Source organism: Arctopsyche grandis, chromosome 1 (genome assembly GCF_051622035.1).
Source record: "Arctopsyche grandis isolate Sample6627 chromosome 1, ASM5162203v2, whole genome shotgun sequence".
Lineage (NCBI taxonomy): Eukaryota > Metazoa > Arthropoda > Insecta > Trichoptera > Hydropsychidae > Arctopsyche > Arctopsyche grandis.
Genome location: NC_135355.1, coordinates 13,016,385 through 13,077,985, shown reverse-complemented (window position 1 = coordinate 13,077,985; position 61,601 = coordinate 13,016,385). Strand labels below are relative to the sequence as shown.

Here is a 61,601-nt window from a genome sequence, read left to right as displayed (position 1 = left end):
GTTTTACCAAACATACGGCGTCCCATACTTCTTTGAATGCATTGGACTCTGTGTAGGATCATGGCCTTCAATATCCAAGTCCTACATCCACACGTCATCACTGGCAAAACACATTGATCGGGCTTTTTTTCAGGCAAAGTGGCAATGTTAATATAAAAAAAATGGCATTCATTCGTCCAAATGCACTCTATCTTAATTTCGTACGTCTCTTTCTTCTTCTTTACTACCGGACATGTCTATTATTTGTGCCCGATAAGCATATATACATAAATGTGTATGTATAAACAAATGAATATACATACATATTATATGAAAAGTCTATATATAAAATATAAAATAAAATATATTATATAAAGAAAATATAATATATATAATATATTATATACTTTATATAATATATTTTATAAAGAAAATATAATATTAAAAATCGATAAGCGATAATTAACTGTCCAAAACCAGCGATAGGCAGCGTCACTTGATAAAACGAGATGAATTACATACTTCCTCCAATCGCTAACAATAACTAAGTAAAACTTGAAAATATACTTTTGTCTCAGAGTTGGTATTGTTTGTACCGTTTAGTTACGCGCGAAAAGTACACCGTTCCAAAATTCAATTTACATATAAATACATAGATCTATGACGAAAAACACGTCAACCCCAAATCACGAAAGCCACGAGTGTGTTTGATGGCTCGGCAACCTTTTTTATTATAACTGGGACATTAGTATATATGACACTGGGATGCAACACGTGGGCGTACATACTTCAGTAGGTACGTGGATATTGACCCAATTTTCTACCCATCGCATGTTTCCTACAATTCTGACCGGCTCTTAATTCAAACTTTTGTCCGACTAATGACGGTAATGTGTCCACTAAACTTCCCCGGCACGCATATTCCGACTTCAAATAAACGAAACATTATCGTTGAAAAATCTAATATATCCTGAATCTAACGAGACGTTATTAGATATTATGTACAAGATTTCGCATTTTTCATACGCGTACGCTGTTTTTTTTCTTTCGTCTAACATTCGTTTCAGCTTAAGAAATAAAATAAATTTACGCGACGTGTGTATTGTTAGTTCGGAACATTTTTTTTCTTTCAAATATATGTAGGCACTGCGTAAATAACGTATGAAAGCAAAACAAAAACGAAAATCAATACTACGCATGTACCTACATACATATGTAGCAGTGGGTTCCGCGATAAAACGTTCACGGACTTAACGCTCACCCGACATAACACTAAAGACATTAATACACAGATAAAACACTCACGGAATTATTCAAAAAATTTTATACGTACGAATAATTAATTCCTAACCGTTCAAAAATTCTTATAATAAAGTTTATACTTTGTAAATAAATTGAGATTTAACTGGTTTATCTAATATATATTTTATATATTAATCTGTGATAGGATAATTTGTTAGTTCGTCAAGAAACGTTTTATTGAATTTTGTAATTTTTTTTGTAAAAAATCACGTTTTCGTACGTACAAATAATTTCATTGCCGTTCTGGCGCGAGAGCATTTTGTTCCGTGAGCGTTTTATATGTAGGTAAATATAATGTCCGTGAGCGTTATATCGCGCGAGCGTCATACCGTGCGCGTTGTGTCGTTGAGCGTTCCGTGAGCGTGAAAGTCCGTGAGCGTTTTGTCGTGACACCCCTTACTAAGGGCCGGGCCGCACCGCTCGACTCGCGAACAACTTTGTTGGCGAGTTTTGTTGCTGGAAAATCTGTGGGTGCAGTCTTCCTTTCAACTCGGGGACGGCCTGAGACGGCCGCACGTGCTACTAGTTTTTTCACTATAGAGACTATAATACAATACAGACGTACAATACCGTAATACGTACAATACGCATTTAACGCATCTATTGTAATTTATTAGGATTTTCAACATCTCTATTATTTCAATTGTTAATTTTACACGACACAGCCACACACCCTGTCCATTTAAAATAATATGCATACTCATGCTTTATTGTCGTCGTAAGCAAGTCGAAAAAGTCTTACTTACCGTTCAGTATTATCTATTGTAATTTATTAGGGTGTTTAACATCTCTATTATTTCAAATATTAATTTTACACGACACAGGCACATCCTGTTCATTTAAAATAATATATATTAGAGATTTCAATATGATACAATGTGTAAAGACGATACAGTACAGGACCCGTTAAGAAATCATTGTTCAGAAGATTTATTACAGCAGCTCTATGCAAGTGTTGCACATGTCGAAAGAAACCGCTGTCTATTGTTAAATACACAAGGACACTGTTATTTACATTATCCACATAATTTGTAGACCACATTTTTTTTTAATTCTCTCTTTACTAATTGTATTTCGTCTCTTCTTCCTCGATCTCTGGCAAATTCCATTATTATGTTGTTGTTATTTCAAATTAATGTTTATTGTACTCGATAGATTTAACAAACTTATTACGTGCAATAAATGATATCTGAATCAAATTTTAGTTCAATTACCTCATATTGAGCAATTCATTGAGAAATTATCTCATAGATTGATCATTCATACAATAGAGGCATGTCGTAGATTGCTCGTGCGGTTGTTGGTGTTTTTTTTGTATGGAGTTTTTTTGATGGGTCCGGCATGTCGATCGTTGGTGTTTTTTTTTGTATGGAGTTTTTTTGATGGGTCCGGCATGTCGATCGTTCAGGTCATAAAATCCATGCGACCAGACCCAACGGCGTCAACTGATATCAACCGTCGTCGGGCTTTATTACCCGAGAGACCGACATGTTGCAGGGTGCGTTCCGATGAAATGTGACCCCATACAATGTGTATGGGATCGGTCATTTTGCAATTTCAGAACGACACGTCACGCCAACCAAGTTGTTCGCGAGTCGAGCGGTGCGACCCGGCCCTAATATGGTGAGGTACAATTCTCCACGTTTTTGCTGCACAGCCTTACTTACGTGTGTGCGGGGAACATACAAATGGACTCAGTATGACGTCACTTAGTCCCCTTGTATCCTGCTCACGCTCACGTTAGTAAGACTGCGCGATAAAAGCAGAGGGAATTTCACGGCACGCCACTGGTATGTATGCACATGGATCGGTGATTATTTCGCACAAAGCGATCACGCCACTAAAATCTCGGAATGGATAGAATCTTCGGGTGCCAGATATTCCGTATTCGCGATTTTCGTGACAAGGATTGTCGTGTGCGCGATAGCAATATGCGAAATAATCGGTTTACCGTATGTACATACATACATATTGTACATATAATCTTTATATAATCCCTATAAGCGAAAATTTACATTAAAAAATTACAATATATTTTTAGAATGCCGATTTATATTAGCATAATAAATTCTGTCATACTTTTTACAAAGAAATAATAACATCTTACTTCTACGAAAACTATTATATCAATATAACGTTACTTTGTTATCAACAACTTGTAAGTTGTTAAGTTAAGTTATACTAAGTAAATGAGTTTTCTAATGCGATGTTTATGTATCTTTAAAAAATATAATATAATGATAATTCAAGCAAACTAATCTATAAACCCAATAAAATATTGATTTTTCGTTTTATTTTTATAAAACTGTATGATGGCAGAAAGCTTTCAATTAAAAATTCATGAATCATTGTTTTCAGAAAATCAAGAAGTTTGAAGATCTCTATTTGTGACTTAAATTATTATTCATGTCTCACTTTGACAAATTCAAATTCAATAACAAATTCTAAACATCCCATTTTTCATCCAACATCCTTAACGTTTTCCGCCAGTATATCGACGACATGTATAATATTATCAACAAAGGGGAGTCGTTAAGAGGGTTGTACACCCGAAACCTTAATTTTGTTACCGTTCCTTTCTTCGATGTATATATTGAGTGTATGTATATATTGAGTGAATGCGACAATATATATCAATATATATATTGAGTGAATGCGACAGTTGTGCTTCGACCAGATAAAACGTGTTTTAAATTGACAAAATCGAGGTTTCGTATTCTACTATTTTCTCCTCCAAAACTGGATCAATTTTTAAAAAAAATTCATCATCGGTATGAGAAAGATATTTTCTGTGCATCTATCGGCGTATTTTTTTTTAAATCGACCGTTAAATAACCACGCTAGACTCTTTTCGTGGGTGTAAAAAAGAGGCGATTTTATAGATGTTTGGCGGCTCCTAGCTCCTATAAAAAATAATTAATCAAAAAAATAAAAGGATAGATGCACCCCAATGGTGGATATCCATAGCATATTAAAAAATAATTTCTCTAGTGCCATAATTGAGGTAGGGAGAAGTATAGTACGTTTGTATGGACAAGGCGCTGCTGTCCAGCCCTCTTAATGTCGCATACTTGTTCCTAATTATACACACACATATATAGAATTATTATTGTATGTACCGAAATATAAAAAATTTTGAGCATGCAAACTTTTTAGATTTTGAGCATGAAATCTCTTCATACAAACTAAGCATACATACATATGTACATACATACATGATCATTAAGACTCATCCCGGCAGATTCAAATTAGTCTAACCATGTAGGATCTTATCACGATAAAAATCCTTGAGTAATCCATCCATTTGATAATATACATACAACAATTGTATAATATGATAATAACCATATGATTCATCGATTTTCAGACATTCGGTGGACTCGGCAGTGTCGTTGCGCAGCCAACACCACGCCGACCGAATACGTTGGCCTGCGCGAGCTCGCTATTCGCAGAGGAGATCTGTATCCGACCTAGAACTAGCCAACAGACAACCGGCACCTCCCAGGTCCCACGACCTCGAGTATTTGGACAACCCCGCCGAGAACCTCGAATTTGCCCAGCGACGTTTGCAACCTCCGGCTTCCAGACCACAAAGACCCAGGGTCGACGACGACTACTATCGCCATTTGACTGCTAGCGCACAAGATCGCTGGTGGCACGGATCTCAAGGTATCCTCCAGGCTCCCGCAGCTTTGCAAGCTGTTCTCCCGCTTCCGGGATTACGACGATCCAGATCTTTAGCCGTCATTAGAGAAGAAGCTTGCGCGGCTCCTTTGATTCCTAGAGCTCGACTTGTCGACAAGCCGCTATACAAAGACAGGTTTTTAACTACAAAATTTAATTTCAAATACAATCCTATATTGCAATAAATCGGACTCTAGTCTTAGACTGATTGTATTTATATGATGCTTTTGTAATTACGTAGGGAGTTATGTTATCACCAGTGGCGAATCGTGCACAGGAGCTACAAGAAAATTTTCATTTATATATTTAACATACTCATTAATAATGAGTATGTGCAATATCTAATCATTTTCATTTTAATTATATTCACAAGTGGTAAATGCAATTTTTTCGTAATTTTTCTGGAGTGTGTAGCAACGCAGCTCATATGCACGAGTCGCCACTGGTCATGACTAAGGGACGGCGGTCGGTTTCTGTTAGGACAAAAAAATGGGTTCACCAATGTCAATTTCTATTGTCAATGTTTTTGCTCTCTAGCTTTCTAGGACAATAGTAATTGAGAATAGTTAGCCCTTTTTCTTGTAAAATGGAAACGCAACGCCGATATCCAGTCATGAACCATCCAAAATAGAACACTAGACGCGCCTTGTGTCTCCGTGCGCGCCTTATCTCAATTTTAGCGCGACTTTATTGTACATTACAATCAGCTGATAGTTTTAAAGTCAGAATTTTTATAGCGTGTAAATGTTTCCTCTATGAACAGGCCTGGTATTGCCACAGCCCAGAACACTAGATACAATAAAACCTCGCTTTATATTCATTATTAGTACAAAATAAAATAGTTTTTCTTCCTTAAACTCATTTTTACTAACCTCTTTTACGTTTCACTTATTGAATGTATTCTGAATCCACCAAGTTCCTAATTAATATGAAAATTAATTCATTTTAAAAATATCGTTTCAGATTTCTACCTCGCCCAAAGTTCCAAACCAAAGAAGAGGAATTAGAAAGAATATACAACAAATCTGCAACCAACGGTTACACAGACATATCCGATAATCCCAACCACCCACCGGAAAAAGCGGCTTTGGCAGATGAAGCTCTCTACCAAGAGGCAACCGACACTGGTGCTAATATTAATAACGGTTGGATAAACACCGATGGTATAATCTCAAGCACTTACGAGCCACAATTGGATGAAAACGCCTATCCAAGCGAGATCGACAGCTTGGACTCGAACTACATTCACAAGAATTACAATTTTGACGCCCACCATCATTACGGCACATACAAAGAATCATCCCCGGATACGACAGACCACGATATCGGATCCTCGGCAGTACGAGCACCGAAAGGGAAACCGCTGTTCATAACAACCAACGACGATAAAGACTCCCCTAACGATTACTATTCCGCAGAGTACGCGGAAACTGTGAAATCAGACACCGATAGGTCATCTAACAGCGTTACCAAATCTCAGACTAACTTCCACGTGCTCGAGCAGTCGAATAGTGAATATAACGAGAGGGAATCTTCCAACGAATCGTCCCTGAGACGGGTGTCGGCTCGAGAACAAAATGTAATAAAATCAGCCAGTCCATCTGATACGTCAGAGAGCGAATCAACCAAATCAGTGGAGCGTGTGACCACACCACCGGATAAAGACAACATCAGTGTTACGTCATACATATCTGTGGCACCGTCCTCTCCAGATACCCCACCCCGTCGTCTGGAAAACTTGGCTAACTCCCTGGCGGAAAAAATAGACGAATACTGCGAGAGTTTCGTCGAGATACCGCTGAATCTTCACAGTGTGTCCAGTAGTTTCAATAGTAAATCGTTCGACGACCTAAACAGTATATACACCCAAGTAAATAAAATAAAGCCGAACGTCGTCAAAGTCGAGCCCAAAGCCAAATACAAAGATACGCTCGAACGGCATCAGAAAAGCTATAGTCCGGCCGAGAATCAACTTTACAAACAATATTGTGAAAAAGAAGATAATGACACTTTAAAAACAAGATCCCTCTTAAGACAGGAAAGCTCGTCGAAAAATATAACGACAGAACCGTTTGTGACGACATTGATAGAAAATCAATATTACTCTTTGCCAGATATAAACGTTAGTAAAAGTTTGAGGCATTCCGAAAGAATCGATGATAAGCTGCGTCAATCGGAAGAGAGTGATACCGATTCATATTTAAAAAGACTAGAGATAAGTGAGGAAGCACCATCGAGTCTAAATGAGGCAGATCTCAAAGAGATAAGCGTAATCGAAGTGAAAGGAGAAGAGCAAAATAAAAATACGCTCACGCAAAAGGATAGGACTATAGAGGAGGCAGAGCTTCAAATTCACAAAGAAATCAATGGTGGAATTGAAGACGAACCAGAACCAACTCTTAAAAGTAACGACCACAGCGAGCAACTAGAGATATCAATACAACGGAATTCAATCGAAAAAATATTAAAAGTATCACGCGAATCTTCATCAGAAATCGGATCTTCGGATGACGATAGAAAAACATATTTTACAAACAAAGTTGCAAATATTAAGCACAAATTTTTCAAAGATAGTGAATTGAAAGACTTAAGCAATTTACCGCTAATACCCAATAATTATAGAAAAGAATTCGAAGCTCGAAGCAAAGAGGAAAACTCAAAGACGAATGAGACCGACACTGATGAAAAATATCCCTCAAATTCAAAGACGAAATTAATCACTGTTAATAAACCAAAAACTTCCATTGCAAAACATTATTCTTTGAGACAAAGAGATCCTAAAGCGGATAATTCTCCGAACATCTCACCCCCAGTTGAAGATACCGACAGCGAAGATTATAGCAAAACACAAACAAGTAAGATTTGCTTAACCACTAGTGCATTGGGTGCCCAAACACATTCGGCAGCTATATACGACGTCGTCTACAGAGAGAATAAACAAATCCAAAGAGTTCACAGCTTCAAAGCGAGAACAAACACATCATTTAGCGAAAATAGGGACGAAAATAATAAAACTATTTTGCCATTGAGCGGTCACCAAACAATAGTGTTTGATGGTCCTATCAAGCTCGGAAACAACCCTTTCAACCAAACAAAAGTTCCTAAGCATACAGAATCAAATGGCCTATCGGAAACATTACATTCACCACAACTGACTACTAAGAGTGACGACGAAACAAAGTACAGTGAAAATATAGTGGAATATAAAAGTTCATCTACATTCAGCGACTTTAATAGTGAAAACGACCACTATCATAGTGAAGGTGAGATCGACTACGTTCCAAAAAAACCGGTTATTCCCAGAGTCAAAAAAGAGAGAAGTTTCAGAATAGCAGCCGTACAAAATAAATTTGAGAGACCACCGAAAAGATTGCTAATAAAAGATAAGGCTTTACTTAAAAACATCGAAATGTCAAGACCTCAAATATTAAACGTTATGGACACTAGAAAGATGGAAACGCATAAAGTTAAAACAAACGGTATTGAAAATGGAATAAAAAGTTCAACGATGCACTTCAAACCACAGATTTATAACGTCACAGAAAAAGTAGACAAGGTTGTCAAAAACGATTTAGAATATCAAGAAAAACTGCATTCAGTAAAAAATTACTGGTCTAAATTGATAGATAAATCCGGAGACGAAATAGAGAACGAAAGCCAAACATCTGAAATAATGATTGCGGAAAATAGCACACGGGAATATTTACCGGAGGAAGAAGAAACTTGTGATATTAGTGAGTCGGTCGAAAATATAGTTAAGTCGATTGAAACCGTTAAAATTGTCGACAGTATCAAAAAAACAACGACCGAAACTGAAATTATCGACGATTGGAAGAAAATGAATGAACCAGAAAAGGAAAAAGCAGAGTTAGAAATCGAAGAAAGCACTCCGAAAAACATCGTTTATGATTCCGGAAAATTGGCGCGCAAAGCCATCAAAGAAACGTTCACCATAGCGTCGACGGAAAGTTGCGTCGATGATATAATAATCAAAGAAGACGAGGACTATAAGAGCTTCTCACCGGATATTGAAATCGTCGAACTGAAAGGCAACGACCGAAAGTACCACGGAGACAACGACGTAACCCACGCGACACTCATTAAATCGAAAAGTTACGATCAAGACTGCGGCCAATTCGACCACGTGCGATACAAAGTCATGAAGTCGGACTTGTTCCGAAAGAGCATGATAGCGGCGAACCACAAAAAGGAAGCCCAATTCGACGGTCTGCTCCAGTATCTGCAGGATTACAGTTTCCAAGAGCTGCTCGTAAACAACAACATCGTGATAATTGAACCAGTGAGGACAAAAGTGGAGGCGGGGGTCGGCGCTAAGAGACCCAACAGCTGCCGCATAACCAGTGCAACAACTAAACAGTTCACAGACTTTAAAGACGGAAACGGCGACGTGTCGAAGCCGAGAAAACTCAAACCAGGAATTAAGAGACATTTCTTCTACCACCCAATCAGAGTAAATAAAGAAATCATTGAAGAAGAGCTGCCAAATCCCGACACGGTCAAAACGGTCCGAAATATGTTCGAACGAACCCTCACTATGCGAAGACCGGGCGAAAGCTCCGATCCGAGCTTATCGCATGATTCCGACTCGTCGAAAATATCAAGTTCCCAAAAAAATCTCACAGACGATTTAAAGCTCGACAAATCCACCAGTCGAAAAAAAGCGATGAGGTACTTAACTATAGACACATCGTACGGCCATAGAAAATGGGACTCGGTCAGTTTATCCAGTGGAGTCTCCAGTGGTGATCTTAGTTCGAACAACGGACACGACTATGACACCGATGCTTTGAGTCCATTCCCACCAACGAAAGAAAACAACGAAAACATCTACTGTTCTTCAAGCGAGGAATACTTATGTGAGTCCCTGAATCCTAGTCTGTGTTATGAAAGTCAATACGTGAGCCAAGACATTTTACAGAAGATCAGAGAATGCGGAACGTCCATCACGTATTACGGAGGAAAAGTTTTGGACGAGCGCACCGGACCGGCCGTTAGTCCAATGACGAAACAGATAATGGAAGAGATCAGAGGACTTCAGAGGAATTGCTGTAGAGACTGCGAATCTTGCCAAACTAAATGTACCGGAGGGAAATGTGAATGTTTATTCACAGCAGACGCTGCCAGCGGTCGAAGCGAAACAGCATCCATAATAGAAGACGACAGAATCAGCAAATGTTGCGCTTGTAGCGAAATAGTGGAGAAAAACGACAGACATCAGACCGACGATAAGAGCTCCAAAACCAACCCGGATAATTATTTGGGATTTAAGTTTAAATTGGTCAAGTCTAACAGTTGCAGTAGTCGCTTAGAGCTAGCAGGAGCCGGAGACGACAGTTCTTCCAAGAAATTCAGGAATATCAGAAGAGAGGAAGACGATGGTTGTATATTATACGATAATGAAAACTCTGTGAAAACGAAGATATGCAGAATAGAAAGCTATCGCAAAGGTATTGTTGCATCCCCATTCAGTGAATCTAATCAAAACGAATCAAAATGCGAAATAACAATCAATAATCAAGTGCACAATCTAGAAACGGGAAAACTCAAGCAAGACAACACTATCGATAAATTAAACTCAAAAAACGTCACCGTGCATAATCACAGAACATTGGCCGAAGCTAACGAATCCAATATAGACAAATCTAAAGTCGGTAGAAATAAAAACGTGGACTTGGCGTTTGCGGTAAATACGCACGTAGCGCGATCACCCGCTAAGACAAACGAAATCAAAACCATATCCGAAAACGAAAAGATGAACGCCATGAAAATTGACGAAGAAGTAAACTTAGACGAGAACGGCGATGTAGAATCCACAATAATCAAGAATGATACTCATAAAAGCCACACTACAACCACGGAAAACAAAGATGTCATAACTGGAGAGCAAAAGACGGTGGCTGAAACAATAAAATGCTTTAGCGAGCCTTACACGTTTGAAAAGAAATTTTACTACATAAATAACGAGAGCATGCTAAATGGCGAAAAGAAGAATACCGGAAAATTCGGAGAGATGGTCTTTGAAGAATTTGAAGTGTTAGAATCGTCCTACGACAGTCTGAGAAACGCTAAACTAGAAAAGAAATAAACCCTATCTTTATCTTCCATTAGATTATACATCTTTCAAATACATACATAAACTGCAAAATTATATAACACGCGAAAACTGTTTATATGTTGCTCTTACTGCACTTGCATATACATAAATTGTTTCATAGTTAATTTGCATTTATTTGTATTAAATCTGTTACTGTTTTATTTAGTTTGTAGTAGCGGTGGGGTATATATATGTAGGTATACTAAATATAATAAATAAAAACTATAAGTAATAAAAAAAAAACACCATGTATGTATGTATGTTGAGAATATTTAATAAATATTTTCTCATATATTTTTTTATTTTAATGAAAATACCAGCATTTTTTTCTAATGTATGATAATAATAAATCCACACATAATATTTTATGCACATCAAACGCCACAAATGGAAAAAGGTTACAGAAAAGCTAGACAGTATTATATTACATTATTATGAATTTCCATGTGATAAGAAAACTTTTATATGATGTTACCCAGAATAAAGATGTATATAAGAAAAAAAATACTATTCGTGATCAAACCTAGTAAAATAACTTCGATAGGAATACGTTTGCGTGCTAAAACACACCAATATAACCTCTCCATTGTTGAAAATTACGAAAATGAAAATAACATCCTCGATAAACGAGAGTTGAATAAATTATTCAAAGTAACTAGCACCAACGACGAAGTAGCATGAATAATATAATTTATTCAACTCGAAATAGTCAAGAATAAATTTATTGAAAATATTTGTCAAACAAATTTAAAATATGTACTTCCAGCTATGTCGGAAATTTCATATTTTCATTCTTAAATAAACCGACGAATATATCGTCGATATACTGGCAGAAAGCTTTAAGTCAAAAATCCTTGTTTTCAGAAAATCGATTTTTTCGAAAATCAAGAGGTTTGAAGCTCGTTATTGTGTGACCTAAATCATTATTCATTATTTGACTTAACAAATTCTAAAATAAATAAATTCAATATCAAATTCTTAACAAATTTAATACATCCAATTGTTGACTTAACGTTATCTGACAGTATACCGATGATATGTACACACATATGTACATATGTACACACATACATATATACAAACATATGAAAAATATATCAACTAGAATAAATCAACCTACTTAACGGCCAAGCCGATGCGTTGTATTCAACACTGAAAAGTTATCCGAGCTGAGATTTAAAAAAATCATGAAACCCATCAATTTCTACAGTTAGTGAATGCATATAAAAAGTAAATACGCTATGCGAAAATCAATATTGTAGATATGTATTTGGTGTATATAAAATATCTGAAACTGATGAAGCAAGGCGAGTGCCAAAAATAAATACATTGCCATTATAAATTTGTATTGAGAAAAACTAAAGTGGTAAAAATGAAAATACAGCCATACAGGAATTATAACAATAAATCCAATTTTAAACCGAATAATCCGCTAAACATTCAAGCTTCGTTCGCAATTCACCTTCAACCCCGCTCAGGTCAATAATTTATCTTTAAAATAAACATAAAATCACCTCTATTTAGTCTTAATTCAAATAAATCCTACTAATCGCACAAGAATTACGCGAAAAATCGATATGAATGTGTACTGCGTATTTATAACTTGCAAACATTTATAAGAACAATAGATAAGTTTAAATCGAGGCCGAATTGTTAACAGATGATAAATTGCGGGAGCGATTATAATTCAGGTTAACATTTGTTTCGGTCGTTGTTTACCAAGATTTAAGGCTTCGAATTGCTTATGAAGTCGCGTATACAAACTTCACAAATCGGTTTTCGCGACGAAACTGGAAGACTTAACTGGATCATTCCGGGTTAGTTGAATTTTAATCACGATTATGAGTTAATCCATCTAACATAATCAGTGGTGTAGTGCTAAATAAAAAAAATAACCAGGTCGGTGTTTAATTTTTATGACCCCCCTCACTTTTTTCCTTACTAAAAAAAAAGTTGTATCCTAATATTGGTAGTTGAAATATTTATAAAAAAAAATCAAATAATAATTAACAAATATTCTTACTTGTTGAAATTATGATGTATTTTTTTTTAATTTCATAAAAACTTCCATAATGCACCCTCTTCAACATCTTTGATTTTACAAAACCCGTGTTTGCGTGTCAACAGCAACATTTGCTTTTAGCAATGCAATAACCATGTACATATGTACATATACATACATACATACATATGTCACAAAACTATCAAATTTTAACATATGAATATTCATTTAAGCTGAGTTCCCTCATTTTATCTATCCTCAAGTGCGTATGGTCAATAGTTCAAAGCATGTTTTCTTTCGAAGTTTTGGGTGGTTTTAGATATTTAGATAAAATCAAATAAAGTTCATTAAACGTATTTAAAGTTTTGAATGTGCAAAGATTACTATTCGATTGTGGTCATGGAGTGTTATATATTTGGAATACAAAATTTTATATGAAATTTTAGTCAAAAACAAACAAAACAAAAACTCTAAAAACAATATTTATATCAATCAATGTGCCAGAGCGGCGACCTGGCTCAAAAAGAAGTACCAAGTCGGCGACCTGGCCCGACTGCACCACTGAAGATAATCAAACAAGATAACAATTTTGAATTCCTGCGAACTTTCGCAAACTCCCTCGAGAATGTTCAATGACGAGTAAAAATCTAACAACATACATAAATACATACATATGTATGTACATCGTAAAAGTTTCACGTGATTTTCTCATCACTAGGCGAATGACATTTAATTAAAAACAAACATCACTATGGAGTGTTTGCTACAACCGTTAACGATTCAAATATACAGACTAAATATAGTCACGGTCGAAACTAGACCAGATTTACCTCAATTAAAAGCACTCGTTATTTAACACTCGAATTATGTATAAATGAAAATACAAATATTAAATTTGGTCTATTTTAAATAGACTACACTCAATTCGGGTACATAAAATTGAGTGCATTATAATCCGCTTAGTATGCGCCATAGTATATGTATATATATATATATATATATATATATATATATATATATATATATATATATATATATATATATATTGCCCAGACAGTTAATTTAAGCGGTTTCCTTTGTAGCGATATGCGTATAGGGAGATTATCTGTAGCAAGCAATAGATAGATGTACTGTATACCCATGTATGTTTAAATTCTAGAAACGTTCGTTCAGATCGAATGACCCGAGGGTAATTTATAGCCTTTTGAACAAAAACAAGAATAAACAAAAAATTATTCCGAATTTACAACTATTGGAAAAATAATACGAAAAATGATCATGTTCGATTTTCAAACGAGAAAGCTTACTCGATGAGCTTGAAAATGAAAACTCGCTGTTCTGAAAAAATCAGATTATCGTATAAATGTAAGTACATTGTTTTATACGTAGAAATAAAATTTAATTTTCAAATCAAATATTGTATAAAAAAAAATACGAGAAAGAAATGTGGTGTTTTAATTTTACAGCGAAGACGATCATAATTCGGACGGTTGTATGGGATGAATGCGTTCGCTGAATCATTTTTGAGCTAGGAATATCGGGAAATTGTCTGGAAAACTGCCCGAGGTAAAAAAGCACAATTCCTTGCTCCATTTATATTTAAATATATTATCAAAAAATAACAAAAGAAGCACCTATGTATGTACATATATTCAAAAAGTATCAAATTAATTCAGAAACATGATTACCAACATTTTGTACACGGTTTTATTTGACTAAATAAATTATGTAACGTAGATATTAGATGATTGGTACCTGTCCACCAATACTCGTCTAAAATTTACTAACAACATTATATATATATATATATATATATATATATATATATATATATATATATATATATATATATATGTACATACATGTATGTACATATACATAATTAGCCTCACTAGGAAAACTTTTCGATGTAACTAGTTTTCGGCGTTGGCTGGGTGCTTATTAAATAAAATAAACCGCTTCATCAGTATACAAAGCAAGAAAAGAAAAAAAGCATGGTTGAAAATAGTGAACCATTTTCTTTGCCAAAAGCATTGTCTCAACGCCGATCTTTGGATATAACTCATTATTCAAACATAGATATGTAAATCTGGCCCGAAATGACATACGTATTTACGTACATACATACATATATGTATTGCTGCCCAAAAAAGTTGTCAAAATCCAATGACGAATCTATACTTGCTGGATATCTTACATTGAAATCTATTTAATTTTAGAATGAAAAAATGAACTTTCTTTTAAAAAATTTTGCCTAAAGTCTTGAATATGTTTAAATAGATTTTGACATGTAAATAATATGCACATAAAGAGAAGTTAAAAAAATATTTGCCTTCTTTTCGTTCCCCCCATAAAAAGCCCAGAATAATTGTTGTCCCAAAGCTTGGAGGGCATTAGCCTAAAGTCCTCCTTCATCTAAATCCGACTCTATCTAAATATCATCATTTTTCCAAAATGTGCAGTGTGTGCAGTGTATTTTTAAATGGATTTTTCCAGTGTTTAAATCTACCACTCTTTAATTTTATCAGCATTTGTAAAAACCATATTTATAAAAAAAAATAAGTGCATGCGAGTAGTGCGAAAATCTTACCTTGTGAGAAATAAGAGTGTTGACAATTTTAATCAAATTAAAAATTAAGCAGATAAACAGACAGAAAACCAAAACGTTTTCAATCCCACATCTAGGACATTGTTCTTTCGATGACCAACCAACCGGCCCAGCCCTATGGGCTGGGCCACACCGTGCGACTTGGTTGAGGGCGACCAGATCAATACATGCAGGTAGATGGGACATGCCACACCCATCAACTTGTTTGTTGCACACATTCCCATACATTTTTTCGTGTCGTGCAACCAGTCGGCCGACAAAGTTGCACGGTGCGGCCCGGCCCATACTCAACATCCTTGAAGAAATACGTCTGGCAGTCGCAAAGTTATAGAACAAAAAATACCTATGCGGACCGAAGCTATACCTGCTATTCCGTTGTTTCCCCGAATTATAGTTCGGGTGTTACAAGTTGTAACTTGCAACAGCAATCCACAAGTATATAACAAGACAGCCTGATTGCATTTTGAAAAGTACAATGTCTTGTTTTGTATTTTTTAAGGAATATATTTTTTTTGGCTCTCATTTCTTTCGGCCCCCTGTGTGCGTTGCACACATTTGTACATATGGTAAGCGCGGCTATAATTTGTCCACACTGCAGCCCGCGAACAATAATAAAACAGATAAATTGGCCCATCTGTCAAAAAGTTGTCTCCTACCACATCAATACAAGAAAGTATTCTACAGGAGATTTCATATTCGTACAAACATGCAAATGTAGATAACGTTTAAATGTGAATTATAAAGCCATTAAATTTTAATTGAAATACATAATATATTACAACAATAAGCTAACTATTAATTATTGAACATTCTCGAATACATTATCTTAAGACATTTATGACGTAAAACAAGCAAAAATTTTGATGCGCATATAATGTTTCCGAATATGATGCACAAACGGGACATTCTCAGATTTTAACATCTAACCCAAAGCTGATTCTCACCCTGAGAATTGTCTGAAGACTGCGGCATGCTGCCTGTCGAGGTGCACAATCTTCGCACCGAAACTGCTCGCCATCTCCGACACCATGATTCCTGAAAAAAATGATTAAAATCATCAAATCGAAACAAAACAAATAAACATATAAATTAATGTCGTTATGTGTGATATTAAAATAGACGCGTGTAACGATCATAGGTAGACATCATAAAATCGTTTTAAAAATATACGTCCACCTGGCACCACATTTCCAACAAAAAATCTTATTCAACAGAATCTGAACTTTATGTATGTTATGTTATTGTATATACATCAAATGTTATCAAAATTTAATCAAATGTTATTGTATATACATCAAAGCTATTGTATATACATACATACATATGTATTACGTATGTATATTATTTACATAAACTCGAGAGGAAACGTTGGCTGATTGATACAAAATTAAACGCAGACATACGATACGATCGATACCATTAAAATAGACAAATAAACATACAATAATCAATCGTACGGTCGCCACAATCAATTTATACTTAATGGTATCTTAAATAAAATATCATATAAATTCGAAACGATGGCAACTTGTTTCCAAGATAAACAAATGCTCTTGACATTGACTTGTTAAATTTTCCAATAATTTCCACGCCATTAACTGACACAAACTGTCATTCGTAATAAATCGAAAGTTATGTTACAATTGACCGTCTGTTAATTCAATATAATAATAAATACCCACGGATCAAAGGTGGGCTACAAATTATCGTTTCACGTTAATTGTGGATTACATAATTCTGATAGATAGTTCAACTCAAATAAAGTCTTTTCGAAGCGATTGATACATAAATCGATAATGCAACACAATTTTGGTAAAACGTGATGAGGGAGAAAAAGAAAGAGCGATATTGTAAAGTTTTTTAGACGCACAAAAGGTTTGTTCCTTCCTTTCTAGAGGAAAAAATTAAGTTTTAGTGTGACACAAAGAGAGACGTAGAGAGCCCTCGAAAAGGTTCACTCAGAAAAACAATGTAAAAGATCCACAGTGAAAACATTGTTCACTTGTAGGAAAGCACTTCTGAGATACAATACACGACCATTATATTTCCAACAAAAATATAAAAATCCTAAATTAAACGTTGTATGTACATGTTTACTGTATTTTAAGGTGAAAATTAGAGACTGGATAATTAATTATGAAAATAAAAAATATATCTACAGTAGTATATAAATTGAAAACTTTCATTAAAGAAAACGCTCAAGGGAATGATGAGTTTGTGTCGTGAATTCATTATATTTTGAATTATTATTTATAAAAATTTACGATTACAATAAGTCGGAAATGTACAATATGGATACATAAAATGCTTCTACAAAATTATTTTCCATTTTGTACACTTTTTTAATTAAACATTTATTGAATAAGAAAATAAATATACCTAGCCCTACCTTTTAACAATATAAAATATTCTTTTAAGCACAAAATTTAGATTTATATAAGAATCATTACAGAAACATTCAAACAAAGTTAAATATTTTAAATAATTAAACATTAATAAAACATGATTTTAATTCAAATTTATTTGAAAATCTGGAATAAAAAATGTTTTTAAAAACGATATTGCATTACCCGTATCAAAATAAAATAAAATTTTAAGGATCGACCACAAGGTCAATTTTCTAAATCGACAGCCCGCTTTCCTTGATTACAAAAAGAACTATGTTATAATAGAATCGTAGGTCTGTATTTAACAAGCTGTAGTAAAACGAACAAACATCCATCGAAACCAAGTAATTTATTACTCGGCGTTTTTCATCCCACATACATATGTAATACACATACAATAATTCACACTATAGATTTTTTCCTCAGTACGAACAAGAAATTTGACGATGAATTTTACATTTTTCGAAAAGAGATTTATCATCATCTTTCTCCTAACCGTATGATATCGAATAATACTTACACTTCCAAATCCAAAGGAAATACATATCTGCATAATAAAAGTCTCGTTTCCATAAAAATTTACATACTCAATATATTTCAGATTTCCCATCGCATCGAAACCGGAATGATATATTTATTTTATTCAAGGTGATAACAATTTTTCAACGCGTCAGACAAAAATACATTATGGCTTAAAAGCTTCGATTAGTATTTAATTTCGGTTAAACTTGTGCAATTTTTCATACTCAAACCATATGATTACTAATTATATTATACATGATATGATATCTTCAATACAATATTGTGTAAAACTGATGGTCAAGATTGATGAACATGGTATAACTTATAAATCATTTGCAGACGTTTCAAATGATCCATAGTCTATTGAGAATACATACATATGTACATTAAGTACATACGTACATATTTTCAATGAGAAATGTTTTCCATATTTTTAATAATATACATATGTATGGATACATACATATGTATATTATTAAAAATAAGCCAGAGTAAATTCGATTTTTGTTTTTGATTAAACTTTAAACTAAGTCACCGTCACCAGAATTTATTCCATAAATTGTTATTTGCCAGATTCGGATTTGGATATATACATATGTACATACATTAAAAATATCTAAATCTTCTAAAGTATTGTATAATATGAATGAAATATATAATGACATTTACGCGGTGTACTAAAACATCTGTGAAATGTCGGAACCGTAAAAATAAATTCAACTTAACAAAACCTACGCATCTATGTACGTCTGTATGTACATACATACATACATATGTATATACATTTCACTTTTTTTAAATACATGCATACAAACCATGAAAATATATGATATTTTGTTACAAAACGTTTTCATAAATTAATAAAAATATTTCACATTTCATAGTAACAGTTAAGTTTACATACCATATGTACATACTATGTACATACCTATCTCCCAAAATAATATTTGACGCAATCCACACATTCGTATTTATGGATCATGTTAGAACAAGCAAGACGCCAAAAAGAAGAGAGTTATTAATTGCTAGTACAATTCCATAGACATATCTTAGACGAAACCATCATAATTTATCGGAAAAAGACACGGTTATTAATATACGGCTCACATGTCGCGTTCCATAACACTTTATATCAACTTTCCGGAAAAACACTGATCTACAGTACCGTTAGAGATGAATTCGAAGTTTTAGGCGGATAATGCGCGCGCTTTTACCGTAACTATGATGCAAAATTCTTCTTCATAAATATAAAATAGCGAAAGGAGCCACAGAAGAGGGGAAGTGAATTTTTCTACCAACGCAACTTCAATATTCATAGTTCTCTATTAGGAAGCAAGAGCGAGAGCAGACCTTGAAAGGGAATGAGTGTTGAAGATCATCAATCACTGAACGATACTCCGGTATTGAGGAATAACGAGCCCGTTATACTCGGTCGATGGGCTCGACATCATTTTTCATCATATTCATCCAACGATGAGCGATTAAAATTCGTCAAATTTAAAATTCATGCACAAAGAGGGAATTTTATGAAAGGAATAAACATTTAATATACATATACATATATATGTTAAAATTTTATATAATATTGCCTTGAATTCAAATAAAAATTTGAATTAGGTGGAAATTCGTAAGAAACGCGGAGTTCTCGTAAAATCGAGCAATTTTCCGCCAACAATAGATTTTGTATGCGATAGATGAACAACTTTCACGAGCTGAGAAACGCAAAAATTGCATTACGCAATAATTGAAAATTGCTTCAAAATATTCTCCGAAAATTTTCACATCCTGATGTACATTAGTATGTACATGCATGTATGTAGGTATATATGAACATACAAAATCAACAAACCTTATAACAGAATGAAAAGAACGCCATCTTCACGATAAAATAAATAATAGATAACAGTACGCGATAAAGTTTTCAAGAAACAGTTGAGCAATCGTATAAATATTCCAACTAACGAACGATATAAGAACTGAGCAATAATTTCTTTGAAAACAAACAATATAATTTTCAACAGAGACTTTTCTCAGACATAGTAGATATTATGAGACACAGTTTTTCAAAGACCCCATTGTTTAAATTTAAAGAATATGAAAATAAGTTTACATATTTTAAAAACTCACTCGTATATGTATGTATGTATATATGTATGTATGCTGTATAATATAATTAGTCGTACCAATTACACTCATTCAAAGGATGATTTGAAAAAATAATCACCATAAATTGACGTGAAGCCCTACCCAAGACCAACATGCAATCAAATTTATTTTACCAGATCAATAATCGAAGAGAATGTACATATGTATATATGTACTCGTACACTTGAGAGAGACATGAGAGAGAAAGAGAGAGAGAGTAGCACGTGTATTCGACACAAAGCGATAAAATGTAAACGAATAAAATAAACTCTTCATAAGGTGGCTTGTCAGTCTGATTTGCAACATAATTTTAAACCTATCTATAGATACATATGTATTATAAGCTTGCCAAACCATTAACATATATTTCAGCCACAAGGAGATAATTCCCTAATGAAACAATTATTTTCCCTGAGCTGTTCCTCGCCGAATTTAAGCGCCCCAAGGGCATTTTAATAGGGGTTGTTAAGAATATTTCGTAAAATTTGATACTCCGACAAATTAATACAAATGTTAATGTACCGATCGCGTCGAACCGAGACTACGAAATTAATGATAAATCAAACAAGAAGCCTTTTACCCCCCCCCCCTCTATATTTCTGCATAATCATTTAATAAAAAATATTAATTTCATTAAATAATATATATATATATATATATATATATATATATATATATATATATATATATATATATATTAATAAATACTCCATGGTGCGAGAACAATAGTCGTTGAGATGTTTTATTGTTATCTTGAAAAATTTTCTCGAATAGAGAAGAATAAACATCGTGGAGCAACACATTGCTTATTCGCTCTGGAAGATTTTCCACGACTACGCACAATACAATGGTAGACAATCGTGGAAAAGGAAAATGTTCCTGCGGGAATAATTTCAAGCAGCCTATCCAGGAATTCTGATAGGACTTTCTACATAATCCAGTAAAATTGTCAGTGCTTATATCTACATACATATGTATATTTTATACACATTGTTACAATATTATAAGATGTTTTCAAGCTCGCTTCCAATGCGAAAGCATTACATAGAACATTTCAAACAAACTAATTGACGGCTCTATCGCTGATTATCGACACCATTTTACTAATGAACTTTTTGAGATTCTTCGTAAATATTGATCCATTTCCGGTTGTAATCGTTTTCATTTTACATTTTCGCCGTCGATTCTTCGGCGATAAAAGCCTACGCTTATAACGAACGAAAATAAATTTTAAGGGTCGTAACAAAATAAGGACACTTTGAAATTTAACAACTTGAGAACTGTAAACTTCAGAACTCGCAAGTTTCCTATTTTATACGTAACACTGAAACGTACAACAAAGCACAAAGCATACAGTCAATTCCCAAGGTTAACACGTGGAGCCCGGGGAGCGCATATATACGCATTTTGAATTTAAGGAATGAAACTTTACGAAATAAAATAACATATACATACCTACACAAGAATCTAATCATCATAACGTCTAAATAATTAATTTAAAAAAATAATAATTTAATTATGTTGATCAACCCACTATATTTACAAATATTCCATGAATTCTAAAAGTTTATTTCAGAAATGAATAAAAAGCCATAGGCGTTTTTCAAATTCAATTTTCTTTTTTTTAGTTTAGAATAATCCCTTTTTGGACATTTTTCTGATTTTTATCCATATCTTTTAAGAAGTGTGGAATAGTGCCAAATCGGTTATCGAATATCTTTTATACAAAAAATATATTTTTTCGACCACACATTCGATTCGCTTCGATGTACTAAATTAGAATTATTTTAAAATTTTAATAATATTTTGACCTCTTAAAAATTGTATCTAAAAATTTTAAAGCTTAAAATTCGATATTTGAATTCCAATATTTGGTAATCCTAGAGTATGAATGTTTCAAGACTCTCGATACATTTCATACTCAAAATACAGTCACCATTGAATGTATTCAAAAAATTTTAACACTTCATAAAACTTCACGTATAGCATTTACGTTATAATTCACTGAGTGAACCCTCCCCGAAGAACGTCCATTAATTTTACAAATGCAATCTAAGCAACCCTCCGACAACCACACCGAGTGCGTCCAAATCGCGTTAACTTTGCAAAGAGTCATTACAATCCATACCTAAAGCTAACTGAAAATGTACACGCAATGAAAAGGGCTAAAAGAAAAACCGGCCATTTGGCATTGTTCACTGTTAAAGAGCTGTACGATTTCGAGTAAAATATCGGGGTGTTTGCGGACAAACAAGTTAACGTATACATTTCGGAGTAATGGCACGAAAAGTGCTGACAAATTTATGGAGCAGAAATATTATACGAATACTACATATGTATAATTAATGTAAAGATTACATTACACACGAAAAGTATTACTATAATATATGAACATACAATTAAATATTTTGGAATATTACATTATCAAAATGAAAACTTTATAAATAACTTAAAGTTGTACATATGTACATATATGTAAGTATACATACATATTGTATGTATGTATGTACATATAATGTACCTACAATATATGAACATACATATATTACGGCCAATGTAATAAAACCGCCTATTATCAATAATAACCGGTTAATATAATATTATTATTAACTATTAATCAACCCTAACCTAATCTAACTTTGAATAACCTGAACCAGTAATCGCTTCACCGAAACTTTGCTCTGTGAAATCGTGTACACGGTTACCACCGAAACGTTTCAATACACATAAATATTTTAATATGACAATACAAATTAGAGCAAAATATTTTATTATTTTTAATTTGCTAATGACTTAATTTTCTACGTATAAATTCCAAATAAAACTAGGGGTCTTCAAAATCAAACTCGATAAATTAATCACAATTTAAAAAACTAGCTTTTCCTCCACCTTTGCATACAGCCAAACGAGCGACTTATAATTTTCGAACAGTTTTGGAAGATTAACTGTATAGGAAATGAAGACGTGCTTCGAATACCGAAATACTTATGTTCGATACGGAAGCATATAGGAAACTTATATGATCAATATTACTGACGATACAATAATATTGACCGTGTAAGGTGGATATATTGAAGGTTTGACGTATTAAACAGATATAAAATAAAATATTAAACAGGCATAGAAGTAAATAATATTGATTGTGTAAGATACCAAATACAATTAAGCAGCATCATTACATCATATCATCGGTATACTGCCAGAAAGCTTTAAATCAAAAATTATTGTTTTAAGAAAATAGATTTTTTCGAAAATCAAGAAGTTTGAAGCTCTCTATTTTAATAATAACCTAAATCATTATTCCTATTTTGACTTAATCAATTCAAAACATATAATTTTTGACTAAATGTTTTTTTTCAGAAAACCGACGATATGTATGTACATATGTACATTACTATTTATAGATACTATACCGTGTCACGTAAATTTAATGGATTCTGACCAGCAATTAAGAATAGCTTGCGTTTTTAATTCATTAATGTAATGGAAAATCGCGAGTTACACGCAATTAACGTATCAATTAAACGGAATTAACCTTATAGAAGCAATATACTTGTATTACTACAGTGAGGACGTTGTGTGTTTTCATTCAATTTATAAAATTACCATTTGATAGCATTACTATGCCTTAATTTACCACTGATACAGTTGGAAAACGCTGGTAGATGGATATACGTAAATATTTCAGAATAAAAGCTGTAGTAATCACACATTAAAAGTGGGAAGAAACCAGAAGAAAAATACAAAACAGCTTAGGAATATTTATACATCAAATGTAACTGCTCGAAAAATTTGATAGTTTCGTCAAAAAATTTTAATAATATAAAATGCGCCATAAAATTCTTCATCCTTACTTTACGTAGGAATATAATTTTGAAAAGTAGCCAAAAAAATGGCCACATTTAAACTGCGCTATTTTTAAGAACGACTGACAAGGTTAAACTTGAAAAAACACATTATATACATGGTTTCGAATTGCCAAATCAAATTTACATGGAAGAGCGTGTTGAAAAAGTTACGAGTAATTCAGAAAAAGCAACACGGGAGAGCGCATCGGAAAACAATGGCGAAACATTTGAAGGGTGAAAAGAAAAAAAAACAGACAAAGGAAAAAGAGGGAATAAATGTATGAGATCCATTACTCAGGAAACAGATTCACGTCGAGACCACACCTAGGTCGGTTTTAGCACCTATAGAAGACCCACCCCAAAGAAGAGACCAAACCCCACTGGTCTTGATGAACTTCTCAAGCATTCATCGTGCGAAGCTCGTTAAGGTCGATATGAAAGAACGATAAATCACGAGCACGAATCAAAGTCTATGACGGCAAAGTTGTGACAAGAATATTTCCAATATACATATGTATGTACCTACTTAAAAATGTACGAGCATACCGTTTGAAAAATATGATAATAGTGAAAATATACCAAGGAAATTTGTAATTCGCGTGCGGGAAATGTATCGGAAAAATTGCAGGTCGAGACGTTTCCGGAACACGAACGATCCTCGTCGGATGCTGCACGTTTAAAAAGCCCAGAATAATATGTATATACATATGTACATATATAAGATATGCAAACATATACATACATATGTACATACGTGCATATAAGAAGCAGCCAGATTCTCAATTTTAAGAGTAATTTTCGCGTGCCAAAATCTACGGTGATAATATGCACTATATTGTCTCTTGAGTTCACGACCCCTGATATATGTACATGCATACATGTACATATGTATGTATCTAAGCATGTATGACGCTCCTACAAAATTAGTCACACCATTTTTTTCTCGATATTGGCGTGTTCCCCAAAAATAACAAGCGCCACTAATATTTATGTAAGAGAAAAAAAACTTCCAACTCAAAATATTTTTTACATTTGATGGTGACGACCGGCTTGGCACAAACAATAAAAGAAAATTTTCGCTACCACGATTACTATTTCTTCCCTAACTATCATACTTATATTATTATAAAATTTTGATACCGACTGTTGTTGATTCATTAATAAAACATTTAACTACGCTAAAAATATATGTACACAGCATTTCACGAAAAAGCATTATGGTCCGTACGCACCAAACCAACGACGATTTTGGGCCAACTTTTAAAACCAGTAGCGTACAAAATATCGAAATAAAAATTAAATTAAAAAATTTAAATTAAATATCAAAATTAAGCTGAAGAGCGAGATTGGGCTAAAATTAGATCATCGTTGATGTTTTGAATTACAACAATGTTTTGAATTACGACGATACGCATTACAACCAGAGAAATATTATAATTTCTCTGATTACGAGCGAAAAAAACCTTGTTGTTATTTCTTATTAAAAGTCGTCACGATATACTACTGTGTTTCCGCCGTCGATGAAACATTTAACAAAAAAACTGTCGGTGATTTGTCAAAGGGTTTTTTTTTCTTTCGTCGAAATAAAATTAATAATCACACATTATCCGATAAATTTTACCTTTGAGATGGATTTAATTATTTGATTTATTTCGACGAGAGAAACAATTGAAGACATTATCCGATAAATTTTACCTCTGAAATGATTTAATTAATTGATTTATTTCGACGAGAGAAACAATTGAAGACTAAAAAAAATTTCGATTGATATACCGACAACGCACCGGATTGCGACGATTGTTCGGTCACCCATACTAATACATGAGATATTCTCAGTAACTGCGCATTACGGGGAAGTAAAAATAATAATTCTTTGATTTTTTTTTCGATCTTAGTGCGTATCTTCGTAAGTCAAAACATCTTCGACAAACAAAAGCCAAGGATTACATGTATGTGATTGTTGATCATCTAATTTTAGGTCAATCTCGAAAATTTATTTAAATTGGGCATGTTCTGTTTTAACTTTCAATATTTTATTTTAATTTTAATATATTGATTATAATTTTATTTTGATATTTGAAATTAATTTTAATATAATAATAATAGTTTTAATTTTGATATTTAATTTCAATTTTTAAATTTAATTTTTATTTCGATATTTTGTACGCTACTGATTTTATCCTGCTGGTTAAAACGTTGGCCCAAAATCGTCGTTGGTTTGGTCCGTACGCAGCATTAGATTACAGTCCACCACTTAAATTCATTAATATTTCATTCGACTTTTAAGCGAATATAAGTTCATAGTTCAAACAAATGACATACATTACACTCTCGATTATCCGGGCTAATGCTGGGGAGGAAGGGCACGGATAATTTAAAAACAAGAATAATCCGAATCATCAAATTTTGACTTGGTTTTGAATACAATATCATGTTTACAATAGAAATTGTTTCATAATTTTAATACTCATTATTTATTAAGAAAAACGCTTCAAATTAAGTTTGTTAAATTACCACTAAACGATGTTTAGACTCTCCTACTGAGCACGGGAAATTCCAAAATTTACCAAATCGAGAAATCCCAAAAGTTTGTATCAAAACACCTGATATCCGCGGATTATGTTGTTTAAAACCGATGGCCAGTATATTACGTACGTCGTGTTTTTTTTTTCAGTTTCTGAAAAGAAATGGTATACACATGTATGTATGTAGTCGGTTCGGTGATTATTCCGCAAAAAGCGATCTCGCGCCAGTCACTAAAATCTCGATCACGGAACATCTGGCACCCAAAAACTCCACCAATCCAACGTGAAATATTGTACTAACGAGAACTCGAGTGCCAGAGGTTCCGTGATCAAGATTTTAGTTACTTGCGTGAGATAGCTTTTTGCGGAATAATCCGTTTACCGTATGTAGACGTATGTATAATATTCACGTAACACTACATCTGTACCGAAGCGTTAAACTTTTATTAGCCATAAAGCATGGCAGAGTGAAAGCCTGGAGTCTAGGGGTAGAGTAGAAACGTGATAAGAAATTTGTAGCCGAAGATGCAAACATAAGATATCGAAATTCCACGAAGATATACATATGTACACATACATATGTATATTTTCTTTCCATTAATGTTTACTTAGTATAATGTTTTAGAAATTTTCCACATAAATCAAGTTAAATGAATACGAAATTTGGGCAACAATCTTAGTATAAATAAAAAATAAAATGAACTCCTATCGAGGCGACACAAATAAACCTTCCCAAAATATGTGCATATGTATTAGGCAACCTTGAACTTCGCGACATAAATGTTTTGTCCTACTAGTAGTTTCTTGTTATTTTAAATGAATTTTTTATAATGCATAAAATACACATCTAATATATAATTTCGAAAAAGACTTTGTATGAATAAATATGTAAATATAAATATGTAAGTATGTAAATAAATATGTAATGTTGGTTGGTAACATCGAAAACAAATCGAAGTTTCTATGACGATATTTTTTTTTCGATTCAAATAAATTCGCCCTCCGGCCCCGGGGACGCCGGGGGGGCCGCCGAATTCTGGTATAATATATAATCCACCTCACAGAGTACAGCGGTCAGACTACATGCCATCTCGCTTGCACCTAACATATTACGCGATACAACCATATATACAACGAAAGCATTTAAATTGCAATTACCGCTTTAGTTAGTACGTTTAGATAAAATATTGAGATAGAAAACCAATCCTTATAAACGTGGTGAATCAAAAAATTTGCCAAATAAATGAAAAAATATATTTTTGACTTTTAAAATTCGCTAGACAATTAATTAGAAGTATTTTAAAGCAATGAAATATAACAATTAATAGGAAAAATATCTGACTATTGATTCCAATACTCACTTTGAGCGTAACAATCCTAAACTTTGAGTTAAAGACCGCAAAAGCCAAAAAACTGTAAAAATCGCGGATTTTTTTAAACGCTCATCCACCAACAAAAATCAATATCATATTCGAATTCAGTGGGTCAAACTTAGTAAAGATTGGCTAGTCTCCGCTCTGGTAACTCAAAAACGGGATTTTTTGTTGCTCAGTGTTATTTGTGAAATTTCAACGATGACAGTTCGAAAACGACGATTCACAATATCAGAATAATATTGAATATCGGAGTGAAATGACTTTGTTTTGTGGATGAAAAGGAATTCCAAAGTTGAAAAAAAGATACATAATAAAAATAACGTTATTATATTCGTATTCGTATTGTACGTGTTTTAGCTGTGACTTGTATGTATGTAAATATGTCGAATCGAAATGACTATTATAGTACGGCGAGCGTTATCTTACACAGACACACAATATATATACTTTGTTAAAATATAAATTATTTTCAACTAAAAATATATATTTAATTGTTTAATATAAAAACAAAAAAAAATGGTTCAAAACCTCGCTAAATAAAATTAATATAATTAAGTGTTTTTATATGGCGAGAATATCAAGAACTACCGACCCATTAGTTTACTTTCAGCGGTCTACAACCTCTTCACGAAGGTTATTACAGAAAGACTGAAGAATATCCTTGACGAGAACCAACCTATAGAACAGGCAGGGTTTAGGGCAAATTTCAGCACAATGGACCATCCAAGTAGTTGACGAACTAATCGAGCGCGCCAACGAATATCAACGGCCATTGTGCCTAGGTTTCGTCGATTATGAGAAAGCCTTCGATACAGTTAGCCATAATGCAGTACTTAACGCTCTACAAACACTGTTAGCTGCAATATATAAGAATGCCACAGCTTCGGTTAAATTTTTTTCAGATACAGATAGATTTACCATAAGAAAAGGAGTAAGGGAAGGAGATACAATCTCGCCCAAGTTATTCAATGCGGTGCTTGAGGGAGTTTTCGGGAACTTGGAGTGGGACACAGCCGGGGTGAGCATCACCGGTCGCTTCTTGAGTCACCTTCGGTTCGCAGACGATATAGTTTTAATAGCTCGAGATTCAGCTGACCTACTTAACAGACTAACAAATAATTGACATGTCTGGTAGTAAACATGAAGAGATAAAGAGACGTATGAAATTAGGATGGAGTGCATTTGGACGGATGAATGCTATACTACAGAATGCTATAATACAAAGTTTAGGCCTTTTATCGATTCATTATGTTCGGCTAGCGTAAGGACACACACACACACGCACACACGCACACACACAAACACACACACACAAACACACGCACACACATACACATACATACACACACATACATACACACACACACATACACACACACAGTGAGAGAGAGAGATTAGCGTATTTACATATGTATATAATGATAGATAAATAAATATATAAGAACTTCTCTGTTTTTAAGAAATTGTAAATAAAAAAAAAATAGGTGACGTTATGTCAATTCCCCTTGCAAGTAAGGCTGTACGACAAAAACAGGGAGATTTTCACGGCCTGCCACTGGTATATTGCATGTAAATATATACATACATATATCGATCCACGCTATGTACCGAAACAAATCATGGCAAAATATACTGAAAGTGTTGGCAGGCTCTTCACGTTGTATTTCGTGATATTAAATAAAAACGAAAATTCACTTAAATAAATAAACAAACAAATTTTCATTATGTCGAGCATCGAAAATCCATTAGACGTCCGACGAACACTTTCATCTTCGGACAGCAACCGAGGGCACTTTTCTTCGATATACACAATACATATTCAATAACGTGTTATTTTGCATTAACGTTTAATTTCATTCAAAACTATTATTATTTAACTGACTTTCAAAGCGATCGATCAATTTTCTATGAAGAGTACATACATACATATCTATGTATTTGCACGCTGCTAAACGCTACAAGCCATGTCTCCTTCAAACTTGTACAGATATGTACATAAACAGTATATTCGCAGTCTTCTGAAATATAAATCATATTTTGTATTTCAGAAGACTACTAAAGACCACAGTACTGGGGGTCCAGTTCACAAACGCCCATTTACATTTGTGGCGATTTAATGTGGTCAACGTTGACAAAGGACAGTGTGCACCCGTGCTATGTGTAGCTAGGATACCTACGATACGATACATGCACGTTAAATCCTGAAATACGTTAAGTTATCTTCCACAGCAAAGCCCACCATAGGATGGGCAATATGCCAGAAGCTCGTGTTCCTTGCTGAAATTCATCGAGGCAATAACTAAAGGCATACACATACGCATGTGCGAATTATGAAAACCGGATGCCTGAATTTGAAACTCGACCTCCTTTGACCGAGCTCAAATTCATTCGTATTGTATGTTAGAAAGTAGCATAAAGATACATACATTTGGTACTCAATTACTGAAAGCAAATATATACTAGTTTCTGCGTACGAAGAAACTGTGAAAACTAGGACGACCCAATTTTCCTCATATTTTATACATATGTAAAAAATGAATGCCGGTATGTAGAAAATGAAAATTGGACTTCCCTCACTTTCAAATTTAACGGCCCATATGTACATATATACATACACACACACATATATAAAGGTTCAATATAACAACTGCTACCGTGCTCTCTTCGAGCCACCAAAGGGTTGCAGCGCGTCGCAGATGTTCATGGAGGGGCACGTGCATCACTTTGAGGCCAATCTGAGGATGAAAGCGGTCTCTCTACATCGTCGTGATTTTTTGTCGTCTAATTGTCTTCTTGCTACCGCGTCTTCTCATTTGCACTCTTCACTGTATGTTCGGTAGATGGAACTACTCCAGCGACCGCCTTAAATAGACATTAAATTGAATAATTAATATGATTATTCTTACTATTATTATTTATTTTTATTTTTTACTATTCAATAGTATTATATCATTGTACATATGTATCCGGTCAACTAAACAGAACCAAAATACATAGTCTACATGCTAACTTATTAGCATACTAACTCACACACACATTATTTTCTAAACCGTGAAAACGTGATCAGTGATCGATTTTGAGTTCGAATCAGTCAAAATCTCGAGTTAGAATTTTTGCATGATCACAAAACTTCATCTATTGTTACTACATATGTACATATGTAGATAAAGTAAAAATGTCGTCAAGTCTGTAGATATATATTTCAATCACGTCATATAACGATGTACGGAACTGAAATGCAATTTCAACCCCATTTCTAAAGTGAAGTTTGTACAGAAAATGAATTCCATTCATAAATCTCGTTAAAACTAAACTTGGCATTGAATAATGTGACATTCAGCACTGATGTATGTACATATACATAAGATGTATGTATGTGCATACATATGTTCATACATAAGTAAATTCGCATTTTGATCTACTTATATAAATTTAAACACGTATCAAAAGCAAGTGTACCCAACAAATAAATTAACCTAGCCTAGTCTAGCTACCGAACAAATGCTTTCATCTGCACTATTTTTTTTAATTTTATTTCAGCATTGCAAAACTAGAATAAAGGTCTATTCATACCTGGTTGGCACGAACCAGCAACTGCAATAAACCTTCAAGTACGAACAGTATTCTTTGGTACATTATACATATATGGACTCATTCATACTCCATTCTAGTGATTCTGATTTCTCGATGATTTTCATTTCTCGAGAAATAAGAATTCTCAATTTAACTTGAGAAATGAAAAAATGTATATAACACAGTAAAGTATCGTTTATTCGACATAATTGGATTCAAGAATACAAATATATGTTTTGGCATTATTGTTATGTAATTTTTGGATGTATTGTCGTAGTGTATACATAATTAAAATAAAAAAAAAACTATAAAAATAGTAAAAAAAATTATTTTATTAATTATAACGTTAATTTACATAAATTTATCTCTTACAACGTTGATTTTATTTTATTATTAAAAATGTACGAATTAATATTAGATACATTATAACATATTGTTTTTAAAATATCCCTTTAAAAAACACATGCCATCTAAAGTAGAGACAGACATCCAGGTTCTTTATTTTGTTCAGAAATTTTCGGCCGTGGAAAAATGTCGCTCGTTTTGTGTTGACGTTGGTTTAAGCACTGTAAATCATGTGTTCCATTGCCCATCGATTCAAATATACTAAATTCTTTCTCCATTAATAACTGTTGCTATTTTACAAAAACAACATGAAAAGTAAGTTGGTTTACCAAAAATGAAAAATATTCTTAAATCTTTTTACATTCTGCCGTTTCCCACGTCTTATTTCTTCTTATCGGAGAGGTTTCTATAATCAAGCCGGGAAGAGTAAAAAAAATAAATAGTAATAGAAAAAAAGTCAGGTCAAAAATTACGATGTATTCAATACTTTCATGGGATGATTGAGTATTTCTAAAGATTGACGCGTTTGCAATGTCCAAGTCAAAATCAGATAAGAAAAGAACAAGATAAAGCTCCATTCACACTTTCATATGCGTCCATATACATATAATGTACCAAAAAATACTTTCCGTACTCGCAGGTTAGGTGCAGTTGTCAGTTCGTGCCAACCAGGTAAGAATATACCTTAATACGTTGAAGCACTCCAACTATGCATTTCTCTGTGAATATATTACCTATTTATACATGTACATACATATGTATGTACAAATTATGAACGCAAAGCTTATTTGGAAAAAATAATGGCGATTATTCCTGTTGGCGCAATTCTAGTAAAAATGTCAAAAAAAACAGACATGGGCAACATAACAAAATAAAATTCCACAGAAAAAAATTATAGTATAAATATAATATAGTATAAACGTATCATACATTTGTATAATACATTACTATTACATATAACACGAGATTTCAATATTGGGAAATTAGACGTGCGGAAAAATGATTTCAAAGGGGAAACTTAGGGATAGAACATCCAGAAAGCAAACAATATTTCCCGAGTCCCTTTTAGAAGCACTGTATTTCTATGATTTATACGATTTACCTTTTGCCTACTTATATGGAAAATTCAAACAGAACGCTAAGCTCTTACAGCAAATACACAACGGACTATTCGCATATATCAGGAGTAGCGAACCTGTGGCACGTATAACAATTTAGATGGCACGTGAATGATTTACCAAATTTTCACCTGGTTTGGCAATTTTCATTCGGTATTATAATAAAAATAGTATCGTAGAAGAATTGATCGGTATATCATCATTAGCAACGACAACAAAGGGAACAGATTTGCAATGCAGTTGTAAATGCACTCAATAAAAGGGAAATATGTAGATATTTTCACTTCTGAGCTATCATTGCATTATATTATACATACATTAGCAAGCTTTATGCGCAAAGTACGATTTTAAATCACTGGAAGATATTATGATCCTTGTAATAAAAGTAGTAAAATATATCTGCACGCGAATTAAACACACGGAAATTTTTGGAATTATCAACCCTTTGAATGCTTACCAACGCCAATCGGCGTTTTGCCAACAAGTCCATGGACCTGATATACGCCTATCGGCGATGTTTTTTTGAGTATGTGAAAAATAAACAAGAATACTACCCACTAAGCCTTTCCAGGTAGCATTTAAAAGAAAATGCTTTGAACATGGGTCGTGTAATCCGTGTCAATGTTTATAAAGACTGTTTGACACCAGAATTTCTGAATTTATAACCATAGCAGAATTTCTCAATGGAAATCCCTAACTGCTGAGTATTTTACATTGTGGCTTGGCATAATTGTGAGCATTACATTTTAAAAACAATGAAGAAGATGGAATTAATTTTGGAAAAATACATTCATTGAATAGACTTCTTTTGTTTATTTTATATTGTTGCAAGATATATTAGAGAGTTAAACACACAACAAATACAATGTTTATACCTGCTTTCTATTGGATTACTAAATAATTCTAGTTGGAAATGTTGGCGAAATTTTCAGCTTGGCGAGCATTCAACACAAAAGACGTCAGCACTCAAAGGGTTAAACGAAGTAAACTCAGTGTACAATGGTTTACTTAGATACATACTACATACATATTATGCATAACAACGTGCAATGGCTAATTCGTGGAAAAGTTCTTCAAAGCTTTATCGATTGTATTGTTGAAAATGGGATTTTCTTAAAAAATTAAAACGTAATTAAAAATATAGTCAAGGAATGGATATCGAACGGCTTTCAAAATCAATCATATTTTAACAATTTATGTTTGCATGTAAATGAATTGAATATAAAATTGCAAGGTATTAATAAAACAATAATTGGGATTTTTGATTAAATAAAACCATTTGAAGCATGACATAATCGTGCCATGAAATAAGAGGTAAGTAAAAAAAAAGGAAACCTTTGACTCTGGTTTGAGCAACCTTTTCGGATGAAGGGCCGCATTAGGAATTAAAAATGGACGGCGGGCCGCAAGTAAAATACTATTTATGGATAGATACATTATTTATTGTCATAAAAAGGAATTTCAGCATAAAATGATTGGTTGATTAAAATGTGCATCAAAGCGCAAATTGTCAATGAAAACTTTCTATACGAAAATATTAAGAAAAATAAGCGATTCTCTAATAACCAACAATTTAATGAGAAAAATGGTAAATGGTTCAACTTTTTTTTTTAATTTCAGGTGTTTTACATACAATTTTGTAGTTGAGATCCTTAAAACTGCTTGATCGTAAAGTGTTTTTATTGATATTAATGATTGAAAATATTTGTTCACATATGTACATAAGTTAATCCAAAAATTAATTTCGGGCCCTATGACAAACTAAAAATAGATATAGGTATTTTTAATATGCGGAAAATATCAGAACTATTAAAAAAATACCTATAATATAATATAAACATAAAACATGAATAAATGAAGCACTTAATGACTTTGATGATTTAAGTCCTTGAATTGCATATCTTCTTGATATCAGGCACAATATTTGGTAAGTTGCAATCTAATATTTGGTGTGACGCGAAACATAGTTTGGGAAACCCTGTCTTAGGCTATAAAATTGAAATATTTTCTTTTATAATATTTATTTTTTAATCCGATCACGTGTTTCTGTCAGTCAAAGATTCAAGTTAAATAATTATTTTTCTCTAACACGGTTCATAGCTTTTTAATACATAGAAGTCAATCAAATATGTATAGTATACATAGGTATATAATACATATACATACATACACAACAGAGTATGACAATTCGGAGGGCTGACGTACATATGTATATACGTATGTATGTACATACATACGTACATATATCTACATATGTATGCATTTATTTCTATGGTTCGAATTGTCTCCTCCGAATGAAGAAAGCCAACAGACCAGGCAGAGTGCCAAAGAGACAAATTTATCGTCTCGCAAACGTATTATGTTTTCGTTCTGGTATTAGTTCTGCACGTTTAAACTGTCACACGTGTAATAGAAGAAGTAAAAGCTTACTAAACCGGTGACAAACATACACGGATATATGCGCGAGATACCTTTTCATTTAATAATTATCACAATGTTGGATATAGAACTTTTGCTTACTGTGATTGTCATCATATCGTGTTTCTGTGTTTGCGTATTGGCTTTTCGGATAACCGACAAACGACGATTTCCGCCAGCCGGAAGTATCAATTTCCCTCCTTTATATGTGACTGAAACCTTTCTCGAGTGACATTTTCAAATGTCTATAGCCATTCATTCATATTTTTTATTGTAGACGAAGAATTTTACGAATTTATAGTGGTCGATCACTGAAATAGACTGAATACATACAAAATATGTAAATCCTGTCTTAAAAGGGACAATAATTAGAATAAATGGTCCTATTAATCACCAATAATAAATAAAAGCAAATGGAGGTGTATAATAGTATCAAAAATTTCATAAAAAGTATACCAACCACACGCAATTTATAAATCATCATATATCAACAAAAAAAAAATGAAAGGTGTCGTGAAAATGAATTTACAATCAATATTATAATGAAATACAACTCGCCGGCCGTTCGCTGTGATTTTTTCAAGATAATTGAACATATTTAAAAAGAAAAAAACAATAATAAAATTTTAATTCAAATTGAAATTATTGAGCACTAGCTGAACCCTGCATGCGTTGCAATGCCATAATAACGTATGCAATTCCCGTTCCCATTTGTCTGAAAAACGTATGCGGCGAACATACTTGAATGTATTCGATTGTTTAATTATTTTACCCTAACAATACAGGTGGCGAGGCGAACACATTTGAAATTATTGCGTTTCTCATTCTTGTTTTCCCGTTCCCGTTCCCGTTTTTGGACGATTTTTTTACAGAAACCATCGCGGGCATACACACAATAACTCAGGTAAGTTTCATCGCAATTGGTTGAATGGTATAGGAACGCATACGTGACAGACAGACAATATTGATTTTTATATACATATATACATAGATTTTATCAATTTTAAATCCCATCATACGTATTTACGTACTTACATCTGTATAATTAAAATGCAAACAAAATTTGACAAATTGACGCTCGCATTACAGTATCGACATTTAACTAATTGTTTAACCGTTTAACCTAATTGACATTGGATTAAATCCTATCGTTAGTTATCGCATTAATTACTTAGAGCGTAATTAATTAAATTTACAAAATCAATATTATCAATGAATACTGAACTGAAAATAAAATTTGCAAGTTTACATAGCAGCGTGTATTTGTTTACTTGTTGCAATAATATGATGAATTATTTTTTTATACATTCAACAATCACATTGTCAAGCGATTAAATTCTAGCAAACATATGTACAATTATATGTAGCGCACTTGAAATTTATCAATAGTTGATAAAAAAAAAGCGGGCGTTAACTCAACACAATGTTGTTTATACTTATGTACATACATATATGCCCATATACACTTTTTAAAACAAAAAAAATCTCGTTTCACAACAAAACGTAAAATGCAGGTTAGTTTTCAGCCCCAGCAGGTTAGTTTTCAGATTTTAGATTGGGAGATATCGCATATATTGTTGATTGATAAGGTTAAATGATAACCATACATATAAAATAGTATTCAATAACATTGGTTATGACTCCGACTCGCGAGACTATCACAATCTGACTTCGATATAAAAAAAACAGTAGTAATTTATTTATTACACACGTTCAGTTATATGTTTTGTAATAAAATGTTCAAACACGCAACTTTCGTAAGAATTAGTGTCTGATAGGAATCCATTAAAACGTCACGGTCGAATCTTATGAGAATTAATTAAGAAGTTAATTACGCTCTTTTTTATAAAACAGTGGCAGATGGGAATAAAAACCGCGCCTCCATAACGGCTAAAAGGGAGTTTAAATTACGTGGCTAATGGGAAGTTTTTAAATACATGATAAATATGGCACTTTGTACAAAGTACATATGTATGTATGTAGCGGTTTTGCACATACATATGTAATAGTTTTTTTCCATCGAGTCTGTAATTTATCCATGAAATATTGCTACATATGTACATACATATATGAATTGTGTACTAAAAAAAACAAATTTTTCGAAAACGCAGAATCCGAGATGATTTGGATGTAATTTTTTTCATTTCGAGTGGTTATGAGACCAAAAGTATCGATTTAAAGTAAAGTTATACGCAATTGACAGACAGCCCAACAAAGATATGTATGTATACATACTGGACAGATCGGGCGGCACTGACTGTATATATAAAAATATATGCAGAATGCGTTGAATTTGTAATGCATCGTGAGACCGGTAATTTATTTATAGTAAACGTTAAAGCGTAATCGAAAAGACACAGTGACAAGAAACACGTGCGTCATAAAAAAATGAACACACGAAACAATATCGGTGGGCTTGTTTTTGGTCGCAGAACGAGGTGTTACGAGCTACGGAGCCAGAGTGGCGTTGACCGCGGTCGCCGGTCGCCGGTCGCCGATCGCCGCTTGTTCGGTCGTTCGAACGCTCGGTCGGTGGCCATACTTTTCGAATGTCATCAGCACAGGGCACATGAAGCCTCTTTGGACAAACTTTTTTTCGAATTTTTCCCGAGTAAAGTTTGTTGGAAAGGGGTTGGTGTTGGTGTGCCTCGGGAGGGTGCGAGTCGAGTGTGCGTGCGAGTATGGCGAGTAGGGCGAGTAGGGCGAGTAGGGCGAGTAGGGCGAGTAGGGCGAGTGAGATGAGTGAGGCGAGTGGGGCGTGCGAGTCTCACCGCGGCGGGCTGAAGGGCGTGGTGGTGGTGCGGAGGCGCGACGGCTAAGAGACGAGTCCGAGTCCGAGTGTGGGCGGAAGCGAGCGGGAACGAGTGCGAGAGCGATAGCGAGAGCGAGAGCGAGAACGCGCGAAGACGCACATGCGCGGCCCCCGCCATCTGGAACGCGCGAACACGAGCTGAGCCGCCGACTGCCGGCAGCCGACTGCCGACTGTCGACTGTCGTACCGACTACCGGCCCCGTCCCTCGACTCCCGACTCCCCACTCCCGACTCCCAACTCCCGACTCTCGACTTCCAACTCCCAACTCCATTCTGGAGTTCGGTCGTTCGCTATTCGCTACTCTCTACTCTCACTCGCTACTCTAATCTATACTCCAGAAGTGTTATATTGTAATATCTAGCTACTTTCGTTTGTTGCCGTGTCTCGAGCCTCGAAATTAGACCGGAGCGAAAAACGCGAATTTAAGATTTGCCAACCTTTTTGGGAATTTTTTTATTTATTTAACACCAGTTGTTTTACCCGGCTTCGCTCAGTATTTGTAATAGAAACAGCGTAAACATGGCGAATCTAATAGTAAATATTCAGTTGTTTTTTTATTCAATTTATTTGAATCGAAAAAAAATAATATTCAACCAATCGAATAGTCGTTATAGAAACATTGACTTGTTTTCGGTGTTTCCAATCAAAAATACTTACATACAAAGTCTCTTTCGAAATTATATATTAGAGTAGTGTTGTGCACGGTGTCACGACAAATCACTCACGCACTTTACACTCAACGGCGTTGCGCGCACGAAATTTCACTCAAGCGACAACTGGCTCACGGCCATTGCACTCACAGATAAATCACTCGCGCGACAAATCACTCACGGGAAAAATCATTCACGTGACATTTCGCTCATGGAATTATTTAAATAGCGTACATAAACGCTATTTTTTTTACACAATAATTATTCCAAAACTCAATTAAACGTATCGTGACTAATTAACACACTATCCTATCACAGATAAATAAATAAAATATATACAAACCAGTTTAATCTCAATTTATTCACATAGTACAGATTATGGCGATGAAGTGGTTAATATATAATATGATAATTAAATCTTAAAAAAAGTTAAAAAAAAGAACACCTATAATGGGCGTAACCATGTCCGGTCAACTTAAAATTTGAAAAAAATTGCTAAGCATTTCAGTAACCAATACTTAGTTTCAGTTCGATAACACTAACGCTGTTAAAAAAATCCCCAAAATATATCCAGACAATGTGATCAGTGATTAATTCTAATCAGTCAAAATCTCGAGTTAGAATTTTTACAAAACTTAATTTATTGTTACTATGGACATACATACATATGTATGTACATATAATAGATAAAATAAAAATTCATTGAATTGATACAACGTCCTGTGCCTCCAACCAATCGATCTACATATCTCGACAAAAAAATTGAATAACTAGGTTTTTTTCTTTTGGATTTTTTAGTTTCGATTTTTATTATTAAAAAAATAAACGCTCAATATTCACCTATTTCAATTTAATTGGTTCGATTATGGTAAGTCTTAACCAGGGCTGTGGAGTCAGAACATTTCAAGCGGAGTCCAAGTCGTAAAAAATCGACCGACTCCAACTCTTTATTATTAATTTTATTTTATTACGGTATGTGTCAATTAGAACCTCCAATTTTTTTCAAATAAATCCTCTAATCAAATCAAAAATGTCTTTATTGAAATCATGAATTTAAATTACATTATTATTGCGTGGACGTGAAGAGTGGTTTCCAGGATCGGAGAGAAAGACGCAGTAGTATGGTAGAGGTTCTTTATTTGTCTGCACCCGTCGGCCCGCCACGCCAGCTTCGAATGACCCACGGTACAAAATCGCCCAATATTTACACTCTCCGTACCTTAGGATTATTGATCGATGGGTCGCGAGACCCCATTGTTCCCACTTTTTACTTTATCTATGTACGTAGTAACAATAGATGAAGTTTTGTGATCATGCGAAAATTCGAACTTGAGATTTTGACTGATTCGAACTCAGAATCGATCACTGATCACGTTTTCATGATCTAGAAAAAATGTGTGTGTGTGTGTGTGTCTGTGTGTGTGTCTGTGTGGGTGTGTATTTTGGGGATATTTTTAACACCGTTAGTCCTATCGAACTGAAACTTAGTATCGGTTACTGAAATTCTTATCGACACGACGTAAATTTTTTTCAAATTTTTAAGTTGACCGGAAATGGTACCTCGCCTTATAGGTGTCCTCTTTTTTTAAGTTTTTGAATTCAATTATCTCCCAAACCACTAATTGAATCGGACTGAATTTTTTTTAAATATAATACAAATAATAATTTTTATAACCTCATATTTTTTAAATATTTCTATCTGAACCGGAAGTAGTACTTTTACTCTAGAGAATCGAAGTTTTTTATGTTTTTTTCAGAAACCTTTTGGTTTATTGAACTGAAATTTCATATCTAGAAGTTTAAGTTTAATACCAAGTTAATTATAAAATTTAGTTAGCATCCGTCAACCGTAAGTAGCAGTTTACTCTTGTTCGATTTTTCTTCCACTATTTTTTTCGACCCCTTAAACATGTGTGTTCGTCACAAAAAAATTCAAGTATAATTCTTGTTGCAATTTGATGAAACTGAAAAAAAATAATTAAATTTTATAAACCGGAAGTGGGATTTTTTTCACTTAGAAAGGTCAAAAATGTTGTGCCCACTACTCTGTCCGCACCCCTGAACGTATTAAGCTGAAAATTTATATTTCTATCCTTTATGTACTAACTTAGAGCTGGTAGGGTTTTGGTCAGAATTTGTAAACCGAAAGTAGTATTTTTTTTTAAAACAATATTTCATTATTTTATTTTGACCTTTAAAATTATTTTTATTTTCTTGATATTTAATGAGTATAATACTGATAATGATTTTTAGTAATAAAAAAAATTTGAACAAAATCTGATAACCGGAAGTAGATCTTTTGTTTTGTGCAAGTTTCCATACATTTGCGCTCAATTTGTATCGCTATCATAGTCATCAGTTCAATATCGAATTTTGTTTTGTAACCTTTTTACATTCATCAAATACATAGATAAAGTCATGGGTTGGTCACACCCGAATTTTTTTTTTATTAAATTGATTTGTTTGTGTGTGAAATTCATACACATACGCAATGAATGTTGTTACTTTTTATTTATACCTAATCTATTTCAGTACTACAATAATAATTTATTAATTCAATAAATTTGGTAACAAGTCAATTTTTAGTGATTTTTACTTTATCTATGTACATATGTACGTAGATATGTTAATAGATGAAGTTTTGTGATCATGCAAAAATTAATTATTCAAACACGAGATTTTGACTGATTCGAACTTAGAATCGATCACTGATCACGTTTTCATCATCTAAAAATAATGTATGTGTGTCTGTGTGCCATTTCATTTTACAGCAAAGTACGACATTTTGAAAATATGATATATTTTTAAATATTAAAAAAATTTCAACTATTCTAAAAATCAAGATACATATGTATTTGAAAAACCTCACTTTTTCGAAATTTTCATTGATATACTTATATCAATTGGTTGGAGGCACATGACATTGTTTAAAAACGATGAAATTTTTGTATTTAACGTTCCATTGATACAACGAAAGTTTTCTAGTTTTTCTAGTTCCACTAGGTCTATTGTTGAAAATCCAAAATTCGCTTTTTTCGCTCCGGCCCACTGCGCATGCTCCGTTGCTGCATTGCTACATTGCTCCTTTGCTCTCTTGCCCCACTCACTAGCGCGCTTTAATGCCGCACACCACAACTTCTCGACCCTCGTTCCTCGTTCCCTCCACAACTGAACAGTGGACGCTTTATTTGTGAAGCACTATTTTTATTTTTACGTTTTGTTACACATAATCGCATACATATGTGCTCTCTCGATTAGAGCCGTCGGATGCGAAGCCGGCTCCTAAAAAAAAAATAATAATTCCGCCCCTTTTTAGGGGAGGATGGAGGCTTATTTGAGAATTCTAAAAACAAAATATTCCCCTTATACGATTTATTTAGAAATTGTAAAATAAACATTTTTACTATACTTAGATTTTATTTAAATTTCAAAAACAACATAATTTATATACTTAATTGCACTATAGACAAAATCAAAAAGATACTTATTTATTTATTTATAAGATATTTTATTTATATTTAAATTATATTATATTCATAAGCAAGTTCCAGACGTATTTTTATATATAAAAATAAATCTATTTTACAAGTTTTTTATTATTACTAGCTTTCTTTTAGATTTCATTTAGACATATACAAATCTATTGAAAAATATTTCGAACTTCGACCGTTTTTTTTAATTTTGAGAAAATTATATGAAACATGTCCAGTGTTCGACATACCCCATAATAATGTCATATCATATTGTAGCATATGCTAAAAAGAGCCACCGTTATAATTGGTTTTCGAGGATTATCTCCAGGCTTAGGTGCTGTCGGCTAACAATGTAGACCCCCGAATGAACTTAGTGGTCGGTAACGGCATTCGGTCACTTCCCACTAGAGTTCTCAGAACTGACAGCGCGAAAGCGTGGGACTGCATGCCGAGACCGTGGGACTGCATATCAAGTATGTGACTATAACAATAGATAAAAAAACGCGTCGAGCAAGATGCAGTGAGCGACCTGCCCTTTATAAGTAGGTACTTGGGCCATATCAAGGCATTCTGGACGGAGCACTGGCAGTGCGTGGATCTCCTTAATCACCCAATAAATGCTGTGAAGCGACTTTGGCCTTTTATTTGGATCCTCCACCCACGCAACAATATCATAAGCTAGCAAGTATTTATAATAGTACGGGGACTGTAAGTGAAATATTCAATACAGCCAGAATTAACGCTCAATCTCCATATTTCATGTACTTTAAACGAAAGTACCGATATTTTCCAGATTGCTTTTCAATACAAATATTTAATTACTTATGATGCAAACGCACTGTCTCAGAACATCATATCAACGCAATTCCAATCAAATCAAGATGTTTGATAAGTCTACCTGATAGCAATCAATATATGGGGATTGGAGAGGTATTTAAAGTAAAAAAAAAATTCAAGTAAAAAAATTGGTTTTCGTTCTGGAAAAAACGATACATAACATCATTTTTATATAAATTAAATAAATATTCAAAAAAATATATATTTTGAATCCCGGATTTCCAGAAGTATAAACGTTATGCCAAATTCTTCAATTAATTATCGGTAAGTAAAATTAGCTATTTTTAAATTTTAATCAACCTTTTAAATAACTTTAATTTGAAAATATTATTAATATTTAAAAATACAATACCACCTTAATTTGCGAAATGACCAATTAAAGATAATTGGGATTTACGTGGGAATTGTTGTTTACTAAAAATAATTTGGGCAATAATCATTGTATCTATAATATTAGACCACTTCAAATTCAACATATTACAAATCAAATTCTACACTTTTTAAATTAAATTCAACGTTTTACAAATCAAATTTAACACTTTACAATTCGAATTCAACCATAGGAAATTAGCATTCTTTAAAATTGCTCGAAATCGATAGAAAAACTCTTAATTCTAAAATTGCTACACTAATATTCAAGAAATTAATTAGTCGGAACATGGATTTTTTAAGTAATTCAATTTCAGTTGAAGGGGTTAAAACAAAAAAAAGACAGCCTAAATGCAATTAAAAGTTATCAAAAAAGTATGTGTGAACCAATTTTTCAATATTTTTTTTATTTTGGAAATGTCTCGTTTTGAGTTTGGCCCTGAACACATGGTATAGCCGTAAATTTATAAAATGATATACACAGCGCTTTTTTCTGAATAAAAAGGTACCGAAACTCAATTATCGTCAAGTTTTTTATTAGAAAAAATTATTTTCAAATTATTGTATTATATAGAATATTCGTTTGAAGCTTAAAAAATGCCGAGAATAAAGGTGCCAGAACGCTGTTCCATCGCGTTATATGAGAAATAGCCCTGGATATTCATATCATATATATAATGACGGTAATCTGTGTGTGTGTGTGTGGGTGTGTGTGTGGGTGTGTGTGTGTGTGGGTGTGTGTGTGTGTCTGGGTGTGTGTGTGTGTGGGTGTGTGTGTGTCCTAGCTCTCGCCGAACATTATGAATCAACCAGTATGGGGAGCAAATTTTTTTTTTCTTCATATTTTTCATTTTTTCAGTTTTTTCATTTTTTTCAGTTTTTCAGTTTTTTCATTTTTTTCAGTTTTTCAGTTTTTCAGTTTTCCCATTTTTTTCATTTTTTCATTTTTTTCATTTTTTTCAGTTTTTCAATTTTTTCATTTTTTTCATTTTTTCAGTTTTTTCATTTTTTTCAGTTTTTTCATTTTTTTCATTTTTTCGGTTTTTTCATTTTTTTCATTTTTTCAGTTTTTTCATTTTTTTCATTTTTTCATTTTTTCGGCGCTGGGGGCGAAGCCCCCGGGGTGCCGAAGGCATTGGGGGCGCCGGAGGCGCCGGCGGTGCTGGGGGCGAAGCCCCCGGGGTGCCGGAAGCATTGGGGGCGCTGGGGGCGCTGGGGGCGCCGGAGGCGTCGGCGGCGCTGAGGCCGAAGGCCCCGGAGCGACGGAAGCGCCGGGGGCGAAGGCCCCGGGGTGCCGGAGGCGTCGGCGATGCACAAAATGTAATTCGTAATTCGTAATCACTTCGTAATTTGTCATTCGTAAATCGTGCATCAATTTCTTTCCGAAACCAGTCGATTCAATATCTTTAACTTTATTTTTATTCGAGTTTCAATTCCTTTTCGAAACCACCCGTTGAAATCAACGGGTCCAACACTAGTTAACGCTATTCTAAAATATTTTATGCTTAATTTTGAACTTGTTCTCGATGTGATTTTTTATTAAAATATATTTTTTTAAATGTCGGTTTAAATTTTTACTTCCCAATTGGCAACCCTAACATACTGTTTTAACGGCCTAGTGCGATCAGACCTTAAAGCAGTGGCTTTTAAACCTTTTCGAAATCACGGTGCACTTTTGTTCATGAGAAAATATGGCGGTGCACTTTTGATCATGAGAAAATATGGCGGTGCACCCATTAATGTATAATACACTAGATCCGCCCTCACGTGTTATACTGGTCTCCCTTTTGGCGCATGCAAAATACATGGCGCATGCACAGTTTCTCTTAGTAGGTAGGTAGGTACCGCTGCGTCGTAGTGAAAAAAACCCAACTTCCCCGCTAGTTAAACCTCCCGCACCCCTCAGTTAGTGAAGACAAGATCTCCGACCAAAATCACACGTCAGGGCCCATATATGTGTATTATACATCGATGGGTGCACCAGAATTAAATGGTCAAAAAAAATATGCCGATATGACCAACCCATGACTCATGATCTATGTATTTGAGGAATATAAGAAGAAACAAAATTCGATAATTAAACATACATACACGTTCACACATGCCAGTTATGGGAGCGTTTTCGATACAAATTGGGCGCGTTTATGAACAATTTAATGCAATATTCAGTAACTTTTACAAAAATGTCATCTAAACTATTTTCTCGAGAATTCCTAAAATCATTAAACGAGCCCCTGAATGACGATTATCTATAAATAACCTGTTATTTCGTGAAGTTCAATGTTAACCTTATTAAATTTATCAAGTATAAAATTCCACAGATTTAAAAATACAAGAAACTTATTATACATTTGAAAGTATAATGGTTTTATCAGAACTCAAATTTATCAGAACTCAATTTATCAGAACTCAATTTATCAGAACCCAAAAGTATTAAAAGTAAAACATGCATAACGCTCCCTCAAACAAAATATATATGTAATTGGAACATAAAATGTACGTATGTACTAAGTACGTATCTACGTATATATGAATGGATATTTCAAAAACACATCGAATTCTTCTTAAATTTTACAAGTTTTATTAAAAAATTTAAATAAAATAGGCGAGGGGCATCTTCGGCGCCACTCACATCGAGCACCCTTGGCACTCGCCCATTTGCCATAGCATCGCTACGGCACTGCTGTGTATACAGTATACGTAATATAATGCGATGATGTCAGTGATATTATCTATGACGTAATTTATTTATTTATTTATTTATTTGGAAAATTTACAGTTTATTAAGTTACATAGATTGATAGTAAAAAAAATATAATTATGTTAAGTAAACCATTAATAATTTTCACATATAGGTAAAAAAAAGAAAAGCTCAAACATTTAAAATAAGAAACAAAAATGATAATAGAGTAAGATAGTTAAAGAAAACAAAAAAAGAAAAAAAATAGAAATAACAGTATAATAAAAATATCAAAATAATAAGAATAATAATATCATAAAAATTATGAAATAATAAAAAAAATATAATATATAACAAAAAACAAAAAGACAAAATAAATACATCAAAATAAAAATTCATAATCACAATCGTAAATTTTCATTAAAATTAATCATCGAAAAACAAATTTGCAATAATTACTCTAGCTTGTATAGCATTAATATTAAATAAGTCAAACATAGAAATTGTTAAGATTAGTGTGTTGACGGTGGAGCTTGCACGCCAGATGAATGAGCTTCTTCCATAATTAGAAAAATTATTAGGTATGTAAAGGAGCTCATTACATCTAGTCATTCTATTTGGTACACGCAATGATAGTCTGCTCAATAATTGAGGACAGTCGATCGAGCCGTTAAGGATGTTCAAAATTGTTGAGATGTCAGCTATCTCCCTTCTTTTGACAAGAGGAAGTATATGCTGACACCTACAAGCATCTTCATAGGAAGTATAGGTTAATCCAAAACGGCTACTGACGTACCTCAAGAATCTCTTCTGAATGCGCTCCAATCTGTCTCTTGCACCAGAGTACTCTGGGTTCCAAACTTGGGATGCAAACTCAACAATACTTCTTACGTATGCACAATATAGTATTTTGTATGATTTTATAGAAGTAAAGCATTTGGAGGACCGGATGACGAACCCGAGGGCCTTCGACGCTCGAGCTACAACATTGTCAATATGTTTACTAAAGGATAGATCAGAGTTTAAAAAGACTCCCAAATCCCTAATTTCCGATACCCTTGTGAGCCTATGTCCGTTGATTGAATGAGGAAAGTCAACTGGACATAGTTTTCTGGTGAAGGTTATGCAGGAGCATTTTGCTACATTAATTTCCAACTTATTTATGCTGCAATAAGCCTCTAGCCTGAACAAATCATCTTGTAGGGCCAGAGTATCATTTCGGTTGTCTATTCTCTTGAAAATCTTCATATCATCAGCAAATAATAGTACATTTGAATTCTGAAAACATTTTTCAATATCGAAGATGAAAATATTGAATAATAGAGGTCCCAAGAGGGAGCCTTGTGGAACACCAGAAGGAATATTCATCCATTTCGATATAAATCCATTTAATGAGACAGCCTGTGATCGACGTGTAATGTATGAGGTGAACCATCTATAGAGATCACCATGAATACCGATCTGTAAAAGTTTTTCAAGGAGAATATCGTGATCAATCCTGTCAAATGTCTTACTATAATCTGTATATATAGTATCAACCTGAGACCGATCGTTCATGGCATTAGTAACGAAATCATTAAATAGTAGTAAATTTGTTGTAACTGAGCGTCCTTTCTGAAAACCATGTTGTTGCATACTAAGAGATTGCGAGATAGCTGGAAAAAGTTGGTCGTACACTAATTTTTCTAATATCTTAGCAAATATACATAGCTTTGATATAGGCCTGTAATTGGAAATTTCGTTTTTTTTTCCTTTCTTATGTACAGGAGATATGAATGCTGATTTCCAGATACAAGGTACAAGGCCCTCACTAATAGATCTTTTATAGATAATGGTTAGTGGTAAAGTTAGGCTTTCAGCACATTTTGAGATAAAAATTGGAGAAATTAAATCTGGGCCTGCTGATTTATGAATATCAGTTGATTTCAAAATATTTAATACTTTTTCACTTCGAATTTCAATTGATCCAATTTCAGAGGAAGATGTGACAGAACAGACGTTGGTTGGTAAGGGATAAGAGGAAGTCGATTGATTAGAGACCGGTTTAAGGAACGTCGAGTAAAAGAAGGAAGAAAACAAATTACAAATGTCCACCCCCGTATCAGCAGTAATGTCACCATGATACAGAATATGAGGTAGGACGTTGTTTTTGTTCCTTGATTTAATGTAGGACCAGAATGCTTTGGGATTCAAGGAAATGTCGTTTTCTACTATAGTCATATAATTTTTGAAACATTCTTTCTCTAAAGTTTTTGCCCGATTGCGTAATAGTACAAAGGTATGATGGTCAGCCAGGTTGTTATAATTTTTGAATTTCTTAAAAAATTTGTACTTTTCCTTCAGGACTTTTTTTAGGGGTGCAGTATACCAAGCGGGAAATTTTCTACTTTGAACATGTTTCTGTGGGATATATTTATCCCTTAAATTATATATAAGATTATAAAATGAATTTACAGCATCATCAAGAGAAACAGTATGTAAATAAGACCAAGAAACAGAGTTTAATTCATTTTGAATCTCGTTATAGTTACCAAGATCAAAAAGGAATCTAGTATAAGGTTTAGATCTAAGTGATCGATAAAAAGTTAGATCAGCAGTAATTAACAGAGATTTATGATAAGGATCCTCAGGAACGAGAGGATCTAAACAGGCATCTACTACCAAATGTTCATTTGATAAAACTAGATCAAGAATACGGCCGAATAAGTTAAGTACTCCATTATATTGTTTAAAATTACAAAAATGTAATGCATCAATAAGAGTCATTTCGGTGCTTCTTAACGAATTGATAGGTATAAGTCCTCCTCTGGAGATATCCTGGGACCATTGGATGTTACTTAGATTGAAATCTCCAACGATTAAAAATCTATCATCCGGGTAGTTAGTTGAAATAGTAGACATGTTTTCAAGAAAATTAGTAAGTTGAGTATTAAAAGAATTACCTATGTTCTCAGAACATAAATACAATACACATATATGAAATTTGAGAAGGTTGCGATGATTAGTGGTGCTGCGTAAAGTGAGAGATATCCAGATATCCTCCGCAGAAGAGTGCCACTCTGGACGTGAAACAACTCCAAGTTCACGCTTAGTTGCCACAAGGCAACCACCACCACGTTTTTGGTTTAAGCTAACATAATTACGATCTCTTCGCCACACTATATATCTTTCATCAAAGAGTTCCTGATCACTTATAGTGTCCATCAACCAAGTTTCAGTAAGCAAAATAATATCATAATTGGACATGTTTATATTTCGTAAAAAAATATCAGTTTTTGTACGGAGACCACGTACATTTTGATAATATAAATTAATAGAATCCATTAAGTGGTCTCAGAAAAATAATAAAAAGGTACACACACATATATATATATGTGCATATACAAATGCATATAAACACATACACACATATGTACATACAATTATACACGAAAATACACATGTCAATATGTATGCAAACATAAAAATGAAACGTATTAATAGAGTAGGAAAATAAAGCACATGGAAATAAGGAACATGGAAAGTACACAGAATAAAATATAGCAATGTAATAAAAATAAGATAAATTGTAAAACGTAAATAGAATTGGCAATTGATGAGTACGTAGTGATAGACGTGTAGATATCTAGAAGCATAAATATCAGCAGTTATGTGTATATGAATATAAATATACACATACATACTTGCATCCATAGAAGCGATACGGAATTACCGAGCAAACCATCACTCGTGATACCAATTGAGTTAAAATAAAATTAATAAAGCGAATTATATAGTTTTTTGGCAAGTATTTGTTCATAATATAATAATAAACAATGATTTAGATGACAATTGACGATAGAATTGAAAATAAAGTGCGTTTAGAAATATAAGAAAGAACCAATAATTAATAATGAAAACAAAAACCATAATATATGGGCAGAATGTCGGAAACATTTAAAATTCCTACCTGTGGTTCATTAAATATTTTGATAATGTACATACATACATATCACATTTCTTTATCTATGTAAGTGTGAACTTATAAAAATAATCTTTTAACAATTTTAAGAAATTTGAATTCAATTTTTGATAAAAGACTTCCTAGTCCACATTTATGTAAGTGGCCCTTATGAATCGGCTTAAACTAGATATTGGATAGTCATTTATTTAACGTTACTAACAATGCAATTCATCATGTGTATTTCGATAAATTGAAACAAATATGATTATTGTATCAAAAATAGAATTTTTGGTATTTGGAAACATCTTAAGCTAAAAAAAGACATTCTGTATAATCAGCAATTCGTGAAAAATAATATAGGAAATCAAAAATTTTTTTTTTTTTTCAAAAGTCAGTTTCGGCATGTCTCAACTCCATTATTATCAATGTGTCTTAACAATATACATATATAATATGTAATTTTATATCTATGGACTATATAGCGCTCTGATTCATATATTACATATATGCATGAATCAACCACTTCTTTTCAAAATACTTTCGTATCGCAAGTATTATTTGACAATTTGCGCGTTGATGCAAATTTGAATCAACTAATCATATTTACGATTTGAGACGTTCGTTGGTACAATCAATCACTGTTTTTCCCTAAAAGTTTCAACGCACAGTTCGTTCCAATTTTAAAGTTCAAGAAATTGTTATTTATAATCAAGGATTTCACATATAAAATATAAAGTATATAAAATACATGATGGATTTATCATTTATGTACATACAGTCGCAGTTTCGGAAACCGGAACACCATAGAAAAATGTGATTTTGCGTGAAATTTCAGTGATCTTAAATAAAATAAACACCTAAAGTCATTAAAATGGTAGATTATATCATAGTGCTTTATTTTAACGACAATCGTTAAGAAAAGGAACAACAAAAAAAAGGTAGGGAGAATTTTAGTCCGAGCCGGTTTTTATGTTCAAACGCAGTCTCCACAGTTGAATGAAATTTTGAATGAAAAAACACAGTTGAGCGTAAACTTTTAATTTTATTAGTCACATGGTATTATTTACAAATTATAAAAAATTAATAAATATTTTGCTAATTTTGCTTATTTTTGAAAAAATATATATAAAAATATCTTATGTAAAAAGCCAAAAAAGCGCCGCAGGCGAAAATTTTTTTCCAAAAATCTTCACATGGTCGCAAAATGGTTAACAAAAGTCGACCATCAAAATGTATCACTATATCAAAAAATATACAAACTTTCGGAAAAATAAACGATACACATCTGTTTTTGAGACAAAATAAAGTAAAGGCGACCTTTCTAACGATTCGCTCAATGGGGTGAACAATTTCTAAGAATGTTACCCAAGGCATACCACTTAAAAACCAAAATATATTTGCTTCAAAATAATAAAATCTTTTTTTTTCAAAGCACATAGCAGCGATTATTTTATTAGTTACACAAAAGTAACATAATATAAGAAATAAACGCAGCATCCATAGATCCATAGTATCTCATTAATCATTAAATTCATAATATTTTCTAAATTCACCTATTCCTTAATTTAGGGGGGCGAGTGCCCCCCCCCCCCCCAAATTACGTCCCTGAAAACAAAAAATGCATAATATTTTCAATTAATGTTAATCGAAAATCGAGATTTTGGGGAGGGGCCCCTATCCTATGTTTCTATATACATGGATGTGTCTAGATTAGGAATAGATTTTATATTCGGAATCTGTTTAAAATTGTGTATTTAAATCTTACTATATCGTCGAAGTATAATCAAATGTTATTTTGAAAGTATGTATGAAGTAAATTTTAATCGCTGATTGATGATGAATCGTCCTATCAAAATTGTTTTAAGCAATTCAGTTTATATTATTCACGGAAATTTGTTTATTCCCATTTTTATTTCATTAGGTAGTTGTTACATAGGTTGGAAATATTACATAACCTTGAGGTTGGAAATGGGCCCGGTAAAAGGGCCAACGCAAATGTTGAAACTTACATTTCGAGCCTAATAAAAAAAGTTAACCGATCCTTGGGCTGTTAAAGCAGGTATTAGTTGTTTGTGTATATCGTAAGAAATTTGTTTTGTTGAAATACCCAAACTCTAGGTCCCAAAGTGCAATATCCTATAAATTTTTACACACGTGAAATAGTTAAAAAGTTATTTAATTTTACTGAGGGCCCATATTTTCTAACGGATAGTGGGGCCCACATGCCATAGGGCATGTACGCTTGTATGGCCAGTCCGCCACTGGACTATATATATATATATATATATATATATATATATATATATATATATATATATATATATATATATATATATATATATATATATATATATATATATATATATATATATATATATATATATATATATATATATATATATATATATATATATATATATATATATATATATATATATATGTATATATATATATATATATATATATATATATATATATATATATATATATATTATTAGTCACATTGCGATGGTCACAAAGACAATTTTTGCCATTAAAATCGCGAATACGCAACATTTGGCACTCAAGTTCTCATTAATATGATAGTTATCGTTATTATTAGTATGATGGAATTTTCGGCTGCCAGATGTTCCGTTATAGAGATTTTAGTGACTCTGTGACCAGTAATTACCGAACCGTTTGAATGCATTGAACGTTTTCATTTTGAACTCCAAATCAGATCAAGAACCTTTAAGCAAGTAGCAGCCATTTTTCAGACTATCTAAACCAAGATTCACATATCTGCCACCGAATAAGAATTATTTATTTTTTTCTTTGTGTATTTATGGGTTCGGTGATTACTAGTCACCGGACCCTGAGGGGGCCGTGTATTGTTCAAATGTTGTAAATGCATAGTTTAAGGTTTGCCGAACCTCTAACAATGCATTTACAAAGGATTTACAACAATGGAACAATGAGCGGCACCTTGGCTATCCTACTTCTAGTGATTACTAGTCAAAGTGAACCAGTTACAGGACAATCGGTCGCTCTAAATCGGTCACACATGATCACCCGTCACACTAAAACTGGTCACACCCTAAAACTGGTCACATACTAAAATCGGTCACGAGAAAACTGGTTGACCGGTTTGACCAGTTTTCTCGTGACCAGTTTTAGTGTGACGGGTGATCACGTGTGACCGATCTAGAGCGACCGGTTGTCCTGTGACTGGTTCACTATGTACTGACTAGTAGTCCGTTTACCATATTTATGACTTGGTCGGGGGGTGAAACCCTGACTTACAGCGTTAGGTGACAGCAACCCTAGCGGCGTCACTGCTCCTAACTGAGAGAAATTTATTAGTTTAATCTTTGCAATTGGCGTTAATCTAGATACATAATTGGAATCTCATGAAAGCGTATTTTTATTTTAAAAGTATATGGAGTAGATTTAAAAAATATAGGAATTATGTACAAATATCTAATGTATCGAGTAGATTTGCACATTTATACATACAGTTTTGTGGGAGAAGAAAAAAATACCCTTTAACTAATTCTAAAGCAATGTTTTCATCAAAACCAGTTTGGGTTTAAGCAGAATCGGCCGTGGCAGAAACACGGAAATCGGCATTAAGAGTCGTAATGACGGCCATATTCCGCGAGCCGCTATACGCGAGCATCGGCTGTGACAGTCACTCGAGTCACGCAGTCGGAGACAATATCTCGGCGTCGAGGGTGACCGGTGATTGGTGATTGTCGTCAGTGGCCGAGGTGGTCTGGTCGGGTCGGGTCGGGTCGGGTCGGGTCGGGTCGGGTCGGGTCAATGTCGGGTGCAGAGCCAGATGTGAGTGTGGGTGCGGGTGCGGGCGGTAGCAATGTGGTGGGCAGCCGTTGGCGATTGAGCGCTTGCTTGGCGGCGCATTCGCTGGACGTGAGAGGAGTGGCTGCCACTCTTGACGGCTGCATCGTCTCCGCCTCCAGAGACAACACGGCCAAGCTTTGGCATCCCACGGGGTAATCCCTCTTCCCTTCTTCCCTTCTTCCCTTCTGCCCACTAACCTCACTTTTTTCAATTCTCTACAGATCGCTTGTGCAAACTGTCAATTCGGAGCGTGCCCACTTTGGAACTAAATTTCAATTCTTACCAAACAGATTCAAACCCAAAAACAAAAGCGTTCATCGCCACTGAAAATACTATCAGTCACGATGACTCGACTTTTTTGTACCAAAAATACTTTAGTCGTTGCTTTGTCACGTGTAAGCATAAACATACTATTATACAACTAATAAGTCTAATAGTATGTCACTAACCATGGTGTCGCATTTGGGTACCTCCAATGTCATTATGACCTAATTTATACATAATTTCGACTCATATTTATGATATGTGTTGTAGGTCTACCAAAATGCTTGGTTTTATTTTGCGCAATGCTCACTATTTCCAAAATCCAAGTATAATGGTGTTGCTTTATTGTTCGCTTGTCCGGAGCATATTAGAGTTTGGGTCTGTAATTTGGTTTCCCACTGTAATTAAATTTTCTCTCTTGATAGAAAGTGTTCAAAAAAAGTTTCTTCTATACCTTTACACGAGGAAATATAATTATTACCCCTATTTATTTCCAACTGCCTTTTTACAAGGTGTCCTAGGCTTTGACTCACTATCTTCGAGAAGAATTATTGCCATTTCTAAATATTTTGGAGTATTAAAGGGAAATATTGACAACCCTGGCAATGGCAATAATTCTTCTCGAAGATAGTGAGTCAAAACGTAAGACACCTTGTAAAAAGGCAGTGGGAAATAAATAGGGGTAACAATTATATTTCCTCGTGCAAAGGTATAGAAGAAACTTTTTTTGAACTCTTTCTATCAAGAAAAAAAATTAAATTTCAAAGGGAAACCAAATTACAAACCCAAACTCCAATATGCTCCGGACAAACGAACAATAAAGCAACACCGTTATACTTGGATTTTGGAAATAGTGAGCATTGCGCAAAATAAATCCAAGTATTTTGGTAGACCTACAACATATATCGAAAATATGAGTCGAAACTATGTATAAATTAGGTCATAATGACATTAGAGGTACCCGACTGCGTCACCATGGTCAGTGACATACTAATAGACTTATTATTAGTTGTCATGCATATTTGGTGGGTGGCTAGGCTAAATGGTAACATGAACTCCAACAAATTTCTAAAATATCTGAAAGAATTTAGCCCGACTTTATCCTCCTATTTGGTCCTCATTCTAAATAATGTATAGTACTAAAATTAATATTGTATTTTTTTCTACCCGTATCCTTACCTTTTATTTTCAGAGTTAGAGATTTTTCTAATGTAGTTACTTACAAAGGTCACAATAATTTTGTATCGTCTGTGTGTGTTCTTCCACCATGTGAGAGCCATCCTGAGGGTCTCATACTGACTGCTAGTAATGATAAAACTATTCTTGGTTACAATATTGATGATCCCATACCAGTGCTCGTATTAAAGGGACACGAAAATACTGTTTGCTGTGTTACTACTGGACACATACCAGGAATCATTTTGAGGTTTGTTACTATATGTGCATATAGCGCTTAATCGTTTGTGTATTTACTTTCTACGTTTTATAAAAAAAATTTTACATTTACATAAATTTTTTTATGTGTTGAAATTCAAGCGCCAGTTGGGATAGTACTGGTGGCATATGGTCAGCGAATAATCCTGAAAAACCTTTACATATTCTCAAAGGTCATCAAGCTGTCGTGTGGGGAATAGTCGAATTAGGTAATCACAACATAGCAACAGCGTCTGCCGATAAAACAGTATGTCTATGGAGTTCCGATGGCAAGAAACTCAAAGCTCTTTCTGGTATTTATGAAATTTTCTCACACGTATAATATGTACTTGTAGAGTTGATAGAGCACATTCTTACTAATCAAATCATGATTTTCAGGTCACACAGATTGTGTGAGAGCCCTGGCAGTAGCCAGTCCAGAAACATTCTTAAGTTGTGCAAATGATGCGTCAGTACGACTTTGGACTAATCAAGGAGAGTGTTTGAATACTTTCTTTGGTCACTCAAATTATATTTATAGGTACTTTTTATTACAGATGAAACTCTTCGTGTAAATGAAACATTTTCATATGTTGTTTAATATTTTTTTAGCATTTGCTCAAACCCATTTGTGGAGGGCCAATGCTTTGTTACAGGCGGGGAAGATTCCACAGTGCGAGTGTGGTCGGGAGGTGATATTATTTGCACCATTACACTGCCAGCTCAATCTGTTTGGAGCGTTGCTTGTTTATACAATGGGGATATAGTAGCAGGTAGTTAACTTTCAATCAAGGTTGTGAAGTCTGATCAAAATTTACAGACTCGGACTTTTTGTTATGATTCGACTCTGACTCCAAATTTAACGAGTTTAGTAAAATCGACTTTTTTTACCAACGTATAAAACTATTAGTAATGAAAATAATAGCGATATTCAATATATAAAAAATTAAAGGAATTTAAAAAATCACTAAAAGTTGACATGTAACTCAATCTATTGAATTATTGGTAATGTAAAGGTATAAATAAAAATTAAGTTCATTAATAGTGTAGGTGTATGAATTCCATACACAAACAATTTAATAAAAAAAAAACCTCGTAAAAATGATAATCAAAAAGGTATACAGTAAGATGCAGAGAAATCGCATCACTTTCAATTGTTCGATGTTTTCGATTTTTTTTATTACATGAAGCTATACACAAGTTTTTTTGGTTTTATTATTTGATTTCAACTATTTAACATGTTTTACGATTAAAAAAGATTATTTATATTTTTAAATTAAGGCGAGATACGAATTTTAAAAAAACATGCAAAATAGGGCATTTTTCTTATATGTATTTCAAATGTCTCTAGCTAAAATAATATTACAGTATATATTTTTCTATGAATTAAAATACATAGGCAATGGACATATGACAACAATAAATAGTAATATAATAATTACTAGACAATCGTCTTGCTTCTATGATGGGATGGTACCTGCCGGCTGGGACAATACGACTTTTTTTAGTATGTCGTCCGAAATTTTTGCAAACCATACATTTTCAACAGTTTTTTTAACTCATAATTTGCCCCAGGGTGTTGTTTTTATTCCCTATAGACTATAGACTATGAAAAAAATTCCCAAATTTTTTTCATAGTCTATAGTCTTCACTGTGCCATTGAAAAAACGTAGCACCCCCATGCCGTAATACGAAAAACATCCCCAAATCATTTGGCCGCCCGGTTTTCAACTATTCTAGTAACACACTGATAACTGAAATGTTCGTTTGGCTTTCTCCTCATCCAATTTATTCTGTCGGAGTTGCCAAGATTAAACTTTCTCTCGTCAGTAAAGATTACATTCTCCCAATCATCTTAAGTCCAAATTTTGTGGAATTTTTCGCAGTAAAACCATCTTTTTCCATATAACTGCCGTTAAAAAGGGTTTAGGGTCACTAAAATGACCAGACAATAGTCCCGACTTACAACCTATCGAATATTTACAGGCTATTATAAAGCAAAGGGAATAAAAACAACACCCTGGGGCAAATTATGAGTTAAAAAAACTGTTGAAAATGTATGGTTTGCAAAAATTTCGGACGACATACTAAAAAAAGTCGTATTGTCCCAGCCGGCAGGTACCATCCCATCATAGAAGCAAGACGATTGTCTAGTAATTATTATATTACTATTTATTGTTGTCATATGTCCATTGCCTATGTATTTTAATTCATAGAAAAATATATACTGTAATATTATTTTAGCTAGAGACATTTGAAATACATATAAGAAAAATGCCCTATTTTGCATGTTTTTTTAAAATTCGTATCTCGCCTTAATTTAAAAATATAAATAATCTTTTTTAATCGTAAAACATGTTAAATAGTTGAAATCAAATAATAAAACCAAAAAAACTTGTGTATAGCTTCATGTAATAAAAAAAATCGAAAACATCGAACAATTGAAAGTGATGCGATTTCTCTGCATCTTACTGTATAATTTAAATTCATGATTTTTATAAAGAAATAATTAAATTTGAAATTATTTGAATAAAATTGGAAACTAGTTGACACATACCATAATAAAGAAAACAATAAAAAGGAGTCAGAGTTGGTTGATTTTTTATAACTCCGACTCTGACTCTGCTTGAAATATTCAGACTCCACAGACCTGTTTTCAAAACAAGCATCACAAATCTCAACAATACAATATTTACTTAAATTTTCTTATTTAAGGTTCAAGTGATGGTTTAGTCAGAGTTTTCACCAGAGACATTACCAGACAGGCCGATGAATCCACTTTAAAGCAATTTGAAGAAGAGGTAGTCAAACTTCACGAGGCGTCCACTCAGGAAATCGGTGGTGTTAAAGTTACCGAGTAAGCATTACTTATTAAAATAGTTTTATTATGAATCTAAAATTAAAACAAATGTGTAGAATGGAGTTTGTTTATGATTTTTAGTCTCCCGGGACCCGAGGTTTTATTCGAGCCAGGGAAAACTGATGGGCAAACTAAACTTGTGAGATCAGGAGCAAAAGTTAAATGCTATTCATGGGATGCAGCATCTCAGAAATGGAATGAAATCGGAGATGTAATGGGGTCAGCAGGTCCTACAGAAGGAAAACAAATGTATCAAGGAAAGGTATTATATGTGCATATATATATATATATATATATATATATATATATATATATATATATATATATATATATATATATATATGTATATGCAGGGTTGAAGAGGGGAAGGTAGCCGGGGTAAAGTTCCAGGGCCCGTATCGGGACGTCCGACTGATATTGATATTTTATATTATTCTACATAAAAATAGATGTATTTATTTAATGCTAATTGATTACTATTTTTCGATGCACACATTCTTCTTATCCAAGTGAAATCGTACCTATTATATCATACTTTCTTATTCAATGATTTTCAGAATTTAGTTCTGACAGATTTTTTGCATATTAAAAATACATCTATAAGATCTTTTTTTTTATTTGTTATAGGGCCCGGGATTCCTCTCGGTGGCCCTGTATATATGTATATAATCATTTTTAATGAATTAATACGAATTATTTTTAGTTAAATGTTTTTTAAGAGCGTTTTTATCAACTATATTATGCTATATAGGAATACGACTTCGTATTTAGCGTAGACATTGAAGATGGTAAGCCTCCGATAAAACTACCTTATAACCTAGACGAAGATCCATGGGTTGCTGCTCAAGCTTTCATTCATAAGTGCGTTTATTGCATTTTAAATCGAATTCCCAAAACTATGATTTGTCGCGATTATTACGCTTTGTTTTTAAATTTCAGAAATCAGTTACCACAAGCTTACTTGGAACAGGTGGCTAATTTCATTGTTCAAAACTCAAAAGCTGGAGACAATCTTCCCATCAAAGACAGGTATGTATATGTATTTCAAATGAGTATTCAGTTTTTTTTTATCTTTAATGTAAGTAATATTATGTCTTTAATTTAAGCGGCTACATGGATCCTTTTACTGGTGGCTCTCGCTATATACCTACTGGTGCACAAAATACTCAGGGTGCTGCTCCAGTCATTCCTAATTCTTCTGTAAATAATAAATCATCACAAGGAAAAGAATCATTTAGTTATTTCCCTCAAAAGACTTATTTAAGGTTGAATTAGCTCATTTCGATTTCATTCAATAAAAATAAAAATAAAAAATTATATACATATTTTTTTCTAGATTTGACAAGGCTGATTGTGGTGCGATATTATTCAAATTAAAAGAATTTAATAGTAAAATCAACGATATAAATTTAAGAGTGACTGATAATGATCTTGAAGCTGTGATGATGCTCGCGGACCAGGTTGACTTTACTACTCCATTTATCCTAGATCTGATTTATTCTTATGCATTAATGTTTTCTGTATTATTTCAGAAGTCCGGTTTTAACTTAGACGTAGTAAATAAATTAAAACATATATTGATGTGGCCTCAGGGTAAATTTCAAACTTATTTGTGTCATATAATATAATATATGCAGTGTAGTAAATATTTTAAATATATTGTAGAATTGCTGTTTCCTGTATTGGATACTACTAGATTAGCAATACGCGATTCAGATACAAATGCGGAGTTATTCAGTGCGAATGATTTTGGACCAATTCTGATGAAAATTATACGGAATAATTTGGGACCAGGTTTGTTGTAAATATTCAACACATCAAACTATCAATTCCAGATCATTGTTGAAAGGTTTTAAAATTCTTTTATAGGTAATCCAGCCGCAAACCAATTATTATCTCTTAGAACATTTGTTAATGGGTTTGCTCATAAACATGGTGAACTGTTAATTTTAAAAGAACACGAGAACATATTGAATGTTTTGATCTGTTTACAAAATTTCAATAAGAATATGCAAGTATGTATACAGTGTCAATATCGTTTTTTTTTTTTTTTTTGCTGCTATTGAATTGGATTTTCATTAATTTTACGATTGCAGATTGCCATTGCAACATTTCTATTGAATTTGTGCGTAGCTTTGGGCAAACAACCAAACACAATATTCCTGTGTCAGTGTGTACTCGAAATGTGTACAAAGTTCACCGAAAACGAAGCGCTGTTTAGGTAATACTAATTTCTTTCGATCCTTATTTGAAATATTTGATCTTTCGTCATATTTTGATTTTTTTTTTATTATTTAGGATTCTAGTTGCCTTGGGAACACTTGTAGTGCTAGCACCAAAAAAAAGTGATATTACTAGCATTACCAATATGCATTCGGAATTTATAAAAAAACTTCAACTCTATAGTACTTCGGATGCTGCTGCAGATCCAACGAGACAAAAAGTTTCTGTATATTCCCAACAGATATTACAATTATTATAAAAGCTACTGTTCCAACTAAAAGCTTATTTA

At 33.4% G+C, this 61,601-nt stretch overlaps 4 protein-coding genes across 4 annotated transcripts in view; 2 read left to right on the top strand and 2 right to left on the bottom strand.

Moving 5' to 3' along the window:
* Positions 1 to 2,901: 2,901 nt before the first annotated feature.
* On the top strand, positions 2,902 to 11,367 carry jv (javelin). The gene is made up of 4 exons (XM_077438149.1): positions 2,902 to 2,909; positions 4,649 to 5,101; positions 5,929 to 10,112; positions 10,182 to 11,367. The coding sequence occupies exons 1-4, from the start codon at positions 2,902 to 2,904 to the stop codon at positions 11,069 to 11,071; spliced, it is 5,535 nt and encodes a 1,844-aa protein (XP_077294275.1). The 3' UTR covers positions 11,072 to 11,367.
* Positions 11,368 to 16,630: 5,263 nt separating this feature from the next.
* On the bottom strand, positions 16,631 to 39,031 carry LOC143916875 (uncharacterized). Its single transcript, XM_077438137.1, has 2 exons — positions 38,719 to 39,031; positions 16,631 to 16,725 (listed from the first exon to the last, which is right to left on the bottom strand). Exons 1-2 carry the CDS (start codon positions 39,029 to 39,031, stop codon positions 16,631 to 16,633), a joined length of 408 nt encoding a protein of 135 aa, XP_077294263.1.
* A 15,293-nt stretch (positions 39,032 to 54,324) lies between these two features.
* Positions 54,325 to 61,601, top strand: part of Plap (phospholipase A2 activator protein) — a 7,406-nt gene continuing 129 nt past the window's right edge. The window contains exons 1-16 of the mRNA XM_077434395.1: positions 54,325 to 54,704; positions 56,009 to 56,242; positions 56,353 to 56,543; positions 56,629 to 56,770; positions 56,842 to 57,002; positions 58,945 to 59,086; positions 59,171 to 59,351; positions 59,841 to 59,950; positions 60,029 to 60,118; positions 60,196 to 60,354; positions 60,426 to 60,549; positions 60,622 to 60,682; positions 60,755 to 60,883; positions 60,959 to 61,104; positions 61,186 to 61,310; positions 61,388 to 61,601. The exon at positions 61,388 to 61,601 is cut by the window's right edge and continues 129 nt beyond it. Coding sequence (XP_077290521.1) covers positions 54,514 to 54,704; positions 56,009 to 56,242; positions 56,353 to 56,543; positions 56,629 to 56,770; positions 56,842 to 57,002; positions 58,945 to 59,086; positions 59,171 to 59,351; positions 59,841 to 59,950; positions 60,029 to 60,118; positions 60,196 to 60,354; positions 60,426 to 60,549; positions 60,622 to 60,682; positions 60,755 to 60,883; positions 60,959 to 61,104; positions 61,186 to 61,310; positions 61,388 to 61,571 — 2,370 coding nt within the window. The 5' untranslated portion in view covers positions 54,325 to 54,513 and the 3' untranslated portion in view covers positions 61,572 to 61,601. The remainder of the gene's footprint in view (positions 54,705 to 56,008; positions 56,243 to 56,352; positions 56,544 to 56,628; positions 56,771 to 56,841; positions 57,003 to 58,944; positions 59,087 to 59,170; positions 59,352 to 59,840; positions 59,951 to 60,028; positions 60,119 to 60,195; positions 60,355 to 60,425; positions 60,550 to 60,621; positions 60,683 to 60,754; positions 60,884 to 60,958; positions 61,105 to 61,185; positions 61,311 to 61,387) is intronic.
* LOC143914338 (V-type proton ATPase 21 kDa proteolipid subunit c''-like) overlaps positions 61,589 to 61,601 on the bottom strand; it is a 1,993-nt gene continuing 1,980 nt past the window's right edge. The window contains exon 1 of the mRNA XM_077434530.1: positions 61,589 to 61,601. This exon is cut by the window's right edge and continues 1,980 nt beyond it. The gene's annotated coding sequence lies outside the window, so the exon portion shown is untranslated.

Bases quoted from the DNA above. Each gene is read 5' to 3' on its own strand.
- LOC143916875 (XM_077438137.1), bottom strand. From the start codon at position 39,031: ATGGAGTTGGGAGTTGGAAGTCGAGAGTCGGGAGTTGGGAGTCGGGAG. The intron at 16,726-38,718 runs GTGAGACTCGCA...CATTTTTTTCAG, and splicing joins ACGCCCTTCAGCCCGCCGCG to GAATCATGGTGTCGGAGATG.
- jv (XM_077438149.1), top strand. The intron at 5,102-5,928 runs GTTTTTAACTAC...ATATCGTTTCAG, and splicing joins AAGCCGCTATACAAAGACAG to ATTTCTACCTCGCCCAAAGT. The intron at 10,113-10,181 runs GTCGAAGCGAAA...GTAGCGAAATAG, and splicing joins CACAGCAGACGCTGCCAGCG to TGGAGAAAAACGACAGACAT.